Source organism: Desmodus rotundus, chromosome 6, assembly GCF_022682495.2.
Source record: "Desmodus rotundus isolate HL8 chromosome 6, HLdesRot8A.1, whole genome shotgun sequence".
In the NCBI taxonomy this organism is placed as follows: domain Eukaryota; kingdom Metazoa; phylum Chordata; class Mammalia; order Chiroptera; family Phyllostomidae; genus Desmodus; species Desmodus rotundus.
The window spans coordinates 141,306,522-141,378,610 of record NC_071392.1 but is presented as its reverse complement, the minus strand read 5'-3'; the positions used below and the strand labels follow the sequence as shown (position 1 = coordinate 141,378,610).

The following is a 72,089-nucleotide window of genomic DNA, read 5'->3' as shown; positions in this document are numbered from 1 at the left end:
TGAAGACAAGGACAAAATCTCGTCTTGACATTTTCCTAGTAATTGGCTCATAAGAGGTTTTCAATATATTTTAGTTGAAATCATTCTAATTGACTGGAAAAATTATTCTATTATCCATAAGCACATTTCTTTCTTCGTCATTTCCCATAATTAATAGGTATGGAATTAAAAAAATCTTTCATACCATAGGAAAGAAACGATGCATAAATTTACACAGAAGTTTCCAAATCCAATATAGTAATCAATCACCCTAATTCCTGGTCTGTAGCTATAAATGCCTCTACAATTTCTGTAACATTCAGTTTTTCTCAAAACCAGAACAGGGAAGGCTGCCAGCAAAGCCTCTAATTGCAGGATGAGGCAGAAGAGGTGGACTGTGACCGCTTGCATTTGACAAAAACCTTATTAGGATGCTGGGTACCAGCAAAGCGACTGACCGAATGAGCTGCACTTCCCGGGAGGACCAGGAACCTGGCCCACGCAAAGAGAAGAGATCCTCAGAAGAATGGGAATGGAGTTAGCAGCCGTATCTGGTTTCTCCAGTTTCCCCGACATCCGCACCCTTCCCTGATGGGAAATACTGGCAGTCAGCATTCAATTAGATGCCACTGGTACGCTCACCCTTTATAAAGCCAGCTGACTGTGAATGTTAATCACATCTACAAGCTGCTCTCGCAGTTACAGCTAGTGTTTGAACTGCTGGGCACCACAGGCTAACCAAGGTGACACATACAATGACCATCACAGTTACCTACATGCCTACCATTCTTATTGTTCCACTTGGCAATACAGACTGGAAATGACTCCGTATTTGTGTCATCTGTGTCATAGTTACCTTCCTGCAATTTTTTGTGGAAGTATAATACTCCATTGTATAGATAGATCATTTATTCAACAAGATGGTTCTATTCTTTTGTTTAATAATTATGGTACCAAAAAACCCTTGTACATGTGTTGTTTCATTTGTTCCAGCATACTTTAGAAATAGATTCCTAGGATTGGAAATATTGGTGTTATCAAATTTCTCACCATAGAGGCTGGCCCTTTAAGCACTCGGCCCAGCAATGTAAAAAAGGGCCTGTTCTAGCATAATATCACACACACACACACACACACACAATATACACACAAAACACAACTATAATATCAAACATGTGCTTTTTCCCACTGGAATCTAGGGGGATCAGAAAAGGCTATCAGCTTCCGGATAAGGGTGGGAAACCTTCACCCCCAGTCCCAGGCCAAAGCCATTTTCCACTAAGGGAGGGCCAGGAAACTTGCTCTCAAACAAGACTCTCTGATACAGAGCAGAGTCTGCCAGCCCCGCAGAGAAGAACAGGAGCAGTGAAAAAGCCCCATCCCTGAGGTTCAGGTACACAGGGCCCGCCCAAGACAGAGAGTGGAGGAGGAGAACACCTCCTGCCCATCACAAGGCTTGCGCTGAGTAACAGGTGACATTGGTGCACCCCACTCAGCAGGTGGGGCTTTTCAGGGGACTGGGTCAGGTTCCCTGGAACAACACGGACCTCCAAGTTGCAATCAGGAGCTGATGGCAATGGTGTGGCTGTTTACTAGGGGTCAATCACCAATGTCCAATGTAGGCCGAGTTTTTAAGTGAGCTTCTTCCTAAGGAAGAAGGAAACGGGCTTGGCATTTCCTTTGAAGGGATACAATTTTGTATGTGGAGAGTCCTACATCTACGCAGTGATTTACATGGTCTGATATGACAAGTCTTTCACTAGATGCCCAGTAAAGGGAAGGATGAAGCAGGGAGGGGAATACATGGAGGTGGCCAGGTCCTAACCTGCCAGGTAAGGCCCATCCTGTTGATTTGAGGGGCTGAGAGTTTTGAAAAAGTAGCACTCTCTGACTACCTTCTCACAATCTTGCTCTTAGAGTTCTTTGGCTGTGTGCTAACATTTGATTGTCATTGCATGCTCAAGTTATATGCCAACAGTTACGAGTCTCAAAAATTATGTAGGTGACACTAGGTGGGCTTGAGGGAAGAGTCTGCCCCTTTGCTACCGTTGCAGTGGCTCTTTCCCGTCATTGTTCAGGAGCGGTCATGAATACTCAGCACTGTGTGTGGAGAGACGAAGGGAAGAGTCACCCTTCCTCAAATGGGCCACTGGGTTTGGACAGTGAACTCGTTAAGTGATCAGGGTAAATGTCATGTAAACCCTTTAGCCATGCCTCAGAGACAGACAGGATACCCTGATTCTTGAGTAAAGGTAGGGAGGGAGAAGATGCCCAAAACCTCAGCAGCTGAAATGTGGAGTCTCAGAGTCTAATTCAATGTGATACTGAGAAGGAAATCAATCGGTATTTCGCACTGAGAAATGCAGAACAAAATTCATTCTCATTACACACGAGTTTCAACTACACGTTAGGGAATAATTCATCTAATAACAAAACTATAACTTCCCAACTTTCTCCAAACTTTCTCTTTCAAAGAGTTTTATTTGAACAAGTAAATGCATATTTGATTTCAACAGAAAGATTTTAAGCAGAAATGAGGACAATTTGTCTCGCATGTCATGAAAATTACATTTCTGACCTGGCCAAGCAATCATTTCACTTAGATACCTGGAGGGACTAACTGGTCTTTAAAAGGTCCTTGGGACACAAATACTGACACCTTTACAGATGTATTTCAGTGCTGCTGAACAGGACCAGGCATTCATACCGAATGCTGAGGGTAGATTTTGAATTGATACAATCTTTTTGTAGACATTATTCTACCATTGCTATTTAAAAGGCCCACTGGAGACTGTGATAGTTATACTAGTTTAAAGTGGGCTGCAAGAGAGCAAAATCCAATAACATGACTGCCATGAGAAATTAATCTAAATGTTAATACTTCCACAACCCAGACTCCTCTGGGTCTGGGTTTGAAAGCTGGACTGTTGTCAGGGGAACTGCTAGACTGACAGCACCTGGAGAAACATGGTGAGATCACCTTCATGCCAACGTGGAATCCAGTTAAAACCTGGCCACACAAGTTAATGCCTTTGCAATAAGTCAGATCGTGACCTTTCCCAATGCCTGTCCCCAGACTCCAACAGAAGGTGAGGAGGGGCTTGGGGTTCCTCAGCTGTCTAGTAATGAATGAGTCTGTCCATACACAGGCATCTATCAGGAACCAACGCCTACCTACCCCTGCGACAGTCTGTAAGAGGTTTTCATAATCAACCACACATGGGATTTTTAGGACACTGTACCATCCACAAATCAGTTTCTCTCTCCTCTCCTCTCTCTCTTCACAAAATACATTATGTTTCTGCACTTTAATAAATTTATAGTGTAGATTGTGGATGAAAGAGGACAGATGATGAATTTTCCTAAAACAATTAAGTGAAAATATACAACTCTCTATCCAACAGCCTTGTGACAGTTACCCTACTGGTCTGCAAAAATTCACCAGCTGTGTGTGGACGTAGCAAGCATACCACATCCGGGTGGGTTTTCAGGCAGAGGGCATGTGAACCGCTTTCCTCCACAGCTGTGGAATAACCTCAGGCTGCCAATGGTAGGTTCTGGTAGACTCATTCACCCCAATGCAAAGCCTCATTTCCCATAAACTTACTTTCTTTCCCTCTTTTCGACTTTGTGGGCAGCATCAAGTTCTGACTCTGTGTCAGATTTTGTCCATTGTGGGCACTGTGGTTGACTCCTGGGCACATTCTCCCTTCTCATGCACCCCTTCCTTCGAGGCATCCCAGCCTCTCCCCTGCAATCTGGGAGCCCTAGAAGAAGTGCTCCTCACAGGGTAGCATGCCTGGCTCTGGCATTAGCTAACCAGCCTGTCCTCATTCCTGACCCGCCAAAAAAATCAGACCAGTAAGAGGGTAGGCATGGTTTGCTGAAACTTTGAGGAAAGAAGCTTGCTTGTTCTCCTAGAGAAATCTTCTTAAAAAGACCCTTTCTCACTGGTCCAGGTGAGGAGGACTGCTGTCCCAGGAATCGTTCCCAGCCCTGGGGTTGGTTGGTTGGTTTGCTTTATTTATTTTCTATTTTTATTGAATTTGTTGGGGTGATGTTGGTTAATAAAATTATGTAGGTTTCAGATGTTCAATTCTATAATACATCAGCTGCATGTACACTGTGATTTGACCTCAGAAAAAGGTAGGGCACAGGGCAAGGGGAAATGGGAAGTGATACAGACAGGTCCTTGACCACACCATTGAAACGCAGATGCAAACTAGCCCTGAAACTCACTTCATCTCCAGATTTGCCAGTTATTTAAGCCGATACATCTTCTCTATTGTTTAAGTCAATTTGAACCAAGCTTTTTCTTATTTGGAGCCCTAATGCATCCTAAATGATATTGGTCATTCCATTAAGCAAGACAATTTGGCAACATTCAAAAGCTTCGAAAATGTCCAGACCCTCTGAGCCAGCATTGCGTCTTCTAGGAATCTATCCTAAGGAAATAGTTGAACAGCTATGAGGAATCTATAGGCACAAGCCTCTTTGCATTACTGTTTAGCATGGCGTTATACGTAAAATGACTTAAATGTCTAATGTGCAGCTAATAAGTAAATATACCACCGAGTTCCATGCAGCCATGAGAAATGATACGGTGGCTACATACATTTGTCAGTAAAAGCTGTACTTCGTATAGTAGGTAAAAAAATATGCAGGTGACAGACAGCCTGTTTTATCAATCCGTTTTATTAAAAAGCACAGTACAGTAATGATGCTAATGTTCTTTCTGGGTTTTAAGTGCCAGGAGCGTTGCCTTCATTGTCGCAGAGCGTCTCAGTCCTGGCTGCGCCACAATCACCCAGAGACACTTTTAGAGACGAGCAAACCAACCAAGCCAGGGCGGCCCAATTAAGTTAGGCTCTCTGGGGAAGGGGAGGTGGCACGGGGCACATACACCAGAAGTTTTCAAAGATCTTGGGTAACTAATGAGCGATGGAAAATTTAAATCATAGTATTATCCCTGTTATTCTCGAGACAACACCGCAAGCAGTATTTGTATCGCCTTCCTCACGTAGCTGAGGAAGTCTTAGAAAGGTTAAGTCACTTGGCCCCCATGACGCAGACGAGTGCAGCCTCTTCTACCCAGTGCTGTCTAACTTTAAACACCATGGTCTTGACAATGATAATGAAGTCATCCTTTTTGTGAGTGAGGGTGAATAGCTGAGGAATTTGGGTGCAAAGGAAAAAGACCAGGAGACTCACAGAAGCAGTGTTGTGTGTCTGGGTGGTGAGATTACAAATAATTTAGATGTTCTGTTTTACAAATGTGTTACTTTTAGTAACCAGTATGCTTTTGTATTACAAGTCTATGCACAAGTGTGTGGGTGCATGTTTGTATATACATGTATGTGTGTGTATATACCCCATACATGTCATAGCATGATTGCCACTCTGTCACCATCATTTCAGTGCGGTTCAAACCCCCGCTCCAGTTGTGACCAAACATCCACAGGACATCGCCCCACCTCCTCTGGGGAGAATCGTATTGCTCCTACCCCTTTTTATCTCAAAATTCCAGCTCAGTTGAAAGGTAACATTTCCATATGTACTAGAAATAACCCTCAAAAATGAAAGCAGCGCAAAAATGGGGAGGTCTACCAAAGAACTAAGGCTGCGAACAGAAAAACAAGCCGCTCGTCCATCGGGTTAGCTCCTAACTTCACCACATGCCCATTTGAACAGTTAACGACATGGTCAAATAAATTATTTTGGCATCATCTACAACAACTGAATGTTGTTCCCCTGAACTCTTCCAAACTTGATGCAGCAAAATTATGTTTTATGCTAATACAGTTTCAGAAAAGCTTTCCTTCCCCACTCTGATTTCACCCTGCTTTGCTGAAGAATACAGACTGTGCTTTCTCAGGAAGATGAGCACCCACTCAAAACTGGGCCCACCAGTTTCAGTTGCCTGACAATATAACGTCAGGATGCTTGCCCTGTCAACACTACCAGATACATCTTCCTTAAAAATGTTCCCAAGCATATTGTTCAAGAACCCATTGCCCAGAGACCCAGCTCTGTGGCTTTCTAAGACCCAGTGCCTTCCCTCAGCAGGCAGCCCATGTGGCTCCCGGCCCATCAGACTCCATACGTCCTCCCTGCTTTGGAGCAGCTTCGTCTCCTGTGGACGTTTCTTCTGAAGAAAACTTATGTGGACAAATATGTTTGGAAACCACTCAACCTAACTGACTGCTTCGTTTACCAGATGAGGAGACAGTAGCTCACAGAGGCCTCAGGTCCCTGGGCCCTCAGTCCAGGGCAATGGGTGGACTCAGTGCCTATCACTACAACAAATTAGCATGGACATATGGTGCAGAGAAATATTGCAAGTTTATTATCCTGCAGTTCTGAGGGTCAGAAGCTGATATGTGTCTCACAAGGTCATCCCTTCCAGAAGGCTGCAGGGCAGAATATTTTCTTGCCTTTCCCAGTTTCCAGGGTGTGCCCACACTCCTTGGCTTGTGGCCTCTTTTCTCAGTGACATTGGGCTGGGTACTTGTCACGCTGCCTTCTCTCCAGTTCTCTCTTCCACAGTCTTATCTCCCCCTGACCCCAGCCAGGAAAGCTTTTCCACTTTTAAGGACTCAGACGAGTAGATTGGGTTCACCCAGATAAGCCAGAATCATCATCCCATCTCAAGGTCTTTAACTGAATCACATCCGCAGGTCCATTGTGCCACATAAGGCAACATTCGAAGGTTCTAGAAATTAGGATATGGATATCTTTGGGGAGCCATTATTCAACCTACCAAAGCATCGGTGCTTTTTTTTGTCCCAGCAGAGCTGCGAGACAAAACTACAAGTAATAACACCAACTTGGCAAGGCCATGATTCCCAAGCATAGACACGTACAACCCTAAGTAAGTTCATAGGATGGGGATAGAGATGAGATACGGCAGCCATTTTTCAAAGGGTTTCAAACATCACAGATGCCTCTATTTCAGTGACATTTCTATTTTGCATACTCTCATAATAGTTTATAAATTATATGCAAATGACACATTTACTCGTACGGGATGTATAACTAAAGCAAGAAGGAGAGGTTAGGAATACCTATTTCTCCAGGAAAAAAATACAGATTTTGATGTAAGGGACCAGCAAATTGGAATTTTCAGGTTGCACGCTCTCACATGTAATTTATTTCAGATCAATCTTGCACAAAATATGGACTCTATTGCCCAGAAAATACACGTCCTTCAATGGCTCAGTAACATGACAACTGTTTTGAAAAACAATCTGGCAGCTCCAGTTCCCCAGGGCAAAGACGTCAAGTGTCCGAGTCAGAAGGCCCTTTTCCATTAGCAGGCTGCTCCAGGCGCTGCCGCGGCCCTAAACCAGGAGACTGGGTTTCCCGAAAAGAGATTAAAACCCTCCTCGGAGCACCGCCTCTGTCCACCAGGCGGAGGCCCCTGGCTGCACTGATCGCTGGCAGAGGTGACATTCCCCTCAAAACCGCCCTCCCGTTGCTTTCCTTCAAATATCCCGTTCTTCACTCTCTCTCCTCTCCCCCCTCAAAGCTTATAGAGTTGCCTTAAATCACAGAAAGTTACCTCATGCCTCCCTCCAGTTAAGTTAAACACAGGGAGGTTTAGCGAATGGGGGGTTATCCTTCAAACTATAACACTGTACACTATTGACATTTCTGGAAAACTGCCCGGGGCTTTCAATTAGCAAACATTTACTGACAACCAGAATGTATCTAATTTCTAAAGGCAGTAGGTCTTATTCTGGGCTACACCTTGGAATCACCTGGGAATTTTTTCAAAATATTGATGCCCGTTGTTCTAACTCTTAAGACTCTGATACAATTGTCTGAGATTGATCCTAGGTGGTTCCTTAAAAACGCAGATCACATGGTCTTTCTTTCCTCAAAAAATTTTGTTTTCTGGAGGAGAGGGGTGGGAATAAGTACTTGAAATAAGTGTATTAATGAACACCTCAGGTAGGTCAGTGGTCACGGTTCTCAGAACATGCCATGAATAGCAGAGGGATGGGTGACAAAGAATTCCAGGGCCACAGAGGAGGGACGAGGGAGAACGTATGCTCGTATGAGATGCAGAGATTTTTGCGTAACTATTTCATGGAAAACAAAGGCATGAGCATAAAGCCTAGGACTTACAGAATTAACTAAAAGGGGACTGTTTTTTCCATGGACAACAGAAGTAAAAGGCAAACCTGAAATTCAGACCCAGAAATTCTGACTTCTATGCTGATTCTCCCTACACTATGCCCGCATTTTCTTCACTTAGAAATGTCACGTTTAGAATGAATACATTTCACTAAACAAAAAGCAGCCTTAAACACTGACTTCAAATCTTATACCCTGCTCAGAAGACAGTGATTCCATGAGGAGGTCAATAACTTCTCTCTTTGCCTTCACTTAGTAAAAATCACCTTATAAGCCATACCCCTGCCAGGCTGGTTTGTCACCCACCCCCCCAATCCAGCAGCTACAATATGTTGGAGCTCTTACGCGGGATGAAGAGCAAAATAGTTAAAATGGTCCCTTAACCCATAATAGAAAAGTCACCTTTCTAATGCTAAAAATCACCCTATTACTCTCTAATGTAATCGATTAATTCTGACTGACTGAATATGATTATTTTCCACACGCAAACTGTTTCTTTTAAAGGCATAACTATTCACAGCCATTTACAAAGGGTTTTCACCCTAAGAAACATAAATGAAACCATACAAATTGGAAACAGGCCAGACCTCTGGCTAAAACACAAACAATGGAAAATCCCAGACACATAAGTCACCTTGCAACTCACCACGACACAGACTGAAATGCAGACCCTGGACCAAACCAGCCCATTCCCAGCATGGCACCTTAGGAAATGCTGTAAATGCCTAATTTGCTCTAGTTCCTCTTAATATTACTTTTTAATTTAGTTTTCTAAGTTTATTTGATTCTCCCCCCTCCAATAAAATAAAATGTGGGAGAACTTTCATTAGAAGTCAATGAATATGCAACCTCTGCATGCTATACCTGTTCCTGTATAGATACAGGAAAGATAGCTGAAAACTTACCTACTTGGGGATTTCTATAAGAGTTTTGACTTAGAAGTGTGTGTTACTTTGCTAATCAAATTCCCATGTGCACCTTGTAAGCATGACAGAAATTGCTACTTGAAGCAAACGTTAAAAAACAAAAAAGTCCAAGAAAAGGTGACATTAGTCTTTTGACTTCATTCAATCCCTCCTTTAACCCTTTAATGTATTCCCCAGGCTGGACAGAACCTCCCTAATTTTCACTCCGGAGTCTGAAGTCTCTAACACAGTGCACTCTCTCTAGCTGTAGTTTTATTCCTGGGCACAGTTTCTGAGAGGCAGACTGCTTGCTTGTTTCTGGGAAAATGTAGGACAGAAAAGATATGGCCTTTGCTGGCACCTTCACCTGGGAAGCATTAAGGTAAGTGTTGATTAGTTCTATCCAGCACACTTGTAGAGGGAGTTTAGCTGCAAATGAAAACTTCTCTTCTTTTGCATCTTGATCTTTGTATTAAATGACCTTTCACAGCCTTATTATGCTATTTTCTCTTTTCCTAAAAGAAGAAAACAAAGAAAGCCAGTTGACTAAGCGGTGATCTGCCCAACCATTTAATGTTTCCGGGCTTCACTTAGTAGTTATTAACGTAGAGTAGCTCTTCACATCTCTTGGACTTGGTCACTTCATGAGAATTCATTCAGTTAAAATAAATCTTTCCGGGGCTCAGGGTGCAAGATGTGTCCACCGTTGTCTTTCCCCAAACCTGCATCTAGGTTCTGGGGGTGCTTTATCTTTCTTGCTCTTATTAGCAGAGCGCGCCCACAAAACTAGTATTTTTATCTAAGGATACAGGTGCATAGCCTAAAAGCCAAACAGAACAATGAGCAAGTACCAGAGAAACGTAGCCACCCTCTGCTTGATTCTGCCACACTATGGATTTCTACTCTCCAGACACTGTGATTGCCTCGGTGAAAAAATTTCCCAAGCAAAGCCACCCTTGCCCACTCATCACAAATTAGAGAGAAAAGATATTTTCGATTGCTCCATCAGGCTCTGGGAAAGTTCCCATGAAGAGGCATTATTTGCTAATAAGAACATAATTCCCACAGCGGGGAGGTGGGCACCTTTTTGGAAACATAGACTGGACAACAAGCCCTTAGACGTCCACCTCCAGGGATAGGCAGCACCATTGAGACACAAAGTTACGCCTTTGGATCATCCAAGCTTGCCTCTCTCTCCACAACCTCCTCAAAATGACACCAATTGCCCCTAATGCGTCACGACTTTGCCCCTGTGCCGGCACCAGAGAACAATTCCAGCTCCCCCACGGCTCCTGACTGTTCCAACAGGAATGGGAGACTCAGAGACCCTGTTGAGGCCCCAGAATACCAGAAACCAGTAGAAATAGGCCCAAAGTAATGCTATGGTCCCAATACCTGCTCCCTGGAGTCCCGGTTCACCGGCGCTGCCCAGGCCCCTAGAACGAGGTTGACCTCAGCTCAGAAAAGTCAGACCCAGACGTATCCCCGAGTACCTCTCTCTCTCAGTGAGGTCCCAGGCAAGCCACTGGCTGCAGTCCGCTCTGTCCCCATTGGTAACACTTGACCTTGCACTCTAGCTCTGTAGCTCCATAACACACAGACATAAATGCTTCAGAAATTCTGCTCAGTAACAAGGCTCCTCACTGTGGGTTCAGTCTGCTCCCAGAGACCTTGATATTTCTTTCACCTGGCTGCCCAAAGCTATGCCTGGGTGTCAAATTCACCTTCATCGGGGGCCACATCAGCCTCGAGGTTGCCTTCAAAGGGCCAAATGTAATTTTAGGGCTGTATAAATGTAACTACTCCTTAACAGTTAAGCGAGAGCTTGGTACCGCCGCCGCACAGAAACAAGGTTCCAGGCCGGATAAAACAAGGTGGAGGGCCAGATTGGGCCCGAGAGCCTTGTGTTTGCCACCTGTGGTCTAGGGGGAGGCTATCTTCGCAAACCTAGAGAGCCCAGAACAGGACGGGCCATTACTTACCCCCAGATGAGAAGAGCAAACCCCGACAGCCGGCTCTGAAGCCCATGGTTGGGATCTCCCAACTGCCCCATCCTGACTATAAAAGCCGCGGGTCCTGGGTGTTTCCGGGAAACTCACAGCAGCTGTGAGGCAGACTTGGACTGCATCAGAGTAACACCGGCAACCACAGGGGAGCAGAAGATAGTGGGGCTTGTTTGCAAAGCTCTACTGTGTGTAAGAATCACCTGGGAAGAGTCAGAACGTGTATTTCTCCGCTTGAGTCGTGAAGATTCCACTCACTGATAAACACCTGAGGTACGCCTAGGGCGCCTGCACTGCCCAGACCAAAGCAGCAGGTCTAGAACTAATACAGCCCCAGAGGGCAGGCCTGGCTACGCGATGGGAGGGTTCTGTGCCCAGCGACAGAGTAGCTTTGGCTCCTGGCTGAGTTGGTGATAATAACAATAATAAAGTTAACTTTTACAGGGTGCTTGCTCTCTGCCAGGTACTGTGTGGAGTGCTCAGTAGGCATTATTTAATTAGTCTTCACCAATGCAGGCTAATACCATCCTTATTTTAAAAAAAACTCGAGATTGGCCTGTGCCTGAGGTCACACAGCTGTTAAGTAATCAAAACTCAGATGGACTCCTATTGGCCCGACCCGAAGTTCCCGATCTCCGTTAACAGTCCCATATCCTAGCAATATCCCATCGTGTCACGGAGAATGCTGAAATGTCATGACCACCCCATTGCCGGCAGCCACTTCCTCAAAACTGTGTCCATCTGTGGTCTTAGGTCCAGACTCCTCTGTGTGGCTGCTTGGGGGCACAGCCCCCTGGGACTCACCCAGCCCTCACTCCTTGTTGGGGGGACGCTAAGAACTCTCTCTGAGTTAACTCATTTCCTCTTCACTACAGCCCTATTATTATTATCACTGTGTAGATTAGGAAACACTAAAGTCCAGAGAAGTTTAGAAAGACTGAGTACACAAATAAACAATGGCAGAGCCTACATAAAACAGAGCTCTGACCCACCACCTGTAGCCATCTTCCCGGGAAACCAGTCCCCTTCTCCAGAATAAACAACCCAGGAAGCCAGCCTTCGATGAGTCACACTGGTTAAGAAGCCTGATTACTATATTTAGTAACAGTTCAGGAAGCAAAACAATAACTTCTGTAACTATCAGCCCCACATGGCCAGGACTTGACTAATACATGACAACTTCTCTGCATTTTGTCCCTGCTTCCAACTTAGGCTCGCACTTGCCCCCCTCACCAATCACGTAGTTACCCAGCGCTCAGTGAGCCGGCAGCCTCCGGTTCAGGAGCACCTGAAGCCTTCCCTCCTTCCCACTCCTCTGTCTGACTTCAGTTCTCTCTGAAAACGCAAGTCATGGTGGTGGACTCTCTTGCTATAGCAAGTTCAGAAAATGGTGTGTGTTTGCTTGTTCTCACTTGCTTGCTCTTTATTTATTTCCATAGTAGCTTAAGATTATACAGCACCCCAGTAACAGAGCTGGCTTCCAAACCCAAGCATTGGGACCCCAGAGCCCCACCCCTCACCCCTCAACTCCAGTTTGAGAATGTAGAGTCTGCTCAAAGCCTTCAGATTCACTCCCAAACTAGTAACTGTTTCTTTTACACCTTTAAAGATGCTTGGCTTCCCAGACTAGTCTACCATCTTCATTATAGTCATCAGGCCCAGGGTCTCTCAACCATGGTGCTGTTGACATTTTGGGTCTGACAGTCTGTCCTTGGTTGTGGGGGCAGTCCTGTCCATGTGTAGCAGCATCGCTGGCCTCTCTACCTATTTATGTGCCAGTAGCCAGTAGCTTCTTCCCAGTTACGAGAACCAAAAATATCTCCAGATATTGCCCTGAGTTGGGTGTGGGAGGGGCAAAAATCTCCCCCAGTTGGAGACCACTGATCTAAAACAGTGATTCTAAAACTTTTGTTGTGTCACAAATCACCTGGGGGGCTTGTTAAAAAATTCAGATTGATTCAGGAGGTCTGGGGTGGAGCCTGAGATTCTGCATTTTTAACAGCTTCCAGGTAATATCTGTGTTGCTGGTCTAAGAATTATACTTTAGAAATAAAAAATCTAGATCGGAGTACTTTCTTTAAATATAGATTCCAGCCCTGCCTGGTGTGGCTCATTATATTGAGCACCAGCCTGCAAACCAAAGGGTCGTGGGTTTGATTCCCAATCAGGGCACATGCCTGGGTTGTGGGCCAGGTCCCCGGTAGGGGGGCGCTCGAGAGGCAATCAAACATTGATATTTCTCTCCCTCTCTTTCTCCCACCCTTCTCCTCTCTCTAAAAATAGATTTTAATAAATAAATAAATAAATATTTCTTAAACCTAACCCAGGAGATGCTGATTCAGAATACCTGGGCCAGAGCTCAGGCACCTGTATGTTAACAAGCTTCTGAGGTATTTCTTGTCCACAATAAAATGGGGTATAACCTTGGTCTTGATGTAGTAACTTCAGGTCCAGGACTCAGGATCTCAGTTCTGAGATAAGCTTGGAATCCCCTGGAAATACTGTCCTAAACTGGGTCCACAGCTGTGACCAAAGACACTGCCCCAGCAGTGAGGAGGGCTTGGCTGTCTGCCCCAAGGGAAGGCTCCTTATCTTGAGATGACTGGAGAGAAAGCCCAAGGGAGGTGGACACTGCAGGGTTCCATGAGTGAAGACCTGAGAAAATGACTGGCTACCTGAAGCAGATAGGGACTGTGCTCAGGGGAAAGGGGGTCTTTGTAGAGGCTGCTCAGGAAAGAGATGAAAAGACAGCTCCAGGAGATCCAGGTAGCATACAAAGGTCAATGTTGGAAGAGCCTTCTAGAATGACTAAACTCCCAGTATTTCTTCTCTCCTTAGGTCATTTGGCTTAAGACTCAAACAGGGAGAGAAGTGAAGAGAGAGAGAAGGACAAAGGAACAACACAGACACACACAGAGAAAATGATTTTCCTAGTTAGGCATTGGTTATAACTTATTCGGAATCCTTCATTCTATGGGTATGGAGATTCCCTATCGGAAGGATTAATAAAACTTTTTATTGCATTAAGATCCTTGAGTTAAAGTTGTGTTTACTTACACGCAATGCAATAATGTAATAGAGCTGAGGGCAAACAGACAAGACAAATCACAGAGACAGAAAACCTAACTTTCTCTACAGTTAACTTGGATCTCCAACAGGAACGCACCTTAAATCCTTGCTGCACGCAGGGGCAGTCAGGAGGAAGTTACCATTTATAAGCTAAGCCTTGTGTTAGATTCTTTATTTACATTATCTAATTTGACCTCAACACAACCCTATGAAGTAGGTGTTATTGCCCTCATTTTTCAGAGCAGAGTCCAAAGAGTTGAAGTAATCCTTCTATGTCACATGGCTAACAAGGCTGAAATCGGAGAGTCCTTGTTGTCCCACTCTACTTCACCTACCACATTCATTAAATTAGCAGTCCCCCATTTTATCCCTGGTTACGGCTCAAATGACCATGAATGGTGCCACAGTCCAAGTCACTGTCACGTTTCATGTTTCACCTGGGTTGCACTATGAGCCTCCTAACTTGTCTTCAGGCTTCCAGTTTTGTGCTCACGAACCACTCTTCATGTAGATACTGGAGTGTATTTTGAAAGTGCAAATATGATCAGGCTACTCAACTCCCACTCTCCCTCCTCCCCTAACCCACTCCCTGCTTAAAACACTTCAACAACCTCCCTTTGCCCTGATATAAACACTTGCTCGTAGCAATATTTTATTGGATATACCTCCCCAGGCAAGGGAAGCAAAAGGAAAAATTAACAAATGGGACTACATCAAAATGAAAAGCTTTTGCACAGCAAAGGGAAACATCAACAAAATAAAAAGACAACCCACAGAATGGGAGAACATGTTCACTGATACATCTGATAAGGGGTTCATATCCAAAATTTATAAAGAACTCACAAAACTATACACAACCCCCCCCAAAAAAAACCAATTAAGAAATGGGCAAAGGACCTGAATAGACATTTCTCCAAACAAGACCTACAGATGGCCAATAGACATATGGAAAGATGCTCAACAGCACTAACTATCGGAGAAATGCAAATGAAAACCACAGTGAGATATCATCTCACACCTGTCAGAATGACTATCATCAATAAATCAACAAACAGGTGCTGCTGAGATATGGAGAAAGGGGAACCCTTGTGCACTGCTGGTGGGAATGCAGACTGGTGCAGCCAGTGTGGAAAGCAGTATGGAGATACCTCAAAAAATTAAAAATGGAACTACCTTATGACCCAGTGATCTCACTTCTGGGAATATGTCCAAAGGAACCCAAAACACTGATTTGAAAGAATATAAGCACCCCTATGTTCATTGCAGTGTTATTTGCAATCGCCAGATATGGAAGCACCCCAAGGGTCCATCAGTAGATAAGTGGATAAAACAACCATGAGACATTTACACAATGGAATACTACTCGGCTATAAAAAAGAAAATTTTACCCTCTACAACAGTATGGCTAGAACTGGAGGACATTATGCTAAGTGAAAGAAGCCAGCAGAGAAAGGCAAACACCATATGATTTCACTCATATGTGGAATCTAATGAACAAACTGAACTAACAAGAAAAATGGGGACAGACTCATAGAGAGAGAACAGGCTGACAGCTATGGGGGGGGAGGTTAGTGGGTAGAGGGATCAAGCAAAAAAGGAAAAGGACTCATGGCCATGGACAACAGCATGGTGTTTGTAGGGGGCAGGGGGCACTAAATGGTGATGGAAACAAATACAATAAAAATTTTTTTTTGTAAAGAACTGAATTACAAATGACAAAATAAAGGGAACAATTCTCAAAAAATAAAAAATAAACTACTATTAATACCACCCCCCAAAAAACTTAAATTGTTTATAAACCTTACAGCGTGAAGAGTTGACCCCTGGCTACCTTTCCAGCTTCACTTGCCCCAGCTCCTCCTCCTTTCTCACCTCCATTGCCCTTGTACCGTGTGTAAGTCAGAGTGAATTCCTTTCATTTCCTTCAGCAATTCCTCTCTCTGTCATACACACACAGAGACACCCCTCTCATGCTTAGTCTGCTATAGCTGGAGGATCATAATAAAAGAGTGTTTCAATACACTGATTTGACATTCTTTTTTTAACCAATTACACTATTTCACACATCACTACATATTTGTGTGTCTCAATCCCATGCTGTGATGTCCCTGAAGTTTAGAATTTTTCTCATTTTTCCTCACGAACCCAGAACCTAGTGCAGTGCCTGACACTTCATTGAGTCACTAGTAAACACTGGTCAAATGTATAAATGTGACCTTAATAGGCCCAAGACCTCAGTCTCTCCAATTTGGTTTTATCAGCAGAACCACATCTTAGCAACACTCGGCAAATTCTGAGGCTCACAGATCAGATGCCACTGAACCAGATGCCAGATGAGTTTCTGCAGGGAACAGGGTACCAAGGTGCTGGGGGCCCTCTTCGGTCTTCCTGACCGGCACTGCCCTCGTCATGCCAATGATGCTGACGAGATCAGGACCTGGAGGCAAACGTCCTCTCGGTGTAGATGGCCGACACCCTCATGCCCAGCGCTGCACTGTGCCCAGCCCCGTGCAAACATTCTTCCCCAAAGACATTTACTGGTTGTGTGAGGTTCCTTCCACTAACTCATGCCGAGAGTCCTCTCTGGAACCTCACAGAGCCAACTCAGAGCTGCCTGCAGGACGTTATCCTCATCGGATAAAAACAATCAGTGCTGTGACTGAGGTTTTTCCTTAGGATGGGGGTGGAGTATGGGCAAAAAAATTTGCTGGAGCCCACTAATCTTCCTGCAGCCAGCAGCTAAGAGTTTCAAATTGAACACCGAGTTCAATGTAATTTAGTATATTTGCTCAGTGTGCCATTTTACCCCTGGGTTAACATGGGAAAATGAAGAAAGAGCTAATTGCACTATTATCCCTTCAACATAGCGGGCCAGTGCCCCTGAGCAGCTGCTGTTCTTATTAGACTGTGTCACCAGGGGGAAATACTAGTTCTTCTTTCCTTAGATTCCACGTCTTTTGTTCAGTAACTGTGTTTACAGGTTTGCCAGTCTATCTGGTGGCTTGGCTTGCCTTCTTCCAAACCCTCAATACCAAGCTTGTATCTCTACAATGACTATGCTACTTTGGAAGGTAACATATCTTTGGATGTTATTAGTAAGTAGGGAACACAGACATCCTCAAAAGTCCTGAGCCCCATCCCTCCCTCTTACTAACTGCAGAGTCCCGGGCGAGTTACGGAACTTTCCCTGAAAGTTCTGAGAAGTTCCTCCTCTGTAAGATGGGAATAATAGAAGCTACCTCTGAGGGCTGTGAAAAACCAATGAAACAAATGAATGGCTTAGCCAGGGTCTGGTATATAATGAACACTCGCTCCATTGCTACATGCTATCATGGTTATTCATTTTAAACATATTTTACACATCATCCAAGAAAGTTAAAAGCAATGGCAAAGGGTAATAAAAGGTAATTACAAAACACAGAGCCTTAGCAGCATTCTCTAAGTAAAGCAGTCAAGTAAGAGGCAGCCAGGAAAAGGAGTGACCCTTTAATTTCCCTTCTCATTTATTTTACGGCAGATTGCATTGTCTTTGTCTGTGTGTATGTGGGGTGGGGGGCGGGGAGTGTAGTGACAAAGATAATCAAGAAAAGCAAGCAGCTCTGAGTTAATAAAATCATTACCATTTGATAGGTATATCAGACTTGTCTATTTTTTTTTCAAATATTTACTGAGAGCTGGGGAAGGCATGAATTCTGAGTAAACTGAGGAACACAAGCTTTGGGGTTAGAAGCCTCCACTCTGCCCTTTACCAATTGTGCAACCCGAGGCAAGAACCTCACAGGTATGATATTACTTCACAGTAAGAAATAATGTTGATTTATGTAGCCTGAAGTTGTGGCATTTTATGTCTGTGATCTTCCTCCAAAAGATCCATAACTAACAACAGTCTAATCATGAGAAGAGCTACGGACACATTCCCATAGAGGAGCATCCTGTCACGTGTCTAACCAGTACTCCTCAGAGCTCTCACGGTTACTCAAAAGCCACAGGAAGCCTGAGAAGTGTTCACAGCCAAGAGGAGCCCATGACAACTAAACATAATGTGACATCCTGGATGAAACCATGGAGCAGAAAAAGGACATTAGGTAAAACCGAACAAGATATGAATAAAATGTGAACTTCGATTAATAGTAATTTGATCATATTAATTCATTAATTGTAATATATTTACCATACTCATATAAGATGTTAAAAATAGGGGAAGCTATGTGCCGAAGTATATGGAAATCCTCTGTATTATCTGCTCAGTTTTTCTGTAAGTCCAAAATTGTGCTAAAGAATTAAGTCTATTTAAAAACAAAATAAAACAGAAAAGAAGTAGAATGTCTTACTGCTTCCTGTGCCCTTACAACCACCCCAGAGGCGGCAGGCATCGGTCCTGTCCCTGTTTAACGAAGGAGAACCTTAGAATTACAGTCAGGAATCTGCCCGAGGCACCGCAGCTTCAAGTTACGTGTGGATCCAGACCTCAAGCCCAGCATTCTGGTCCCTCCCTAATCCCGCACTTTCCCTTCTACCAAAAACTAAGGTTCACAAGCAGGAACTTTGTATGTACAGGTCACCACTGTATCCCCAACACCTAGGTCAGAGGTTGGCCCATGATAGCTACTAAATAAATCATTCATCCTCGACTGAGTGATCACTTCCCTAAAATACAAGACAAGAGCTCCGTTAGGGCTGACTCTGCAGCCATGCTCCCCAGGCCGTACTGCTGGAGGTCCTGCTGTGTGTCTGCCATTAGTGTAATTACAAGAGTCTGCACATGTAAGTGTGTCCCAAAGGGGGGAGGAGGGACAGGACACTGTCAACCCAGCATTAAGTGACAGGTGTTTAACTTCACCTGTTAAACATCATGACGAATTCTTATACACATAGAAGAATGTCTCACATCAAGAACAGATCTAGACAAGCCAGCGTCCTGTGCTAGGCAAATGCAGTGAGGATCAGAAAGTACTGTGTACAGACGGCGTCGGTAAGAGAAGAATAGAAGTACCACGCCAGGAGAGTGTGAAGAGAGAGGGGGCATTGTTGAATAAAACCTCAAATCCAACAGGAAATTATAAAGATTGGACTAAAGGTGTTCTAACAGTAGACAGACAGACCAATCTGACAATGTTCCCCCAAGTCTGATCTTAAACACAGAAAAGGCAAAAATATAAAGACTGTGGGTAAGCTCATAGCGGTAGGTTTTTCTCAGCTCCCCCAGTGATCAGGGTCAAAACTTTCCTTCTTCTCTTGCCTTACTGGACGGAGGAAGATGGAAGAAGAAGAGGAGGCATGGTGGCTAAGGCACGGGGAGATGTAGGTCTGCCTGAGGAAACCGCAGTGCAGACTCCCACAGTTACCTAAGTCCAAAGGACTCGTACATGTTCGCAGAAAGTGGCTTCACTCTCAAGCCATCTTACCTGCTTGCTTAAAATGCTCCAGAGGCTTCCTATCATACTTAACATGAATCCCAAGTTTGTCAGCGTGACCCATAAGATACAACATGATTGGGTCCCTGCTTCCGTCTCTCAACTTCCCTCCCAACACTCCTTTCCTTGCTAACCACATTCCAGCTCAGAGTCCTTCTCCCTGCTTCTTGAACAAGCCAAGCCTATTCCTACCTTGTGGCCTTTACACTTTGGAAGTCTTCTGTCCTCCTGAAATGCTCTTCCTCCAGATCTCAGCTCAACTACCTCCTCCTCCAACAGGCCTTGTCTGACAAACTGAAATTACCAACCCATTCCTCCCCTGAGTTCACTGGAGTCCACCAGGAAGCACACACCAAGAGATGATAGACGTGCAAGAGATGTCTTGGGGGGGCATGCCTGGAAAGGGCAGGGGGAACCATCACACTGTGTAATGTAAGTCTGACCCCTAAAAAGAGAGAGGAAGGGAAGGAGGGTTGAGTAGGATGCACCTTAGACTGTGCTGCAGTTCTGACAAAGTTTTGGCAAGACGGATGCCGCATCCTCAAGCCACCGTCAGCACTGGAGGAGTCCCACATCCCACAGCACTGGGCCGGCCTGGCCTTAGTCTCCCCACCACGCTGAGTCACTGCTGGGGGAAGCCCTTGGAGGAGTATCTCAGCGTGAATGTGGCAGTGGATCCCGGGTGCAGCAGCTGAGCCCATCAGTCAGTGACGTTGCCCACAGTAGGAGATTTTCATAACCAGCACACTCCCTACTGCATCCATGCTCCATCCCAGCCCTGTGTCTGTTTCTTCATGGCGCTTACCAATATTTGAAAGCATCTTATTAACTACCGTGCTGATTGTCTCCTCCTCCCTTCCTCATCATCCTTTCTGACAAGAGCACAGAAGTCTTAGCTCTCTTGTTCACCAATGTATCCTAGTACCTCAAACACTTCCTGGCATGTGGTAGGCACTCAAACTTACGGTTAAAGAAACCTCTAGCTCTCTGGCAAGGGAAAAAGGAAATGAGGGCTATTCCAGACTTTTTCTCTGTACTGCTATATTCTAATAGATGAGACTCTGCCATAAAAACCAATCAACTTCACATAGATTTTTCTGTTTCCTAATTCACACCTAACTAGGTTATCCATCTTAACCATACTTTTCCCTGACCTTGTCTATATTTTCTGAGAAGGTATTTAATCTACACTCAGATGAGAAATGTGATAATATGACATCGTTGTACCATATTTTATATTCCTTATTTATGAAGCATGTGCACATACAAATCTCATTGAATTCTCACAACAAACCTACATGGTGTTTGTTATCACGCTCATATGGTAGAGGATGAAATTGAACACAAACACAAAGAAAGCCAGAAAGAAGTGGACGGATCAGGAAGCCCACACTAATGCGCTCAAGCGCTCAATAGGATGGAGAGAGAACACCTTGGACCCACGTGGAAATATTTCATTATTTCTCCAGAGGTCTGGCCTGCGTCAATGCAGCAATTCTTTGTTTCAAAACTCAGAAAGTGAGTTTTAAAACAAAACTGTTTCCTGATCCATTTCTATTTGAAATATTTTTGCTTCTCTGACTCCAGTTTTGTTTTGTTTTTTTTTTTGTTTTTTTTTAAACACAAAACTGATTATACAATTGTAATATCCTGGGCAACCACACTTTCATGCTGAGAGCTTCCTGCCCTGAGCTTTAAAGGTTGGCCAACTAGCAAACTCTCGACACCAGTGTTTCCTGGTGAGTCTCAGGAAGGTCCTCGTTCATCTCTCCTTGTGGAGCTGTTGTTTCTTTTGGTTTTTTTTTTCCCAAACGATGGACTTTTTTAGTATTCAGGAAAAATAAAGGCATTTGGACAGCAATGGGGTCCTTCTGCTTGCTCACTTTTCCCTAAATTTTCTTTAAGAATACATTCAACTACAAATAAAATTAATATTAACCATCTATTGTGACTGCTTACGTTAACTTATAACATATTTATATGTTTCATATAATATGTTATTATTTCCTATGCTATAGTTTGTGATTCCTCTATTGGTTGACCCAGCTACTGTTTATTGATGACTTGCTGTGTGCCTGTGCCTGTGCAAGGCACCGTGGGGCGTCTTACCTGCCATGGGAAAGGTAAGCTATGAGCTCCTCTAAGAGCTTCATGCAAGGACTAGAACATGAACTGGACCATGAAAAAGACAGATCAGGAAAAGGATTTCAAACATAAGAACTTCCAGGATAAAAAAAGGAAGAACATTCAAACCACACATAATCCTATCATGGTCTACAAGTTTCTCACTGATACCAGTTTTGATTGGGTTCATGTTTTTTTATGGTTTTGGCCTGAAGACCTTCTAAGCACTCCAAAGATACAAATAACAGACAGAACATCACAGCCTCTGGCTCCAGCTCCATCTGTGTGTGTGGATCCTCTCAAAAGGGTGGGTGCGGCAGGTTCAAGTCAGCCTACACGTGGGGCACATGGGGCTGCTCCCCACTCCCAGCTGCCTGCCAGACATGGCCAGCAGATCCCAGATCTTACCATTAGCCCTCTTCACATTCAACAGCCACTACAACCAACTGAACTGGCCCTGCAGGTGAAACAACCTGCCACTCCATCCATGACTGTGCTCTGGACAAGAAGACAGTTACATCAACCCTGTCACTCTTCTCTTTCCACACAGATGCAAACTCAACTTAGCATTCTGATAGTATTTTATCTGAAACAAGTTAAAGTTACTTAGAAGCTCCATGTATTTGCTGTCTGCTTGTGAATGGTTATCAAAATCATGCGACTAAGACAGCTTAGATACGTGCAAACTTCATTTGACTTTCAGGAGAGTTGTAGGATATTGAGGGAGTAGATGACAGACAAGAAAACTGAGACAGGAAGTGAGTGCAAATGGCACATGCAAGGTTACACAGTGATTCTCTGCAAACCCAGGTCTCTGCATTCTTACTTAGTCCTTTGATACCGACCCAATAACAAGCCTTTGTTGTTTTGGGATTTTTTCCTAATCCTCCCCTGAGGATATGCTTATTGATTTTAGAGAGAGAGGAAGGGTGAGAGAGAAAAACACTGATCAGTTGCCTCCCATAGGCACCCAGACTAGGGGTAGAACCCATAACCTTGGTGTGTGCCCTGACCGGAAGTCAAACCCACAACCTTTTTGGCATACAGGACAATGCTCCAACCAACTGAGCCACCCGGCCAGGGCAACAAGCCTTTAAATACACACGTCCCATTATTTGGGATATTACAGTTTTCTTTCTAAATATTGAACCCTGAAATCAGGTTAGGGGATACACAACACATTAAAAATATATAAATTGTTGATTCAGGCATGCAATTTATTTCAGATATTTTAGTTCTGTTCTAGAAAACACAGGTTCAGAAACACTGATATAATTCAACCTCCTCCCACTATATTGAGGAGAAAGTTGAGGACCAAAAGGCTATGATTTCATTATGATGAAATATACAGAAACACAGAATCAGAACTAAAATTTGGGTCTCCTCCTAACTACTCCTTTCTGCATACTGCATCTTTGGGCCTCCTGAGAGTGTCTTAAAAAGCAGCACCAAGGCCTGTTAAGACACTGATGTGGGGCCCACTGAACAAAGAGTTAATAATAGAGCCCTTGGGTAAAGTGACTAGAAAACTGGAGTCTCGATCCAAGTGAGGCTTTATGACGAGCAGTTCTGAGTTTGTTTATAAGCAGGGTGCAGTCTGGGTTTCCAGAGTCTTCGTCAGAAACTGCAGTGTCATTCTGCATCCTATTTTTACAGGTACTCTGTCTAAATTGAAAATAAATTTCAAAGAAGCTCTAGGGGGAAGACTGCAGTAATTTCAGCCTAGATGAGTTGGAAAAAAATCACCCCTGAGCTAGACCATAAATCCCAGCTATTTCATAGCTTTCCCTGCTCCACTGTGCTCATTCAAAAAAAAAAAATCTAATTTCTTTAGTGAAAATATTTTTTAAAAGTACAAAATGCAAGAAGTAGATCTTCAAGTCAAAGCTTCTACCAGGACAACTCTGTCCATGGGCTATGATATCTCTTGAGACTTCAGACAGTCAGCCTGGGAGTTCCCCAGGTTTCATGCAGCACAAACGCCGGGCGAATCTTGAGGTCAGCACTTCCCTAAAGAGAGTGGTACTGGACCAGAGGATGGTGGCCTCAGCCCGGGGACTTTGCTCACTGCCGTCCCGTGATGCATATCCCACATCAGCCAAGCCAACAGCCTCTTGCTGGGGTCAAGGAAATGACTTAGCCTAGGTTCTCCTCCCTGACATTGAGATACAAAGAGATCCGAGAGAGGCCGTCCAACCGGACAGTAATTGAAGGATAACAGAAATCTAGACAGGAGATGATGAAAGTATAGACTTAATACTCACTTTCTCTGAGAGAGCAAACTAGATGTTTTGAGCACAGGTCTTGCATTTAGATACAGCCCTGGGCTCAATTTCATTGTGCTATTTTTCAGCGGCAGAGATGTTTCCTTTGTTCAACAGCGTGTCTCAGTCTTCTTGCCTGAATCCCCATCTGGTTATTACCCACACTCAACAACATTACAAAATTTTCTTAAAACGCCGGTGAGTCAAGCCTAGAGCAGACTGCAGAATTTCCTGTCAGGTGGCTCTTTGCTTTCATTCATGTGAAGCTGCCAAGGACCCCTTCCAGGGTGGTTTTCTAAAGAGATTTTTGAGCAAAGAATAATTTTCTTAACATTGCACTTATATATCGCCTTACAATGTAAAAAGCACTTTTCCAAGTTATTTAGTGGTTCTTAAACCTGAATGCACATCAGAATCACTTGGAAACCACCAACTCTAAGTTGCCAGAGATTCTAAATCAAAAGGTCTAGAGCAGGGCCCAGGAATCTGCATTTCTATCAGACACCTGCAGGAGGGTCTGACACAGGTTTACAGACCTGGTGTAGAAAAGCTCTGCCTGACATCAGCCTGATGATAGCTGTGTCAGCTCGTTACCAATTTTTAGATGATTTTAGAGATAAATGAATTCTCAGAGATTGAGCTATTTCCTCAAGATCTTATGTGGAACAGGAGAGCTAGGTCACGAAAGCAAATGTTTGATCCCCAATCCAAACACATGCACGTGACAAAGGCTGAGTTCATTGTGCATGAATCAAAACATGGGCATGAAAGAAAATACTGCTGTGTGAGAGGGAAGAGCTGTGTTCATGGGTGAGCCTGAAAGGAGATAAAGGACAAAAAATGTAAGAGATAAGGACTAAAGGAGGTCTTTCTCTGTCACCAAGATGCTCGATGGTCCCTCCCCAGACTTTCCCCCAGGGCATCACAGTCTGTCCCTGACCCCCTGGCTCTGACCTGACCAGTCGAGAACTACTGGATCTCCTGACTGCTGAGAATAGAAACTGACCTTGTATGAGGAGCAGATAAGGATATTTATTTCATTGTTAAGTCTATCCCTTCTCTTCCTATTGTTTTCGTCCCAAACCCTGGCTCTTCTCCTATTTCATGATAGGATTCCAACTGTAAAAAGGGGTAAAGATATCTGTATTCAGTAATTCCTTGGACCACTCATCAACCGGGGCTGGAATTAGAATGCTGACGTTAAATCTAATCTCTAGCATGCATTTAATGCAGGCTCTTGTGCAAATTTTAACCTGCCTGAGCTTTGTAAGGTCAAGTGATCAGACTAGACTTCCTCCGGGGGCCCTCTCAACTCTGCAATGCTGAGATTTGGACTCTTTGTAGTGAGCACGGAACATGTGCGAGGCTCTACACTGGTCAGGAAGGACAGTGGTCGGATGTGGACCTCAGCAAGGAGCTAAGGATGGGATTTGATGGGTTACAGGAAGAAACTTTCAAATGACAGAGGATTCATGAGAGAAAAAGGATGAAGCTGGGGGTCTGGGTATTTCTATCATCTCCTGCCTGTTATTTTAATATCACCTGCTCTTGTCCCTTCCAATCCATCTGCATATTGCAGCCTGAGTGATCGTCTCACAATGCAAATTGGATCACAATCTTTACATAAAACTCTTTAAAATCTTTCCCTGGAACCTACAATCAAAATTCACTACCATAACCTAAGAGGCAGGGCCCATGCTTGTTTGTCTTCTCCTGTGTTTACCCCCAGTGCCCAACCCAGGGTAGGGAAATATTTGTTGAGTGAGTGAGTGAAGATGTGACTTGGCAACTGGGGTGGCCCTTCAGGGAAAGTAAAGCCCTCAGGGGAAAGAACAAGGACTGGACAGGGAGAGGGGCAAGTCACAGGGATGGCATGGGGAAGCAGGGAAGGGAGCGGTCCCCTGTGCAAAACAAAAAACCAGCAAGCCGAGTTCGAAAGCACAGAAAATGCTCCTTGTACTCTGAAGAAACACCTGAGATCTGGAGTGAGAACCAGTGAACATAAAGCAGGTCTGCTCTCTTTCAAGAGAGCTCCAACTCCCAGAGCTCCTGGTGTGACTGGCACCAAGAGGGCACTGACAAGCTTAGTCACTGACACCGATGGACAATTCTGCTGCTTTCAGAGCTAAGGGACTCGTGTGGAAGACGCAGGAACTGACTCTATTAGCTTGCAGACAGTTTTTACATCAGAAACTCATTTCCCCTCGTTGGACTCCATGCCTTCCTTTTTCCTTTACCTGTTTATTCCCTTCATTTTGTCAGTCTGACCACTTATGGCTCCTATAAGCCTGGGCTTAGGGCTCATTGGAGCAAGAGAATGGATAAGCAACGCTGCATGTTCGCAATGCTTCTCTCATCTGATGGGATCTCGTGGGAAAAGCGGGCAACCCAATTCAGAGTTGTCACAAAGCTGTATTAGCCAGGCTGAGACACCTTGCACTGGGCAGTGCGCTGAGGGCCCTGTATGCATTATCCAGAGGCAGTCACGGGCAAGCCGGTGAGAGCGTGGGCTGCAGAGCCAGACACCAGGGTTCCTCTCTTGGGCCTGCTCTCACCAGCAGGGTGACATTGGGCATGTTCATTAACCTCCATGTGCCTCTGCCTCGTTTGTAAGATAGGGATAATACCAGCATCCTCCTCATCAGTCGGATTAAATCAGTTAATGTATGTAAAGTCCTTCAAATAGTTCTGGCTCATAATAAGTGTCACATAATTGTTACACATTAACGCTACTACTTCTCATTTAATCCCCCTTAAAAAAAAAAACTATGAAGCAGGAATTAATATTTCTCAGAAAACTGAGAATTACAGAGTTTAACTGACTAACCAAGGTCACACAGCTAGTAAGTGGCAGGTGCTATAGAAGCCAAGTCACTCTGACCCCAAGCCCACGCCTACACCATGGCTGATGTGGCCATTATCCCACATGCTGAGATAAGTGGAACCTGAACTTCACAGGGAATCGGGTGCTGAGAAAACAAAGGAATGAATGATGCCATTGATGTCATTCAACTGTGCAAGTGTCGCTTGACTACTTGGCCCCAGTTTTTTAAATCCGCAAAATGAGGACAAGTGCAGTTTATAAACTAAGTCAAGGTAGCGAGAACACCTCTGAACTACCACTCTGCACCAGCTTATACTTAGAAAAATATTGTACAGAGGGATCACAGAGCAAAATGACTTTATTGTCAATTGCTATGAGATAATAATTGAGGGGAAAAAAGGATGAACACTCAACTAGACTCCAAATGCCAAACAGTGAGGAACTGAATCTCTCTTGTTTACAAGTACTGTTATTGATACCCAGAATTATTCACAAAAGTTTGGAGTGGAATGAATAAGCACCGTGCCTGGGATACAGATTGAAAAGAGACCGACAAATCCTTGCCCAAAAGCTTTATCATCTTCTGGGAAATGAGAACATTCAACATATTATATAACTGCTGGCATACAATGCAATGCGAAAGAGAATTCGGGGTGATCTGGATGCAAAAAACAGGGGACCTGATATTGTTTCAGGCATAAGAGAAGGTCTCTTCAGAAGAGTAATGTGCGACCTAAAACCTAAAGAATGAGTAGCTGTAACCAGGTTAATGGATGGTAGCAAGACTGGAAAGTAAAATATGTGATTTATAATTGTTGCTTCCAAAAAGATACACACACGTTCACAGTATGGAAAAACAAGTGCATTGGTTCTTTGCTGATAAACAGAAAGGAACAAAAGTAGGATGAGTCGAGCTTGAGCCAAGGAGTTTGGAAGGCAGAGCTGACCTGGAAGATGGATATAGTGACTTCCTGTTCAAGGAGGCATTACAGCAGAAGCAGAGGGTTACAAAACAACAGCACATGTTGTTACAGAGAGGGTGCCTTCATCAGACAAGGGGTGACTGGCTGCCCTCTCCAATTCTTTCCATCCTTGAGCCTCTGTAATTCTAATTGGAACAAGGGCTGCCTTGTCTCTCAGCGGCAGGCCCAGCATGCTGCAAACCAAGCAAGGAAAAGCAAATTAATCTCCGTAACTGGCCCCGCACAGCCCGGGGAAGTTGGTTTTCACAGATTTTCTCACACCTCCTGCACCACGACTGGCTGTGCTTTTCGGACTGTCCTGGCTCTTCCTCTTGTAGGGAAATGGTAGGAGAAGCAAATGACTCCACATTTATGTAACAATGACTCTAATTCTTGGTGACTGAAGAGCAGAATGGTTAAGGGCATAATTCTAGAATCAGAGATCTGGATGGAATCACAACCCCACCAGTTATACAGCTCTGGTCCTCAGAGCTATGAAGACCTTATAGACCATCTCTAGTCCTTAGGTTTTTATTTTAATGAGATAAAGCTACAGGACCAAGAGGTAAAGAGGCTTGCTCAAAGTCATCTGGATCATTCAAGTGTGCTGTTCTAACTTCCTTGTGGCAGGAAATTGGGTCCTGCTCATTTTGTAGCCCCTCGGGTGCCTAGTGTTCTCTCGGTACAGGCGAGGGAATGGTAGAAAGGATGAATATAGGAAGCAAAGGAGGGAGAACCAAAGGCAGGAAGAAAGGCTACCCCTACCCCAGAGGATCCCACGGCCTGTTTTGAGCAACGCCATCCCTCCATTTGTGTTGAACTTCCGTATCCGGTTCCAACCACAGCGTTAATGACTCCCTCCGACAGCACTCTCCTGCAGGTCGCAGCCAGTTGCTTTCCCACTCTCACCTGTTTCCTGCTGCTGCCCGACCTCCAGCAGAAGCTTGGAGACAGGCAGATTCTACCACAGGGGCACTAGCTGGGATCTAGCAAACAATGAGTCTATAACTGCAGTCAAACCTGCTACATAAAACACTCCACCTCCTGCACTTCATTGTTCCTGTTCCCCCTTGAACACTGAAAGGGCTCGGCCCACAGACACCCGATGTGCCATTAGGCACGCAGGGAGAATACTGCCAACCAGTCCACATGCCGAGAAGATAATTAGCATAATGACAGAGGGTCTGTTTTGGCTCTGTGCTCATTAAGACGAATGGCAGTTTTCCATTTTTCTTAAATTTCTTAAGCATTGAATGTTTTATGTGATGGCGTTAAAAGCATCACCATTGCATCATGGGTAATGTCTCTGAGAATGAGTTCTAACCATATTTTATTTTTTTAAATGACCGACCAAGTTAATATGTTTCCAGATGATGAATAATGCCGTTTCAGTGACTTTTTTCTCTAACTGAGTTTCCATCAGACCCCAAGATGTAAGGTAAGAATGAGCTAATGATGAGAGACTAAAGAAGACCAATAAGCCAAGCTGTACTTTCTGTGAGTGTCCATCGGTCATCACAGCTCTCATGTCCCTCTCAGCCATGCCGACCACCTGTGTCTCACAGTGTGAGTTCACTTCTACCTCTGGAGAGCTGTACATGGTGGGGGCCAATGGGAATCTCAGAATTAAATCATCATTTTAGCACTTAGATTGGTGTTGCCTGTGGTCCAGCTTTCTTCCCTACATAACTATGACCCAATGGTTAATTGTCCCGAAAAGGAATCTCCCCTTCAGCTTGCTTTACCTACCTGTGCACTCGTTGAGTTTTGACCACCTACATTGCTAACATGCCTCTTTTTCTGGGCCTTCACACTCTTGTGTATTTTTGTCTCTCACACACACACATAAAAATGTTTGGGCTTCTGTACTTCTGTCTTTTTTGATGTGATAATGTAATATTACTGTACAAAAACATTTTCTTTGGTGATGCAGTCACCCTCCAAGACTCTGGAGCACTATGTTTTCCAGTAAGCGTTAGTCGACCACATTTGGCTCGAGTGGGTTTTTATCTACGTATCAAGTCACCGTAGTAAGCGAGGAAGAGCTAACATTTATTGAGCACCTCTGTATGCCAAGCATCGTGCTGAGCATTTTACCTGGACTATCCCATGGAACCTTATAACAACCCAGTAGGTTAGGCACTATCATTAAGCCCAGGAAGCTAAAACTAAGAGACTGGGTAGACCAGCAAGTGATGGGGGTGGATGCTTACATCCTGAAGGTGGAGCTCTCATGAATGGGGTAAGTGCTCTTATTAGGGAGTCCCCACAGACCGCCCTAGCTCCTTCCACCATGTGAGGGCAGTGAGAGGCCAGCAGTCCGCATCTTGGAAAAGGGCCTTTGCTAGAACTCAGCCGTGTTGGCACCATGACTTTGGACCTCCAGCCTCCATAACTGTGAGGAATAAATTTCTGCTGTTTCCAAGACACCCAGTCTATGGTATTTTGTTGTAGCAGCCAGAACTGAGACAGTAGCTATCTGGAGAAAATATGAAGAGAAAGGATCTGAAAATGGTCAAGAACCAAAATATTCCCCATAGACATGGTCTCTTTAGGACAATGACACTGGCAAAGCCACCACTGGGCAGTTGCTTTGTGCCGCTAACTTCTGATTCTGCCACCACCCACACTGCGCTGTGCCTCTGCCTTCCTCTCTCAAAACTCCCAAGCAGTAGCCAGGAGCCTTTAATTGGCAGTCTTAAACCATGTGGCTGTATTCAGGGAGCAATCCTAACAGCCTTAGGAAAAAAAATGGGTACTGCTTCCCACCAACAACCCCCAATGAAAATTCTCCCATAACGAAGAAGGTGTTCAAAGGCTGAGCTGCCAAAACCAATAGATGTGTGTGTGCATGTGCGGCAATGGACGTGTCTGGGCCTGGAACCAACTGCGAGCCTCCTGAGAGCAGGAGCAGGACTGTCTAGGTCCCTGAAGGGTGCCTAACTCCTGGCCTGAGGCTGTGACATAACAGGTACCCAACAAGTATATGCTTATTGAACAAAATAAGATGTTTGGGTGGTTCCTAGAGAGGGGTATAGGTCGCAGGATGATAAAGGAGCGGGTCTTATACCTAGGGAGAACACCATGAACAGAGAGGTAGGAAGGCAGACACCATGTGACCTTAAAGGGGAGGTTTTTATAAAAAACAAAAAATGAAAACAGTCTCAGTGGCTCAGAAGGGTCAGTCATAGGGGAGGCCCATTGATAAGCTGGGGTGAAATTCTGGACAGCCTCCCAGTCTTAAAAGCATAGAGGAGGCAATGGGCATGGGAGCCACCATAAGTCATCTTTCTGAGAGCAGCATTTCTGTGGTGTGACTGACATACAATAAATTCCGCACATACAGTTTGGTAAGTTTGACGAATGTATACGTCTGTGAAGCCACAGGCAAGATAATGAGCATATCCATTCCCCTGAAAATTTCCTCATGGGCCTTTCTAGGTCTTCTTCCCTACCTTTCCATGCTCCCTTCCCAGGAAACCATTGATTTGCTTTCGTCCTTATAGTTTGCTATTTCCAGAATTGAATATAAATGGAATATATAGGAAGTGTTTTTGGAGGGGGGGTCTGGCTTCTCTCACGTGGCAAAATTATGTTGAGATGCATTGATACTGGTGAGTGCATCCGTGTTGGCCTCAAATAAGTGTTTGTGGTGGTTGTTCTTACTGTCACTACTGTGTAAAAACCTGGATGAAGAGCATGAATTGAGAATGTATAAAGAACTCTAAATTCAACAGGAAAAGCCAAACAATCAAATTAAAATGAGCCAAAGATTAGAACAGACGTTTCATGCGCATTGTCTCAATACAATTGTCCTGAGGCAGATTCTATGATAGTCCCAGTCCTACAGATAAGAAACCCAAGGCTCACAGAAATTAAGTAACTTGGCTGAGACCTGACTACTAATGAAGGTAAATCCAGAACTTAAACTCCAAAATCCATGCTCTTTATCTTATCTCCAGAGAAGTGTGGAGGTTAATCCTCACCAAAACAAGCCTCCCCCACCCCCAACACAAATTAATAGAAATATGTTTACGGGAACAGGCTGTATTTGTAAGACTATTTTTCCATATAGTAACCCACCTGAGACGCCTTTGCAGGAGTTTTAACCTGAGTCCCCAGAACACACTTTCAAACAGAATTTTGTCCCAGAACAAAACAAAAGAGTAAGGTTAATTGTAGCTTGGCCGTGCCTAGCAGGCTTCCCTTGGCTGGGTGTGCGCCCACGTGAATCAACCACCAGTCAACAGCAGTAGGCAAGGTGTAATCTGAAGAAGAAGATGAGAGAAGGATCTGTGGTGAGGTCGCTTTAAAGTTGGTTAAGGGAACAAGAACTGACACCTTAAAGCTTCCTGGTTAAAGTGACGTAATCATCCTTAGAAAGAACTCATTCCACAGACTTGAGAAATTACTTCCACTTTTCATTCCATGCGTCCTGGTGTCGATGTTCTACCCACCTTGTTAGGCCAACTCTGTAATCCAGTAAGTATTTCATGCCCACTTCCTGCTAGCACGGACTATAAAAAAGTGTGTAGAACAAATGATAACAACTATGAAACACAATATTCAGGGCTTGTATTAAAAATATTTAACTACTGTTATGGCTTGGGCACTGATTGATCAAACCAGGCACTTGCCAGGATGCCATGCTGGTATGTACCAGAGAAATACTTGCCCCAGAATAAGTGTCATCATATTATATCATTTTGTAGTTCATAGGAAATTTTTAGATCAAGTAACTTATTTGAATTTCATAAAAGACGCCTAGGCATGATTATCCCCACTGCACGTATAAAAATGATCAGAAAGGTAAATGATTTTTCCACTGCCTTTCATAGGTAGTTAATGGTAGAAATGGAAATTAAAGTTAGGTGTTACGACTCATGATCTGATACTATTTCACCATCCCCCACCGTGTCTGACTCCAAGGAGCAAATAATCCTGTTCGATAATGCACACACTTGTGAAACAAAGATAATACCCTCCATGGAGCAAATATACATTAAACATAGGGCCTTCAGATTCAGAGAAGGGAAGCGGAGGACTGAAGGTAGAAAAACTGATCTTCCAAAGATGGCGGCAACTATTAAATATTTCTGAAATGAAGGAAAGTGTACAGTTCCAAGTGTCCTTGATCAAATGGACCTTTGGTGTCCCCTGCCCAGGTCCCAGCTTTGACACTGCTCACACTGGCCCAAGCCTAGAGAGCCTTGCTCCTTAGCGTGCAGTCTCAAGCCAGCAGTATCATTGTGACCTTGGACCATGTTGGAAATAACAGAATCTCAGGCCCCTTCCCCCTCCTTCCCACAAGACCTATTCAATCTGAAATTTCACAAGATCCCAAGGAGATTTGTAGGTGCCTTAAAGTTTGAGGAGTTCTGCTCTAGATAAGCTCTGTGCATCCTTTATTAGGATTTCACAGACATTATTAACCACCCATCCCAGCTCTTCCACTGGGTCCTCTAGAACTTACGGTTCATACCAGAAAAATTCCCTGTATCTCAACTCTCCTTTCAGCTTCTCTATCACATAACGAGTTGTGTGCTCATTGTGAAACCTGGCTCCTTCCTGGGGAAACTGCATCCCTTGCAGGCCTCTCAAATGAAGGCTGTTTTTAGTTCCACATCCAACTTGCATGCAATCTGGAGGTGAGGAGTGCCCTCCATGCTCCTCACAACCATTTAGAGTCAACTTCCTCCTTCTTCCTTCAAAAATCCTGCCATTTGTGAAGCATATGCCACCAGGCTCTCCGCTTCATTATCCTGCTTTGTTGCAGTCACCTGTTCCTCTCATTAGCTTCCTTACTTCCTGAAGACTTAGTCTCAAATTCCGTCTTACTCTTCACCCCTTTGTGGAGAGCAGGACCGATAAAGTGACACTGGTCCAGTCAAGACAGCATAAAGTATATAAAATAAAATGGAATAACTCACACCAACCAGGATGGCTGTCAGTCAGCCATGACACTTCGGTTCAAGAAGGAAACTATCGAAGTCACACCAGACACACCTGGTAAGGAGACACACCTAAGATATCTGCACATGTGACCAGAATAGCTGTGTCTGTAGAGTGGGACCACCCACAGATAGGCTCCTAGGGAAATTCTCCACCTGCCAGCAGGGGCGCCAAGACACTTATTAAGAGGCCCAGAAAGGTGGAGTGCACCACTTTCAAGGGTGTAACTGAGGCAGGCTCCAGACCACTGCTGAGACAGCCAAGCTCCTCACTCCAGAGTGCTGCTCCACGCCACACTGATCTCCCATGACATCACTGCCGGAAGCTCTACCCTGCTGGACTGAGGACTTCGCCTGTCCCACTACCCACCGGGCTATGGAGATTCTTCCTTACGGAGGCTGACAGCTCCTTGCTCACGGTGCTGTCTCCCAGACCTGCAGACAGAGACTCTGGGACTCAGGTTTGTTATCCTCCAATTCTCTCATGTGATGTTATTACTGATTTGTTTCTCAGTGATTAGTATCGTTATTAGGTTACTATGGATTTGGATTAAATCTGCATTAATAAAAGCTGAGTGAACCCACATTAATAAAGTCCAAGTGAATAGCATAGTCCCCTGTGTTGGTTCCCTGCCATTTCTCAGTGCCAGTGTCACCTGGAGGACTGGCAGTCATATAGGTGGCTCAGCACTTTGGCTTCTTAAGGCCTGGGTCAGACAATCTGAGCAGGGACCAAAGGCTAACTTACAGGAAAGATTATATCTCAACATATGCTATCGACACCCTTCGACCCCACTGTCTCACCACCATACATCACTACTCTTCACCTCCTACTCTGCTACTATGTTAGCATTCTGGACCACTTACACACCAATGTCATGGCCGCCATCCAACCCCTGTTTGTCACCACCCTTGTCTACCTCTACTCCAGTTTTCTCCTTCATCCGCCCACTACCAGTTGACTGGACATATACTGGACCTTGTTGTTACTAATAACTGCATTGCTTGTAAAATAATTTTTAAACATCTGCTCTTAGGTTTTAAACTAATCTGATTTAATAATCTCTCTTAATCTCCTCTACAAATCCTTTGACCCCCAGCAGGATCTCCAGCCCACTGGCCCCACCACATTTTACTTCTCACTACCTGTCTTGTGTCCTCAGCTCCTTCCTTATCGTTTTCAGATTCAACAGCCACTCTCCATAGCAGCACCTTTTATATACCCCCATGTCCCTGGCCCCTTGCTCCTCCTATAGCCCCGCTTGGCAAAACCCCAACTTTAGTTTAACTCAGTCCTCCATCTATTCTGCAACTACACTCAAGTGGCTCAAGGGGGTTGGAGGAAAACTCCCTACAGGTCTAACTTGTCTCTCTTTAAATTTATGACCACCAAACTCACATGGGCCTTTAGCATGACTGAATGATTTCAGTGCATTCCCCTAACTCTCCCTGCCATTCTCTGAGATGGATGTTGTCATCTCTGAAATTTTCAACACTCGCTCCCTCTCAGCTCTTGACTTAGTTTTTATTTCATGCAGAAAAAATCAAAGCAACCAAAAGGGAATGATCATACCTTTCCACCACCAAATCTCTCAAGCTACCTGTTTCTCGACCCAGAAACTGTTTTTGCACCTGTATAAAACCAAGCCCTCTCTTTGTGCACTGAGTAACACTCCCCTCAGCAACCCAAGACTTTACTGTGATGACCAACCTTTCCTTCTCCTTGTCCTCAGTTTGCCCCTAAGTATTGGGTCATTCCCAGCAGCAAACAAACATGCTTTCATCTGTGTTCTTTAAAGAACGGGAGAGCATTATGCTAAGTGAAATAAACCAGGTGGTGAGGGACAAATACCACATGATCTCACCTTTAACTGGAACATAATCAACAAAAGAAAAAAGCAAACAAAATATAACCAGAGACATTGAAATTAAGAACAATAGCCAGAGGGGAGTGGGGAGGGGATAGTGGGGAGAGGGGTCTATAGGAGGTACTATAAAGGACACAAGGACAAAATCAAGGGGGAGGGTAGAGGTGGGGAAGGGAGGTGTGACTGGCTGGGGTGGGGTGGAGGGATGGGGAGAAAATGCAGACAATTGTAACTGGATTAAATAAATAAATAAATAAAATATATATTAAAAAAAGATTTCTCCTTTGGGCTTACGTCTCTCTCCAGCTATTTCATTTCTCTGCTCACCTAGAAAAATCCCATAAAACAATAGTATCCTTTTACTCCCTGGTAGCCTATTCTCTTTTTAACCCATTTTGGGCAGATTCTCCTCCCACACTGCACAGAAATCACTACTATCAGAGTCACCCACAAACCCCACCTAGCGAAATCCAGGGTGAGCTGTGCACTCCACTCTAGACTCTGGTCCCCACTTTGACCTCACTAACAACTGATTCTCACCTACCCTGAAGGGGTATTAATTGCTTCTAGTTTAGCATGATTTTTATCCTAGAGACATGCAAATTTAATAACAGGCTCTTATTAAAAACAAAAACAAACAGTCAAAAAAAATCAGCAAAACTCAAAAACCATATTATATAATGATATTTCAGGTATTACAGGAAGCTTTGTCATTTACTAGCTGTGGAGACATAAAGTAAGTCATGTGATCTCTCTGGGCCTGCATTTATTTATTAGGAAAACGAGAATGTCAGAGTTAGAAAAACTCTAACATGGTCGACTCAAGTGTGAGAGAGAAATTGTAAGCATCCCTGAGAATAAGATGTATTACTGGTCATACTCCCTCTGATTTGCCCCTGGATGCAGAGTGATGAACACAACAAACTGAACTGATGTCAAACGTTTCTGCTCTTTCCCAAACTGGTTCTAAATGAGGGCCTTCCTGCCAGGGCTGAGGTGTGTGTAATCTGGGACGAAATAGGAAATTTGGAGGAGTCATGCTGGGAAAATCCTGGCAGACCTACAGAACACAGCAGATGGAGAACAACATGGGGACATAACACTCTTCCCTCCAGCTTAGCCAGAGCTCTTGGCTCCCAGTGTACTCTAGAAAGTACCCAGCACACGCCAAGGGCTCAGAATATTTTGTTCATTGCATAGATGTTTGGAGGCTTGGGTTTTGCTCAGGGATCACAAGTTTTATAGCATGAATGTAAATTAATTAATAGGACTTCTATTTTTAACTCACATACCCAAACATGAATCTAGGTGGCCATGGTCATTTTAAAAAGTAGCTGCCTTGTGAGGCTGCCCATAGGGTTAACTGATAGAAGGATAACGAACAGTCTAAGCTAGACAATATTCCAGGCAGAAATGATCTCTTTGGCTCATCTGTTCCCAAAGACTCATTATAAACATAGCAGAAACTGAGGTCTCAAAGTAGGCATCTAGCTTGCCCAAGATCATATTGTGAGCAGAAGCACATCCAAGTCTAGAACTCAGATCTCCTGACTTCCAATCTAGTGTTCTCATCAGTGTAACATTTAGTTTAGCAAATTCTACCTGCTAAATTGAACACAGAGCTCAAGCAGTCAGATAAACAATATAAAAGAAAGAAAAACAAAGCAAAAGAAGCATGTCTGACAGAGACCAGGAAGTGTTAACCACAGAAGGGAAGAGTCGCATATCTCTCATATTTGTAGATTAGAGAATAAGTAGGCTAGGTACCGTTATAGTGCATTTATATCTCTGATGAACCTAAGACTCAGAGAGTGACATTATTCATTTCTTTGTTCACGTAGCAAATTGTACTGAGTGTTTGTCAGGTGCCAGTCATTGTTCTAGGTGCTGGAAACACCGCTGTAAATGAAATGTAGTTCCTACTTTCACAAAACTTACATCCCCAAAGAGCAGACAGTCAAAGGGACATAAATCAAATAAACACAATAGGAGAAAGTGATTATTACAAAAAAATATTACAGGCTGAGATTGCTGTGAAGGTAACAAACCAACGACTGTAACAGAAAATAATAGAGTGTACCTGCTATAGGTGGGGTGTTCAGGGCCAGTCCCTAAGCAAGTGACATTTAAGCTGAGAACTGAGATATGAGAAAGGGCAGTTTTGCAAAGGCCCCAGGGGAAAGAATATTATAGGCTGCAGTCGCTGCACATGCAAAGACCCTGAGGCAGGAAAAGAAGGTATTTTGGAGGAATTGAGTGAAGCCTTCTGTTCCTAAAATGCATTAGGTAGGAGCAAGAATGCAGAAAGATGAGATGGAAGTGAGGAGGGTCCAAATACTGTGGGACCTTGCAGGACACGTTGAAGGTGTTGAATTTCTTCTAACAGCAACTGGAAGCTAATTCAGGATTTCAAGTTGGGAAATCACCTGACTGTTTCTGCATTTTATGAAGGTCACTTCTTCAAGATCAGACAGGCTAAGACTAGTGTTAATCCCAGACAGGACTAAAACTCAGGAATCACAGCTTTGTGCACGGTGACCTGGAACAAGTCAGGTTTCTCTCCCATGTTCACCTCACATCACCAGTGGGAATGGCAAGTGAGTGGATGGATATAAAACCCTTTTGAAGAAGCAATCAGAGCCGAACTATCCCCAAGAGTAAGGAGCTACCTCCAATCTTTCCTGAGTGTCCCCAAAGAGACAGGGTGATCGGTAAAGGCTGGAGAATGTGACAGTCCTTTACCTGATCCTCTTGTACCTTCTCATCTCTTCCTCACAGCAGCCCCAACCGGAGATGTGGTTCCAAGTCTGATTTTCACATACTAGGAAACTGAGGCTGAGAGAGGTTAAAACGACTTCTCCGTCCACAAAGAGTCAGTGTTTGTTTCTAAAACTACTGATGTCTACCCCAATCTCAATTCATTATAATTCTTATTAAGTCTCTTCCCAAACAGGAAGCTGTTCAGATCTTCAGCCTTTGACAGTGGGTAAAAAAGCAGCACAAATTTCTGCCAAGATTCACCAGTGTCTCTCGGGAACCCACGTGGCTTAGGTTAAATTAAAACTAACTCAGTGTCACTGCTATCATCCTATAATGCAAAGTCAGCCAGATTCATGTAAATGGCACGTGAGGTCACGAAGGAACGGATGAAAATGTACCGACTGATGCCTCGTGTTAATGGATTTGGAAACTAAGAAAATTGAGTTGGAAGGGTAAGAGGCCCTGCGGTCAGCGGGATGGGACTTGGGCTAAGAAGCCAGCTCTGAACACTGATCTGTCCATTCCCTCGGGGCTTTATTAATAGTAACCCAAGGGTGAGCTGGGCTTTATTTGGAGGCTGAGGTCAGTCTCCAAATTTAGCCAATTTTAAATGGCTAAATCAAATTTAATGTTTGGAGGAAAACATTATTTACTTATTTTCTGGATTTATTTTCATCTCCATCAATTTCCTTCCCACCAAAGATAAAAAGGTTTGTGCTCTGAAAGCCTTTGATTAATAAGAAGCAGAATTTAGTGGACTAGCATATCAGATAAAGATACAGAAAGAAAACAAAGGCTCCTCATTCCAGCTCCCTGAACCTGCCCCTTGGTTACTTAGACCCTTAACAGGGCCCATCCCATCTCTAGGCCTTGCTCTCTCATCTATAAGTTAAAAAGTCACCTTAGATTATTTCTAAGCATTCTGCAGTACTAACAGTCCAGGATCTTGTATACAAACACCCAGATTAAGTCCTCTCCAGAGGTCAAGAGTCTGAGCTTCTTTAAAGGTAGCAAAGGGTTACAGGAAGCCACCCATGTTCTTCCCTGTCCCGTCTGTTACCAGTGCTGTGTATTTGTGGTACCTGAAGTACTAATGACTGTGCAGGAGAGAAGGACAATCAAGACTCAGTTCTTCAAGGAACTGGGCTATGTCTTTGCCAACCTGGGAGTCTTCAAGAATACTTTCATGAGAAACAGGCTAATTGCAATAAAATAAAGTAACTCTGTGAGGACCTGCATCCATCCAATCTGCTCCTCAGGGCTCATCTCCAATAGCCTTTCACTGAAGAAGCAAGTACACGGGAGAGAGGTTTATGACTCCTTACTGCTCCACTGCCTCTTACCTGGGACAAGTTCATGTTGGTCTGTGTTCAGGCCTATCTTCCAGTATCACCACGGCAACGTTTCCAATCAGTAAAAAATGAGATGGTAATGAAGACAGCTGCTGTATAATGAGCCGGGCATAAACAAGGACAGAGCCTATGAAGGGTAAAGGGGAAGGGAGTGCCTGTATCCGCAGCCTTATCAGGAGGGTTTCCTGGGGAGAGGAAACGGACTACATGCAGTTCTCTTGTCCATACTTGAATGTTACAGACATTTAAGTTGCTGGTGTGTGACCTTCTCATTAGGCTTGGCCCCTATGATCTACTATAAATTGCATCTTGATCATGCAAGTATGTGTTTCTCACCCATATTTTATATGTGCCATGCATGGGGACCCATTTGGTGGTACATGGACCTCTGACTGAGGAGCTTTATTTTGCTGCAGGGTCCAAGTCTGTCTTTTCTCCACTTGCAGCAAATAAGGAGTCAAACAGCTAAAACTCTTTTGGGGGTGGGGCGAGTATCCATTGGGGATGCCCACTGGTCTCATTCCGTCTTTCTATCCCCACCACTCAGCACAAGGTCTTGCACTTGGTAGGCACTGGTCAATCTTTATCAGATGCATGGATGGAAGCTTACATCACTCATCACCCCTGTTACTAGTAAGTAGGCTCCTCAAGAGGAGGAAGTTCCTTCTTACTCACCGCTGAATCCTGAGTGCCAGACAATGCCTGGCTCAACAAATGTGTGCTGACTGACTTATTGACTAGTTAAAGGTGTCAGCCAGCAATCTTACTACATTTTCTTTTTTTAAATGGATTTTATTTTATTTTATTAATGATTTTATTTACTTATTTTTAGAGGGGAAGGGAGGCAGGAAGAGAGGGAGAGAAACATCAATGTGTGGTTGCCTCTGGCAATCCCCCAAATGGGGACCTGGCCCACAACCCAGGCAGGTGCCCTGACTGGGAATTGAACCAGCAAACACTTGTTTTGCAGGCCGGCACTGAATCCACTGAGCCACACCAGCCAGAGACACTTTTTCTTACGAACTCAGTTTCCTACTTGCTGATAAGCCTAATTGAGTCATCTCCATTCTCAAATTTTCACCCAACCCCTGGTCTTTCCTCCATTCCAACTCCCTCTCCCTGTCACCCCTTGATGACATCCAGCAGAAACCACTGTGAGCACTTCACACACACACACACACACACACACACACACACACACGGCCCATCCCATCTCTAGGCCTTGCTCTCTCATCTATAAGTTAAAAAGTCACCTTAGATTATTTCTAAGCATTCTGCAGTACTAACAGTCCAGGATCTTGTATACAAACCCTAAAAACCCCTAAAAGCCACCAGACACAGGCCAAAGTCTCTCAACTTTCTGATGCAAAATATAAAAACCATCCCCTCTTCTGTCACAATGGACAAGCTGTATTTTCCTCTTATCCAAGGCCAGTTCCACTAGTTGTGATGAGTATGCTCTTTCCTGCCTTTTCAGGAATTTTACACACACAGTGTTCCCTCACTCTAAGTCCTCATTCATTTAGCCTCATTCATTCATATTCTGTCTCGTGCTCACTCTCTCTCTCCCTCCCCCCTCTCATTTTTCTTCCTCATTTCTTTCTTAAAGTGCATCCTTTCTGCTTTTAAATAAGTCTCTTCCATTATTTAATAATTTTTCCCTTAATTCAAAATCACCCTATAGTCACAATTTCATCTCTCTTCTTCCCCTTCACAGCAACACTTCTCAAAATAGTTTTTGTAACTGCCGCTCATTGATAAATCCTCCATTTCCTCTCCTCTCTGTCTTCATATCTGTGCAGTCCACACTCCCCATTGAAATTACATACCTCTCATAAAGGCATGACTGATTTTGTCTTTACTTCTTAGAGGATCTGACCTTCTTGACCCAGTCTTGGCTTTACTCCTCTTTTCTTTGGCTATTTAGGAGGTTTATCCTCTTTCTTGCTATTAAATATTGAAATTTCTTCAGGCTCAATCTACACCCCCTTCACAGCTATACTCTTTCCCTACTCAACCTCACCCATGCCAACAGTTTTCATTATCTTTTACAAGCAAACTGTCACACAGTTCTATTGCTAGTTGAGACCTTCCCTACAAGTTCTAGACACCTATGCCCAACGTTCCCTGGAATTTTACTCACAGCTGTCACAAAGGCAGATCAAAGCCAGCGTGTCCAAATTAATCTCATGATCTTTCCCCCTAAGCTCAGACCTACGCTGCTGTTCTTTATCAATGTGAACAGATCTAGACTTTGGCTAGCATGATTGAATGGATGATTATCTATTCCACGGATCATTCGATGGATGAGTATTCCATTTAATTGTACTAGCCAAAGCCTAGGAATTATGGTTGTCACATCCCCTCCTAGGCTCTATATATCCAACCCACGCCAAGTTGGTTTGCTTTACTTCCTTACATATCTACGAAATCTGTTGAATTATCTTCATCTCTACCCCACCACCCTTGTGTAAGCCCCCCTTTTGTCTCATAGACTCCCACAATTGTCTCCTGACACACCCTACGCATACTCCCATCCCCTCAAATCTGTTCATATAGCAGCTGGAGTATTGTTTCAAAATATAAAACTGGTAATATCACCTCTATGTTTATGATCCAATAGCTTCATATTACCCTTAGGCTTAACAGCAGAATACTTAAAATGACTCATAAGGTCCTGCACGGACCTCACCTAATTGCCATGCGCTTTCTTCACTCCAGTCACATGGCCCTTCATTTGTTTTCTCAAATAACTCATGCTTCTGCCAGGCATGGACCCTTTCATACCCCCCCTTGGCCTAAAATTTTATCCCTGATCTTCCTTCACCTAGCTGACTCCTACATATCCTCCAATATCACTACGAACTCGGAGAATTCTTTGCCCTGATAGACAACACCAAGTCTCCATATGACAGGTCCTCTAAGCCCAGTGGTTTCTCTTTTATCACAGTTCCTCTAATTGTACTATTGTAATCATGTGTCAACTTAGGTGTTTCTGTGATTAAATGACTGTCATTTCACTAGATCCCAAGCCCTACAGGGGCAGAACTCTACCCAGCACAGTGTCTAATAAATAGCTTAAAATGTTAATAAGTGAATAAAATGCTCATCAATTATGGTGATGGTGGTGGTGGTGGAAATGGTAATTTAGGAGCTGTGCCATACTCTCCTTCTCCGCAGATGAGCAAATCTACGGAAAGAGAGAACCCTGAATTCAGCCATGTTCTCATATATAGCAAACACTGTTTCCATTTTTGTGAGTCCTAAATATACCCACAGCTCAGTCTGGTAGATCAGAAACATAGCTAGATGAGGATATAAAGATGTGACTTCATGGGTTGGGCAGTGGACCTCTGTTGTTACTGCCTGTCTGGTTTGCTTCTCCTTTCCTCTAGTAGGAAACTTGACTTCCTCTGTAATTCACAGAATTAGGCAATAAATCTAAGCTAAGCCAATCTCATTCATTACATGGTGAATTTGACTCTTAGGCAGAGATCTGAAGGGAGAGAATATGGTAGAAAATTAAGCATCACAGAAGAAAGCATCCCAAAGATGCCATCCATGAGCGTGTGCTGCTTGGCTCCTCAGAGCTAACCTGGTTTCTTTCCTGCTTGGGGCTAGGCTATTTATCTCATCCTTCAATTCTGTGAATTATCCAGTATGCTACAGGTAAACAAGTTGTATTAGCTTGTTTATTTGTTTCTACAGCATTGTTAATGCTTTCCAACAAAGAAAATTAACTGATGCAGCCCATAAGATAAAATTAATAGATATATTCAATAGATCAGATTTTATCTCATATCAAAAATATATCTTCTTTTCAGGTTCTAATACATTTACAAAAATTAATCATAGATCAAAACAAAGAAAAATCTCAGTTTCAAAAGACAAAGATATACAATCAACATTTTAAAATAAATCATAAAAAACTAAAATTTAATCATATAAAAAGCACAGATTTATAAATCACCGTCAGCTAAAATGTGAGTGAAGACAAAATCAATGTTAGTTACAATTACGCATTCTCCTTCAAGCCATTTATCGAATACCTACAATGTACCAGTATACCAGCCATTGATCAAATCTTTGTATTAGTAGGTCAACTTCCTTAAACTGTTAGTGCAGGAAAATAGCATTTATTTAATGCTGCTATATGCCAAACAGCATGCTAGGCTATTTTGCCATTTGATCCTCACATAACAATCCTAAATCAGGAATTGCTGATCCTGTTTTACTGATGAGAAAGCTGATGCTTAGCTATGGTATGTAACTTGCCCAGGGTCAGATAGTTTCAAGCAGCAAAATTAAACCTGTATCCGCCCAACCACAGAGCCCAGTTCTTTTCTCTGCACTGGTAACCAGTTTAGTGTATTATATCGCAAAACCCAGGAAAGAAACTGAGATCAGAAGACCAGAAAGAGACCACAGGAAACCTGATTATCACAAGTAAGACTCCAATGTCATACAAGCAGCCAGCATGCTGTCCTTGCCTCTTTCTTCCGTCCTCCTGCTTTCCTTCATATATGTATCCACCCCTTTGAGCGAGCCTGCCTGAGTACTCTTTATGCTCTTTTAAAAAAAAAGAGCATAAAGATTTTATTTATTAAAAGATTTAAAAGATTTTATTTATTTCTTTTTAGAGAGGGGAAGGGAGGGAGAAAGAGGGAGAGAAACATCAATGTGTGGTTGCCTCTCACAGGCCCCCTGCTGGGGAACCTGGCCCATAACCCAGGCGTGTGCCCCAACTGGGAACTGAAGCAGTGACCCTTTGATTTGCAGGCTGGCACTCAACCACTGAGCCACACCAGCCAGGGCTCTTTATGCTCTTTATGTGGCAACACTATGCTAGCCATGGAAGTAGAACAGTGAATAAGACACCTCAACATCTTTAGTGGGAAGATGGACAATTTAAGCAAGAAACTGCAAAAATCTCTCAGAAGCTACCAAGTATTTTCCCAAAGTATTACTGGAACTCACAACAACCCATACTCTTATGCATGAGGGCACTGAACTACACATATAGAAAATTCTTTGCCCAAGGACACATTAGACCAAACACAGAGCCCTTGGTGGTAGACCTCGGATTTATGCACAGGTCTTCCACCTGCTGAGATTAGGACTTCCTTCCAATGCTGCCGACTAACTATACCCCATTTTCCTCACTGGCCTTGACTCTTTCTTGAAATAAGCAATGACGAACCGCAGCGGGCGAGTCTCGGGGAGAAGTAAGGAAGAGCACGCATCACACTGCAAAGTGTTGGCATTCTTGTGTTCCTTTCGACTGCAACTCGACTTGAAGGAGAGGAGGAGACCCGCGATGTGGGGATGGGTGTGCCCCCACTTTCCCAGCTGCTACTCCGACTTGCTGTCCTGCACTGACAGCCCACTAAAACTGAGAAGTCCTTTCCACACTCGCACTTCCAAGCACATCAGTATTCTGATCTTGCAATCAGTAGTCTTTTTGGCCTCAGTAAAAATAAGCATTTTCATTATAAAGTTATTATATATCTCATTATTAAATATCTATTTTAAATGCTGTATTTAAAATAATACACACTTATTGAACATTTCATCAGGAACTATTTCACTCTACTAAGAGCCCTGTAAGGCAGCACTGCTAGCTCACTAACTTTGGTAATGGGGTACTTCAGACTCATGGAAGTTAAAAAAGTTCCTTACGGCACACAGGAGGCATAACCGGGGTTTGAACCCCAAGCTTACCCTAGAGTCCATGCCTTTGTCACTCCTGTGCCATCTCTCTGCATGGAGCCTGCTCCTGCCTCCCTTGTTAGGCATTCTGCTTGATTAGACCTACCAGGCACAATGTGGAGATGCCTTTCAATCTTTCATCTGTTGTCCTGTGTATCGTGTATCTCCCCCAGCCTGCAGTTTATAATCTGCTACTGCCTACCATTATCACTTTAATGACCCTTACGTTTCAAAGAGATATCACACCCCAATATTTACACTTGTGTCCTACATCATCAAAAATATATATTCAAGTTTGTAGTGTTTCAACATCCAATTCTCGCTCTGCCATGACTTTTTGTTTGTCTGTGTCATTGTTACAGCTGTTCACCAAATTTTCCCGTGTACATGGTGAGACAGCACTTCCTATGCCTGTTTTGTCTTGAGTGGACAGACAATTAGCCCTGGCCAATGAGCTGTGAGCTATGAGCAAAGGTTGCATGTATTACTGACGTTTGGGCTAGAGCTTATAATTACCTACTTAAGACCCTCTAGAGCACCCTTTCTTTCTTCCACAATGGCCAGCAAAGTCCCAGAAATGACCATTCCATCAGCCGGGGCCCCAGAGTGAGTATACTGTGGGACGGAGCCTCCAGCTGACCAATGGTAACTGTGCAGTGTAAAGGAGAACTGCAATGCTACTGTTTTAAACCACTGAGATATGGGGGTCATTTGTTACAGCAGCATACATTGTCCTGTCTTGACTAACAGATCACTCTTTAAAATTTTTTTTTCAATTATATTTTACATTCAATATTATTTTGTATTAGTGTTAGGCGTACAGTATAGTGGTTAGACAATCATATACTTTACAAAGTGTTGCCCTTGATAGTTCCAGTACCCCACAGATTATTTTGAACAATTTACCTTTTCCATCTGCTTCATCATTCAATTAAACAAATAGAAGGTAAAAAATAATTGACACTTATTAAGCATCTCTTAAGTATAAGCTGTGTTGTGTCATCTCATTTAATCTTCTCAACCATGTTAGGTATCATCCTGTGCAAAAATATCCCCAAATTTAAAGGTAATTCTCAAATCTACTCCCTTAGTATTCCAAGTCACTAATACTTCTTACTTGAAAAACTGTACTGGCTTCCTCCCCCATCTCATTAAAACTTCACCCTTCTTAATTCTCCTGCTCAAGACCCTCTGAAGACTTCTCTCCGCATGTTGAATCAGATCCAAAGTCCCTGCTGTTTCAATGACAGCCATACTCTTTACAAAATCCTAGAAAAAGTTGTATGATCTGGTCCCTGCCAGTCACTTCACTCTGATCACTCATACTCTTCCAGTCCGCTCATTAAGTTTCAGCTCTACTGGTATCCCTGACATTTCTGAAACATATCAAGCTGTTATCGCCTCAGGACCTTTGCACTTGCTGTTACTTTTTCTGGGAATATACTTCCCTTAGCTTTTTTATGACTGACTTTTCATCATTCAGAACTCATCCCAAATGATATCTCCTGAAATGTCTTCTTTGAGCATCCTTCATAAAAGAATGCCTCCAGGCTTATTTTGTATGGCCCCTTATCTTCCTTTTTCTTTGCAACAGAAATTATTATCTAAAATTTTATTATTTTTACTTTGCTGATATCTTTTCAGAATTCCCCACCATAAGAAAAGCTCCATGCAGGTAGGGACTTTGTATTACTCGGTGACTGATATTTCTACAAAGCCCAGAACACTGCCCTATACGTGGTCAATCCTCAAGAAGCATTTGTTAAATAAAATAGCATGAGTAAACCTCCCATTTACAGATAAGGAAAAGAGGCCCCGAGAGTTTGAGTGGCTTCCCCCAGGTCTTGCAGAATGTCTGTGGGTGTACCTGACTCTAAACAGCACTGCCTTTTGTTACAGCGAGAGAGCAGGCAGGGCTGGACGACAGGCAAGTGCTCTTTCAGGCTTTCAATTCTATTGTGGATTCAATCAAAACCAAAAAGACACATTGATCATGCCTTCCCCAGGGAGCCCTAAATTTCCAAGGGAACAAGGTAACTTGAGAAATTTATTGATCGCCCATGTTTGTCATGCTGCACAGGTGACAGGGATCAATGGAGATTTGAACTCTTCCACCCGTGACCCTACAATTTTAATTTGTATTTCCACCCAGAGTCCCACAGCTTTGCAAAATACACTGCTCAGAGTGCCCGCACCTTAAGTTAGTGTCACCGTCTGTCAGCGCTGTTTGCCAGCTCCTTCCAATTCAGAGAAATGTCTCACCCCCCTCTCCTGCTCCCTGCACACAAAGCTGTCCTCTCATCTGTCTGACACACACTCATTGGCCCACAGCCTACAGAGGGGCGGGGCTTCTGTCTGGGGGCTCTTCAAAAGAGATCCCTGCAGAAGCACTCACCCTCTCCCGCCTCCTGCCCTGGGTCTGTGCTCTCCTGTCTGCTTTCTCTTTCCTTTCTGGCTTATCTTGGGCCATACCAGATAACAGAGGCTCATACCAGAGGAAACTCAGGTCTTGGATTTTAATGTCAGTGATGGAAAAATATGAGAATGTTTCCTGGATCCCCCAGCATGACCTGGAAGATCCGTTCGAGAAATACCTGAACAGCACCGAGGACTACCTGACCTTTCTCTGTGGGCCCCAGCGCAGCCACCTCTTCCTCCCAATAACGGTGGTGTACACGCTGATTTTTGTGGTTGGGGTCACTGGCAATCTCCTGGTGTGCCTGGTGATTCTCCGGCACCAGAGTATGAAGACACCCACCAACTACTACCTCTTCAGCTTGGCTGTCTCGGACCTCCTGGTCCTGCTGCTTGGGATGCCCCTGGAAGTCTATGAGATGTGGCGTAACTACCCCTTCCTCTTTGGGCCCGTGGGCTGCTACTTCAAGACGGCCCTCTTTGAGACTGTGTGCTTCTCCTCCATCCTCAGCGTCACCACGGTCAGCGTGGAGCGCTACGTGGCCGTCCGCCACCCTTTCCGCGCCAAGCTGGAGAGCACCAGGCGGAGGGCCCTCCGGGTCCTGGGCGTCGTCTGGGGCTTCTCTGTTCTCTTCTCTCTGCCCAACACCAGCATCCACGGCATCAAGTTCCACTACTTCCCCAATGGGTCCTTGGTCCCAGGCTCTGCCACCTGTACGGTAATCAAGCCCATGTGGATCTATAATCTCATCATCCAGATCACCTCCTTCCTCTTCTACATCCTCCCCATGACTGTCATCAGTGTCCTCTACTACCTCATGGGGCTCAGAGTGAGTATCCATGCTGGCTGGCTTAGGGCGGTATCCCTTCTTTTCTCCCTGACTCAAAGTTTTCTAAGTAAAACTTAGAATTGGAGAAAATTCAGAATTGGAAGGGAGCATAGAGAAAAACAGAATGAGCTCAGAGGGGGAATGCAGAAGTTACAGGACGTGCCTCAGTTGCACAAATAGGAACCACAAAGATACATTATTTCCTTTAACTCACCTTCGCTATTCTTCCCTCTGTATTTGTGGTTCTCAAATCTAGGTGTTCCAACAAATCACCTAGAAACCTTACTGTGGGTACCAATGCCCAGTCCCCTCGCCCAGGGAAATTCTGATTCAGTAGGTCTGAGATAGAGTCTCATTTTAAATAGCACAGGTGGTCACTCCTGGAGGGACTGTTTCACACCCTGATGACCTGCCTGCCTAGATCTACCACTGCATGGAAAGTTTCCTCTGCACGAACTTGGGCTGAGTATGACAGAAACTATCCCTGCCTATTTTACACTCCGAGACAAATGTGTATAGTTTTAAAGTCAGACCCTTTCCTCTGCTTGCTTTGACTCTGGTTGAAATGTCAGGTTAAAATGCAAAGACATAGCCTAAGTCAGATCAACTTGAACTTCTCTTGAGAAGGTAGAGATTTAAGAGTGGGGAGGTAAACAGAATATATAAGATAGAGTAGAAGACGGTGTGAATAAGAGACAGTAAGGGTTAATAGAAAATTATCACTGAGTTTCCAACATATCTTATAATTAGAGCTTCCTTTCCTGGGCTCATAATGGCAAATTGATTTCCTTCTTTTTTTTTCTGGATCTAAATTAGCTGTGAGAAACTGTTTTTGATGAGGGTAAGAGTGAGTCTACATAATTCCTCTCCTACTACACAATTCCTCTCCTGCTGCATCCGAATTCATGGAGATGAAGTCTGACTTTATACCCATTTAAGGAAGCAGCTTGGGGAGGAAACAGTCATGAGACCGTTTAGACTTTCAGGTCTGAAGCTCACATATACTATGCCTCTAGGCAATCCACATGATTCTCTTCTGGAATTAGTTTTCACATTTATAAAATGAAAAGGTCATACCAGATCATATTTAAGGCTCCTGATTGCTCTAACAGTCTGTGATTCCTTGAAAAAAAAAAAAAAAAAAAAACCAGGAAAAAATCTGTGAGCAGGAGCAATGTGAGTTATAAATGAATGAAAACCAAAGTAGACATCACATTTACATCGTATGTGTCCATATGGTTCTGACGCCACATGTGATGTGATCACTAATATACTCTCATATCATTGGTGAATACCCACTGGGCCTAAGGTGGACGGCAAGGTTTAGGTAGGAAAAACAAATTCTAAGTACACAGATGTCTGGCCACAGGAGAAAATCTAATCAGACAGAGAGTTGTGCCCATCTCCTCCTGGAGGGCAGGCTCCTATGTTCCCAGACACAAATGTCACCCCGGACTAGATCACAATCTTGTCTTTAGAATGCCCTGTGCATTTTACTTGGGGGAAAGGACTTCTGCATGATTCCAAATACCACGAATCCTATGAGAAATCTCCACCCCAATCTGAACAATACTATCTCATCCAACACCAAACATTCACCTATCTTGGGTCAGTTTGGAGGAAATGTTTACCTTTGAATAGGAAACACATACACCACCCCCCAACAACCAATTACTCTGAGTTTCATTCTATTTTGTTGTCATGAGGCTACAGCTACCTTGTATCAGGAGCTAAGTGGCAGCTCAAACAACAGCTTAGAAACCACCCGCGTTTGCTTTGTGAATGTAACGCAACTTCTAGCAGCTTGTTCTCAGAAGAATGAGGTGTTACCCAAGTGACACAAGGAAGAGACTCTCTGCTTAGAAAGTCACTCCTAGAAGAATGTAAAGGTCTCTAGACTGAAGTCAGGACATAGGTCCTCATCTGCATCCTTGGCCTCAATGAAGCCTTTGCACATGCTGTACCTTTTGCTGTATATCTTTGCCTGAAATGTTCCCACTGTCTACCACTAAGATCCCTTTCACCTTTCTAATTCTCACTTATTCTTTAAATCATACTTCACTGACATTCCCTCAGGGAAGCTCTCCCTGATTCCCTAGATACACCTGACCTTGTGTAGGTGTTCGTGGTTCATGGTGATTTCTCTTCCCCGGATGCATTCCAATTTAAAATTCTATACTTGGGGATGCCTTGATATCTTTCTCTCCATGAATGAATGAATCCAAATTATTCTCCTCACCCTGGCTGGTGTGTCTCAGTGGATTGAGCACCAGCCTGTGAACCAAAGGGTCATTGGTTTGATTCCCAGTCAGGGCACATGCCTGGGTAGCTGGCCAACTACACAGTGATGTTTCCCTCCCTCTCTTTCTTCCTCCCTTCCCGTCTGTCTAAAACTAAATAAAATAAATCTTTTAAAAATAAAACAATAAATTATTCCCTCATTGCTGGACTTAGCTTCTCTACCTTCAAAACAAGAGACTTGGAAACATTATTTCAAAGGGCCTTTTTGATCTAAGTGATTTTTAAAAGGCCTAAGCAACTCTGAGGATTATTAAGTTATTGATTCCCTTGGCAAATCTGAAGATATGATAGACTCTGGGACCCACTGCCTTCAGAAGGCAAAACGCCAAAGCCTGACGAAACCCCAGGACCAGGGAAGGAGGAGGAGAGCCCCAGGTGTGCTCAACGAGGACCATTTAGCGCCACTTCAATCCCGGACACAAGTCTCCGCTGAGCTGCTCTCCAAATTTCCAACGTAATGCAGACAGAAAATAGACAATCCCAGGGCACGTTCCTCCCAGCTGGGAGGAAGTTCCGCTGAAGCTCTTGCAAACGCCTCGTGTTGCCTGCATACAGCATTAGTGCTCGAGTCAAAGAGCAAGGCGTTGTAACCTGTCGCAGAATCCATCCATGCCAAACAGAGCTGGACTGCCTTTTTAAAATAAAAAATTTATTCAGATTGTAGAGATATTTACACAAGAGCTATGGTTATATCTTGATATTCTGAAGTTTAGTCTCCACAGACAATATACACGAACAGCTGGTGGAGTGATTGTAATCCCACAAACAACTGATCAGGATTGAGTATCAACCTGAATGATAATCATCCCCCCTGGACCTCCCCTTCACCTTTTGTCCTCCGTAGCTAAAGGGAGCGGGGTAGGAAGACTTCTAAACTCCTTGTATAGTAGCCACAATGTTTCACTCCTCTTTTTGTAACTTTACTTTTAAAATAAAAGGTTGGGGGGGGTGGGAATAACTAATGGTTGAATATCTCACTTTGCCAAACATCTGAAGGGAAATGAAATCATTCAAAAATAAAGCAGCAATTGCTATTGGCTAGACACATCGTTTGGACACTGTTCTGCTATGCCAACCCCCAGAACTCGGGACAACATGAAACCTGCACAGGTTCAGTCTTTCGCTCTTCCTCTCCCTGGCTAGTTGTCTCGCTCTACCCTGAGGGAGCGGAAAAGTAAGCAGTGATTAACACGCCATGATTTTCTTTTCAGGGCAAACTGCGTTGTATAGGAAGCCTCTTCATAACAGCACTGCATGAACTGTTTGCTTTATGTTTCAAGGAAATTGTTCCTCGAGGTAGAGAAATTCCCAGTGAGAACTGTTAAACCCAGCCAAAGATTGATGAATAGACCTCAATGTCCTTCCATTGTTCTGAATTGTGGACTGAAATTAAATAATGTAATAGCTATCTTGTAACAATGACACATTTTTTAAAAAAAGATGTGAACAAATTAAAAACTTCAGGAGATTTAACTAAAGAGGAATTATTAGTATGACTTGTAGTTTGAGGCATCTGCTCCTCCCTAACACAACGTTTTCCTTCCGAGGGCACCGGCTGCCTCTCTGTGTCAGCTCCAGCACTGTGTGTGGGCAGGTGGTCCCGAGAGGAAGAATTTCTGGAAAGGATTCAGAAACCTACGCGTGCAGGCCCACAGATAAAACAAACAAACACACACACACACACACACACACACACACACACACTCTCTGTTTCATCAAAGTTCAGTTTTTGTCTTTTGAGTAGACTCCGGACAATAACATGTAGCTTCTGGGGTGTCATGTGCCAGGAACGGACATAGGCCTCTACCTGCATTTTTGGTTTTACTACTATGTTAATAACACCTTGTCACCTTCAGCTTCCTCCCACTATTCCTAATAACTGCACTGTATTTCCCCCTATTTCTTTCCAAGATCTAGGTGACTCTGAAGGGTCACATCTCACAAGAACTTTTAATCCCTCATTTGTGAAGACACAGGCATACGTAGTCAATATAGTCACCAATATAGTCAAGAGAGAGAGGGCCAGGTGTGTTAATCACCTCCGTGGATACCTGAGGGTCGATGGGGTCCTGACAGCTACTTGACTTCTAGGCTTCCATGTTTGTTAGGGAGACGAGATAGCGATTTGTTGGACTTTGGAGGCAACATTGAATGACCTCTCTTCCACATTTTATTTAACTTCAAATACCTTTTCTGAAATATTCCAGAAATGCCATCCAGCCCAGGAAGTACACTGATTCACAGAGCAGTCTGTTCCATTGTTACATACAACCACACTAATTTCTTCTTTAGCGTGAATTGGAATATATCTACTTAAAACTCAGCAAATCGATCCTAATTTACCCTAAAACTATATAAATTAAGTTGGCCTCCATCTGTTCATCAGGACTTTCTACATTGCTAATGAGGGGACCCCAACTTAATCTGGCAAAATATGAAAGGGGAGTATAGCCCGGGAAAGTCCAGAGGTAGAGCTGACTCTTGGGGAAGATTATCCTAATAAAACCCACTGTCACCAGGACCGAGCTTTATTTCTGTTTCTTTGCTCTTCTTTCTGTGATGTTCGTTTCAACCTCAAGAGCTACACAGTGGCTCATTGGTGGCTCCAAGCACTTTCCTTCTGGTGGGAAAAAAATACAGCTGTTGTAATTCCAGACCCACTTGCAGAGAACAAGAAGGGCTCCCTCTAGCAGCCCCAATAAAAGAGAAATGAAACTTCCATTCGTAGAGGTATAAGCAAATATCTGAAATCTCACTGGCCCCAATTATCCAGTCACTGTGACTGAAGGATAGTTAGTAGCTAAATTATCTAGGGACTAAACTGAGAGCTGGAAAAGGGATCATGCCCATCCAAATTAATTGCTAAGAATGGAGAAGGGATACATTTTCTAAGGGAAAATTAGGGCACTATTGACAAGAAAAGAGGAGAATAAATCCCAGAGAACCAACTGGCAAAGATAAACTGTACTATTTTCTGAATATGTGATGGTAGTTTATTATGAGTCCTTAAAGCTTCCTTTATCTGGCTGACTATCCTCACAAATAAAAATATGTAAGGTAAAGAGAAGAAAATTCCACAACTAGATGAATGAGTTAGATCTTCAGTATGGGAGTTCAGAAGAAGGAGAGAACAGTGGGCTACGCTGGCCCCCAAAACCTTCCAGGAGTAGGTGGGACTCGAATCAAGCGTGAAAGGGTTGCATGTACAGGCAGTATTAATATTTGGAAATTTCAGACGCTACTTCAAGAATCACCATGTCTTCCAATGACAATGAGTATTTTTAACTTCTAAACTCATAACGTATATACTCTTACTAGTAGTATTAGTAAAGGAGAATCTCCCAAATTTGGCTTCTCAAGATGCTACCAGGTATTTTACAAGTTTGGGGAAGGTATTGTTTAGTCAGAGAAGCCCTATCCCCCTTAAGGCTGGGGTGAGAAATGTAGAGTGTGGAACGTGGGCGTGAGGGAAGGGTGATACACTATACCCTATGAAGAATCTTAACGTCCATTAGCATAGTAAAGGCTCTGAGCAGACACACAATGAAGACTATAGACCTCAAAAATAAAAATAATACCCGCTTTGGTTTTCTGCTGCCTACACACCATATAACAGAAGGATTACATTCTAATACATGTCTAATAATTATTGAATGAATGAATGAATGGAAAAGGCCTATCTAACATTTTTTCACTTCATACTTTCACCTTTTTTGTGGAATGCCTATGAACACCCTGGATACAACAGGGCTTTTACAGGTAGCAGGTGATAAATGGCCACACCGCACTTTGGCCACATCCATCCATCCAGTTGAGTTGCATGACCTGGATCCAATTCCACCTTTAACTTATTGTTAAGCATTGGCAATTCTTACGTTTATTTTATGTCTCAGGTTTTGGTCTGCAGAATGAGTGTCAGAGTTACATTTCTCTAGCACAGGAAAAAAGTCTTCTCTTTCACAGCATTTCTTTCCACTTCCCTTGCAGCTAACGAAAGACCAAACCCTGGAGGCAGAAGAAATAACTGCAAATATTCAGAGACCCTCCAGGAAATCAGTCACCAAAATGCTATGTGAGTCCTCCATTTTTATATTTGCGTTTATAAAGGCCAAAGAGTTACATTTGGTGCTGAGAAAGTGCTTCTGGGACCAGGACCAAAACTCTCCTGAAACGCACTATCTGGTTTTCCTAGACACTCAGGTTTCTAGGACCTGTTTCATTTCTATTGAATATTTACGTTTTTAAAACTCAATTGCATCCACTGTAACACCTCGCATGGGGCTTGGCAAAGCACATTTACTCCATGAGCTTTTGAGCATCTCTTTCCCCCTTTAAAATAAGCAGGTGCTTTTTAACCTATTTTGTTAAGGATTTCTTTAAAAAGTTAATGAAATCTGTGAATGTTGCACTCAGACAATGTACAAATGCACAAACAAAATGTTCTACAACTCATTTCAGGAGATCAGGGGACCCCTGACCCTCATTTTTGGACTCCATGAGATCTTTAACTCCAGATTATGGGCAGCTGTCCGGGAGCATCTCTACGCAGTCTTTCCATCAATGACACTGCATAATTTTATATGAAACAGCACAGCCTTTTGTACAGCTAAGATGTGTAAAAATTATATATCCATGCACTGATCCATGTTCTCTCAAAAGAATATTATAAAAATATTTGATCCAGCCCTACCCTAAAGGTGACAGTGATGGGGGGAAAAGATATTCATGATACACTTTCCAAGTCAAATCCTAAGATTTGGAAGGAACAAATCCTCCAGGTTTATATGTATATAAAGCATTCACCATAACTATATGGCATTTATGCACAAAGAAAAACTGTGCAAGTCACCGAAGTTTGTCATTTCAACTCTGACGGTCATCTCCCTGGAAATGTTTTAGACCCTGCTGGCACTTGCCTTTCCCTGTTAATAAATCTCGTGTCTTCATTACCTCTCCGCTTTCTCCTTGATCATAATCTACTCTCACAAAAAGACTTGAAGCACGTTCACATTAAAGTCACAATGATAAAATGTTCTGTAAAGTATTTGCCTTTGGTGGGGAGGGTTCAATTCTAAAAGCAATTAAACTTTTCATTCAAGGGAATTATGGGCAGTAATGGGCAGATTAGAGACTTTTTCTTGAAGGGGTAAACTCAGAAGGAACTTCCGGATGTTCCCGGAACCACACCACACAGACAAACAACGTACTCTGAACGTGTTTGATGGCGCAGGAAGTATCTGCAGTACTGACGATGGTACGTGGCGCTCAGGTGTGCTCCCAAGCACAGAGAACTGTGAAACAAACACTTGCACACCCATCAGCCAGTCTCGAACATTAGTAACTCACAGCTACTCGTGTTTCATCTATATCCCTGTCTCTCCCCTCATCCCTACAAGATTATTTTGAGGCAAATCTCAAGCATCACATTTTGGGGAAGGAAAGTATTTCATTAAGTTCAGAAGAGAAAAAAAAATATTTGTATTTGTGGAGATTAAATGCCCCAAAGAGTAACTGCAGTAGCACCAATTGCTGTCCTGGGAGCTAAAAATAAGAAACTGGAAGGTGCAACCTCCTGTAACTCTATAATTACTTTAAAATAAAAAGTAAAAACAAATAAAAAGAAACCGGAAGCAATGCTGTACCCTAGAAACACCGAATATAATAGACACATCCCCACCGCAATCAAAAGAGGCTTGTAAAACAACGTTATACTTACAGTTTTTCTCTTTCCCTCTCCCCCCTCACCCCTTACAGAATTTTAAATGACTAAATTCAGAAATGCTTTTAATTCTTTCTAGAGTAACGAGATAAATTCATACTATATTGATTAGTTTGTTACTAATCTATGACTGTAAGGGACACCAGTTGCTTGAAACCAACCATTTTATTTATATAACCAGTTTATGTGGTTCCGACAGTGTTCACGCAACACAATTCATTGTCCACAATAGAATGTGTTCAGAATACGTTCAACACTATTTTAAATGTTCTAAGGGAAATTTACATTATACAGGAAATCTTGTGAAATCATATGGAAAACTGATCCTACATAATTCATTCTTGTGTTTAAATATTTTATATAGAGGCGCCTCATGCTCTAGTTGATCTGTAATAATTATAACTTAATGGAGATAGAGGGGAAAATGCTAGAAGGAATGGATGGACTCATGGGCATTTGACACCTATCCTCATTTTGACTGCCTTTTGCTCTCCCATTTATCATTCTTTTTCAGTCGTGTTGGTCTTAGTGTTTGCTGTCTGTTGGACCCCATTCCACATTGATCGGCTCTTCTTCAGCTTTGTGGAGGAGTGGACCGAATCCCTGGCTGCTGTGTTCAACCTCATCCACGTGGTGTCAGGTAAAATCTTAGCTCCTTTGATTGCATCGCAAACATCCAGGTAACTGCAGGTTCTTCATCTTGCTTAAAGCAGTAGGTTCTGTCTGGATTTACCATGGGGACCTGCCATACTATGATTTTTATTTTACTTCAGTATCAATTAAGTATGTTAGTGGTCCAACATAAATACACTGGATCAGTACTTTAGATGCCACTATATGGAAGACCTCAACTCGAAGGGTGATGATTACAGCAGGAAAATGGTCTAAGGAGTGTTTCCTTTGGTTTTCTTCCCAGTGGACACATGACTGAATTGGTTCTTACTTACTAAACACCCATGGCCCTGAAATCTTGCATTGTCTCAGCAAGTGTTTGGTCCTTATGAAAGCCCGGTGGCGGGTACTACTCATGGTGAGTCAAGGTCTGCCTTCAGGCTGCTTTCCTGTGCTTGTTGAAGATACCGTAGAATATGGTACAGATAAGGCGGACAGGTCACTAAGTCAGAGAACCTGGATCTGCATCTCGCTTTCACCATTACTATTCTGAAGGACACGGCTTCCTTTATCCCCAAGTTTCCTCAACTATCAAACGGCAGTAATGCCTGCTGTATACAAACCATGGGCTGATGGTAAGAAGCAAATAAAATATTAGTTGATGAAAAGCTTTTAAGCTGCAAAATGCTATATTATCTTCCTATAATCATCACAATGAGGTTAAGTGCATATTATCATCACCATTTTACTGTTGAAGAGATAATTCCGTAAGAAAGAAATGGTTTGCCCAAAGGCATACTGCTGGCAAATAGTGAAAAGAGGGTTGGGGCCAAATCATCTAACTTCAGGTTCAGAGTTATTTCGGCTAAAATGGAGCAGATAATGGCCACGTCGGTCCCTCTTTCTCAGTCAGTGTGTCTGTCGGCCCTAGGTTCAGACCACTTCTGTCCCTGTGCCTGTGCTAGTCACCAGCTGGTTCAGAGGGGAAAGAGAAGGTCAGTTTGTGCAAGTTAAGCTCCAGCTGTGCACAGAGCAAAAACAAGAGCATTTGTATGTATATTGAATACCATGGATATTATTTATTTTCTATACCCTCTTTTCTCCTCAGCAGGCCTTGTGTTCAGCTTATACTTGGACATTAGAACTTTCTGCCATGTCAAACTATTTGTTATTGTAGGCAAAATCTCAAAAATATTTATAGCTCTTTAATCTGAGAAAAATGGGAGTATCTAAATAAATTGGAAAACATGATGAGATCTCATGAGACTTGACTAGTTGACTATACCTTTCCAAATATATCAAGACAACCATTTTAAGATGTCCAAATTATAACATGTATAACACATTCCTGTTAAGGTATCTTCTCTCCCTCCCCTATAAATGCCAACCAGATGAAAGCTTAAGTGCTACAGAAGTTACCCCACCCTGCCTTTTGATCCTCAGGTTACAGGACTCCCAGTCATTGACCACATGCCTGTCAAACTGGTTAATTAGAGAGCTCTGCCCATTCAGCGTTATCCCCGACTGCACACCCGTACATGCTATGCCTTCTACCTGCAGTCCTCTCTCCTCTCTCCCCCAACTGTCTCCTATCCATTTCAGGGTCTGGCTAGAGTCCAACCACCCCCATTAAGTCTTTCGTGACCGTCATACTCCTTGTATTCAGGCCATTATGTGACTTTCCAGAGCATGGCTGTTGGCATCACATATTTTGCTCTTCACAGATATTATTTGGTATTATCCTATTATTAATGATTTATGTTAGGCAGAGCTTGCCTCTGTAATGGTTGGAAAACAAAGTCTAAATACACTACATTCTAATGTATCTCAATGTTCCTGGCACATAATAAGAATTCAATCAATATTTATTGAATGAATTAACACACAGTCCATAGAAATGTTTTCCTTCTATATTTCTTTCTCCCCAAGACTGAGCACAGGGCATATGGCTCTCTCAGTGCCCCGGCCTGAATACATGAGGACAGTGATGAGCATGCTGATGACAGTACCCATCACTTGCTTTATATTCCCGGCCATTCCCAGCCCCTCTCTGGATAGCACCTCAATGTTACCCTCACAATAATCCAGGGAGGTGGGCTAGCTTGTATTATCATTCCCACTTTGCAGAGAAAGAATCAAAGGGCCAATTCTGTTTAAAGCCACAGAATAAACAAGGGCCAAGATCAGAAGCTCATTCCTCTGAATCTCAATCTTAGGCTCCTCTTGGGCTTTGGGGAAATAAAATCGGATGTGGTCATAAAAGATGAGCCTGTGCCAAACAAGGAAGTGGCACCGTGCAAGGCACTCGGTGGAGAAAGTAAATGGCAAAATGAAGTTATTCGATGAAGCTGGAAATTGGGTGGGAACGACCATTGAAGGGAAAAAGCTAAATAAGAAAGAAAGAGCTTTGGGAAGTATTTCTTTGAAGAGATATTAAGCACATGAGGAAACTCAGCAGGGACGATGCCTTGACTGATCTGCTATCCATCCATCACTTGCAAGTTTCAAAGTATAGATTTAAGCACAACTCCAATGGGACAAAAGCATCTCTCTTCCTCTGATAGTTACGCATCTCTCATTAATGCTGTGGGAACATGTTCTTTAATTAAACAAGTGGGGATTAAAGGATGTTGCGGAACATCTCAGCGAGATCCCTTGCCAGCCTAAATTCTGCCACGACGCTTTAATCTTTCTGCGTTTGATTCCTGTGTACACAGGTAGTAGAGTATTTTGTATCCTCAATTAGAGTCTTGTATGTATTATCACTTCCCAAAGAGGCAGTCCCGGGGATTCTAGGCCTTTGTTCAACAGTTATGCTTCTCTGTGTGTCTTTAATCCCCTGTGTTCCAGGTGTCTTCTTCTACCTGAGCTCAGCTGTCAACCCCATAATCTATAACTTACTCTCCCACCGCTTCCGAACCGCATTCTGGAATGTGATCTCTCCTTCCTGCGAGCAGTGGCACCCCCAGCATCATCCGCCAGGGCCACCTGCACAGCGGAACATCTTCCTGACAGAATGCCCCCTGGTGGAGCTCACTGAAGAGGTGGGTCCCCAGGTCCCCTGTCAGCTGCCCACCTGCAGCCCTCACCTCCCCTCAGCCCTCTGTATCTGACAGGCACCACGAAAGGAGCTCGCAAAGGCTTGACGTTCCTCTCTGCCTCCACGAGGGACAGCCCAAAATTATGCCTTCTCACAGAACATTCGGGAGGTGAAATGACTCTGAGAACTACATGTCCATTGCCAGGCGTTTCTAAAAAACGAATGTGAAAAGTGCTACTCAAATCTGGATCTGAAGCCCAGAACCTTCTGCTTTTAGTTTTTTTTCCTCTATCCTAGCAGCCTGAAGCCCCTTCACTACTTGATGAAGAGAACATGACAAGCTAAGCATGGCAGCCATTCTGTGAGTATTTTCCACTCTTAGGAATGGTTGGTCCTGAGTCACCCACATCTGAGTCAAGCTGTCACTCTAACAGCTAATGGTCCCTGTCAACCACAGAAGGGAGACACGTCGGTACGGTTTTCCTGTCTATGGGTTGCAGGGTCCGTGCCATTGTGGCTCCACAGCAAACTATTCTGCCTGCTGCCTCCTCTTCTGCCATTACATTGGGACTCCTTGGTGCCCCGAAGCCTTTTACTTTAAGAGCCCTCCTGCTAACATGGAAATGCTCCTGACAACTGTGGTGCCCACCGTCCCTACCCCCGAGGCGTTATCAGTCAGTGCTCACCAGGAATGAGGCTGGATACAAGTTCTACTTGGAGAAGAATGGGATGAGTGAGCAGGCAGCGGTAGAAGGTCATGAGAGACATAAACTCTACCAAATGCAAGCTCAACTGTTTTCCTAATTTGGTCTAGACTTGGATGTCTATATTCTAATTTCATAAGTAGACAGAAGTGTGGTCTACTGTTATCTTGATAAAAAGACACGTCAAATGGTAACTCGTCTCAAATCCCTGACTTTGTGCTGCTTGACCCCACACTACTTACATAACACTCTCCACATGTATAACACGGGAAAAATCTACTGTCCTGACATCTTCTGTTATGCCAGCTCGAGCAGTACATTCTGGAGAAACTGTGTTTTCATAAGGAGAAAATGTGTCCCGGTTTCCCCAGCTGCCCGTATTTGCTCACAGAATCCCCTCTTCACCTCCAGCCTCCATGTGTGGCTGCCCCACCCTCCTTCACTGCCCGTCTCAGCGCGGTGCCTCCTCCAGAAAACCTGGCTTCATGTACCACATTTTGCAGTGCGTAATGTGCACCCACGTTTTCAGCCCAAAGTTTCAGGGGAAAAAAATCTTTCATTTTAATTTTTTAATTCTATTTATTTATTTATTTGTTTGTTTATTTATTTATTTATATGTAGGTACCTGTTTTCATACTGTAAAGGAATTTTAGCATTTAGTTTTGAACATATGATGGTATGAGAAATGTTGTGTAACAAACAATTACAAAACACAAGAAAAGATACAAGGTATTCCAGGTACTACCCAAGTATAATGCTCATCCTTATTTTTCCCTCAAAAATTTGGGCAAAAAAAAGTGCCCATTATACATGGCAAAATATGGTATTTGAATAGATGTGGTATCTTAATTCTCTGCCTGTTTATGTCTCTTAAGCTTTTTCTTCACTCTGCTTTGTACCTCTGTGATTGTATCCCGGCTTTGCCAGAATGTGAACCCATCAAAGGTGTGCGGCGTGTCCTGCCCATTTCTGCCACTGGCCGGAACCCTGGCGGCGTGTCCGTCACAGTGGCAGCTGCTTGATAAGCACGTGGAAAGTGTTCACTGAGCCAACAACAGCTGCAAAGAGAACCATGGTGAGAACCGGGAGACTGTTTCTGACACGGATTCCTGACCTTCAGGGGGCCATGCACTCACCTGAGCTCACAACGGCATGCCCGCTGCACCTGCGCGAAGGCTCCTCCCAGCTCCAGGGCTTACCGATGCTGCGGCATGCAAGTTCCAGCTCTTGGTCCCTGGGTTTTCCCTAAACTGAATGACCAATCCTACTGAAAGGTGCTGGTCTCTGTCTCTGATGTCACCATTTCCTAACCGAACAGACATCTTCAAAGTGATTCAGTATTTTTTTTTAAACCTTTCTGCTAATTACAAGCCACCTTTAATGAATCAGAATTCTCCAGTGACGATTTATTTTGGTGAGCTGAATTCTCTCTTGTCATTTGAGGATTAAGTTGAAAACACTCGGCCAAACGAATGCTCAGAAATGGAGGAGAAAAAAAGTTTCCTTCCTGCCTTTGGGCCATTATCCTCAAAATCAACTCCCAGGGCCCAGGACTAAAAATGCTGCTGTTATAGTGGATGACAGGAAAAGAAACAACACTGAAATTGAAGTTAGTAATTTGGTCGCTTGATTAAAACTTTGGTCTTCCTCTTTTGTTTGCTTTCTCCTCATTTACCTTTGTCTCCTGAAAACGTATACCCCCAAATTACCAGGTGCTCACTAATTCTTTCATCCAGCAGATCTGCACTTAGTGCTCATCCGGTGTGTGCATTGTGGCAGGTTATGAGCTTCCCGACCTGAAACCCGGTAAAGGGGATTGTTTTTGAAAACCACTACAGAAACCACTGTTTGAATCTACTTGTGAAGTGTGCTACAAAACACACACACAAGTGCCGTGGAACTATATAAAAAGTCAGGGGCCAACAGGTTTAATTATGCCTGTGATTAAAAAGGGGGGGGAAAGTAAGTGTTAATTAAGGTTTTGTCTATACGCACATACACACACATGCATATATCCATAAAGAACATTCCATATGCAACAGTTCAATTTTCACTTCGGAGTGAAAATTGGAATGTTGCAAGTGCTGGAGTTAGTTTATGGAACTGTTCACACAAAATTAGTAGAACAAAGAAAGATATGAGAACTAAATCCTTCAGTGCTACTCAGGAGTTCACCTCTTCATCTCCTCCTGAATTCCTTGCAATCTCTGAGTTTTAGAATGACGATAAAAGAGCTCAGTCAGTTAGTAAATGTGATTCGTGAAATGCTGGTAAATTAACTCTTCCGCAAGCAGACGGTGGCTTTTGAGCTGTCTGGTAACTCATGTCTCGGCGCACTGCAGCTCTGACATTCAGGAAGCTGCTTGCCAAATTAGCTGGTCTGGCTCCAAGAGATAGCAGAGAGTCTTCATCTGAAACCTCTGAGCAAGTGTCAGGAGGTCAAGGATCCCCTGAAATTGTATTCATGATTCTTGGTGTGTACTTTTCTTCGTGGAGACAAGGTTAATAGCTTTGATTAGCCTCTCAAAGTAGCATAGGACTTAAATTATTACAATCACTATTGTAAAGTGCCCTTAACAGTCGTACATAAGGACATTCTCGTAATGGAAGAACTGCAGTTGAATGAAGGCACTGCAGGATAATTAAAAAGTATCATTACTCCAACATAAGAATCCAGTATGGATAAGTATCAAGCTGTTCGGTGATGCGCCGGTGCTGGCTAGGAACGGTTGGCAAATGTTTATTGTGACATACATAGGAATTTTGAGAGGCTGTTGTCAAATGATCGGTGGCTTAACATCAGCTACGGTGGGAACATTTACACCATAGAAACTGGCCGAAACCACATGTCAGCACACCACTAACTATAACATGCTAGCAACCTGTCGTCTTGCTGTAATACACGTAATTTGTTTGCAGAATAGACGGCCAGTAACAATTGTAATTACAGACCACTTAAAACTGTGGTTCAGTGGGCCAGGTTTTGACCCAGAGGTAAGAGATAAAATAATCTAAAATCAAACTCATTTTCACCAGGGGCCACATCAGCCTTGCGGTTGCCTTCAAAGGGCCAAATGTAATCTTAGGACTGTATAAATGTAACTGCTCCTTAACTAGGGGCAAGGAGCTCGGCACTGCCGCTGGGTAGAAACAAGGTGCCGGGCCAGATAAAACAAGGTGGAGGGTCGGATTCAGCCCACGGGCCTTGCGTTTGCCACCTGTGATCTGAAGTATGCTAATTATGACGTGAAAGCCTCATCTGGATTTTATAGTTAAGCTAGAGTAGAAGAATGATCTTTGGATGTTGTCCATTAATATTAGTGCAGAAAATAGCAACAGATCGACTTGTTATCTTCCCTATATGTCTGTTTTAAATATCTCAAGGATTCATTGTAAAAAAATGCAAAATTTCCACATTCTCTCTACTTGGTTAGAGACTTCATATTTTAAATGTGAAAATGCACTATATAAACATTATAAGGAAACTTGAGGTTATACTGGATTAGGTAAACCAAGGAGGGGTTCAGTCCATCCAAACAATCTATCCCCTTTCTTTTCCAATCCCCTTTAAATCATTTAATCACAGCTGAACTCTGCATTAGAGGTACATATGTTTTATACTTTGAAAACACTTTCTAGGAAATGTCAATGTTTGAAAGTTTTGACTAATCTACACATGGCGTAGAAATCACTGCACCTACCTAAATCATACCACTGCTGGTGAAATAGATACACTGTGGAAAATATACACCATGAATTTAGTGGGCTAGACTGCTCAGACTGAGCAGGTTTAAAAAAAAACTAAAAAGAAAAGCAATTCCTTACTTTCAAAGACACGAAATAACTTGTATGTTAAGAAGCCTACATTAATGCATAGATAAGAATGATTTGTGAGCACATAGAGAATCAGGCTTGGGTAAAGCTTGCTTATTTGAATATTATACCAACAGAGGAAATATCTTAACATAATTTCATGTTTCCCTTTGCAAATGTTGAAAGTTATTGTATACATCCTAACTTTGTTACCAAGACTTTAGTAATAGACACTGAAAAAAGTTTTACTTCATACAACCATTTGTATCGTACCTAAGTTCTCACAGCTTGACTGAGAGGGAGGTATCGTTCGTACCCCACTTTCCAGCCGACAAAGTGAGACTTACCCTCACTTCACACTTAGGAAGACGGACAAGCCAAAGCAACGTCTGAGTGAGACACACGGCAGTACTTACATCTCACTCCTGCATCTGCAGGTGAGCGGGGTGCCCCCCCCCCCCCGCCCTAGACTGGGGCACGGACAGGAGACACGTGGCCTCCTGGAGCATGTGCTTCTCCTGGTAAGCAAGTCACCTAGCAGTCCCGAAGTCAGTGGGCCCAGACTCCACTCACCGTGAGGCCCTGGCCCCACCGGGGGGATATGCGTGGTATCACCAGAAGGAGCAGCGTGTCAGGACCAGGGACACCCATCCAGTCAGCGGTACGGTGAGTTTGAGCCAGAACTAAATGAACTCCAGCGACTCTAGTTCATTGACATCTCTGGAAAGCCTCTCTTGAATGTTACCCCCACACACTGCCTCTTCACTTACTTCCCACTACATCATTACTACAGATCAGAGAGCAAACAGTGGCAGTCAAGAGCATGAACACCAGAGCCAGATGCCTGGGTTCAAATCCCGCCTATAAATAACACAGCTAGCTGTGGGGCCTGGGGCAGGTCATGTAACGTCTTGGTGCCTGTTTCCCCATCTATAAAATAGACATAACCAATGTCTCTATATCATGGTGGTTACACAACACAAGGGTGAAATAAATTAGTATACTATGTGTAAAGCTCTTAGGTCATGCCTGATGCCTAGGAAGTGCTATAATAAGTGTTTGTAGGAGAATGATAAATAGGAATAAGGGTGGTTTTTGCTTTATGAAAATATTTTTTAATACCATTTCACTTTAATATTTTAGAGAATGTTACTCCCTTTGGCAGCATCCAAATGTAAGATGGTTTAAGTGAGCTCTGCACCAGGAAATGGGTCCGGCGTACTTTGTAATCTTTTCTACCAGATGAACAAGCCGCCCAGGACTCCATCACTGACTGCTAGGATTTCGTTTGTAATGGAGGCATGAAGACGTATTAAAGATTGTTGCTCTGTTGCATGAAACGCTAATCAATATTACGACGGGGCAGTCAGCAAACCCACAGACACTCAGGCTGCCAAGGACGGCCGAGCACTTTACCTGCTTGTGAAGGCCGTTGGCCTGTCTTCATCTGGGGAAGGAAATGTCTGAGTCGGGGCTCTCACAGCTAGAAGACTGAGGGCTAAGGATCCAACTGCTGTGATCCTTCGAGCCTAGACACCCGCTCGGAGATGAAGGACAAGGAGACCAGCCTCAGGGGCACTGATGGCTGTGCTGTGCTCGACACGTGCAGAAATGAAAGTTTACCTGCACCGACATCCGGAAACGCTCTCGCTGACCCACCCAGACTAACGTTAGACCAAACATTGGACACCTGTGGTCAAGTTAATACGTAAAATTAACCATCATGGGACTCGTGCGTACTTCCGCACAATCTCTACTGTAGCTCCTGGCAATCGCTCCCTGGTGATTTTATTTATTCATGTATTTATTTTTTGGAAGAAGTGTGATTTATGCCTAGTATGAATAGTGTCCTATCCCCACCCCCACCCGTCCCCCAACACAGTCACAAGAAACACCTTCTCATGTCTAGGCCTTGAATTCCTACCGCAAAAGATCACTTTTCTTTTAAATTGTGAATATGTGTAAGTTAGTAACACGTGTAATAATTAATTTAGTCTTTTATTCTCATAGAAAAAAACAAGGTATTCTAGAAAAGGAAATCACTTTTGTACGTCAGATTAAGTATGTCTCTGACCACATTTGGGGTCCTCAACGTCTGGGGACATTTTTAATTCTTAAAAAGGGGGTGCTGCTCCTGACTCTTGTAAGTAGAGGCTAGGGATGCATTTCAACATCCTACAATGACCAGGACAACACCCCACACACACACCGTCACCAAAAAACAACAACTCAGAATTATCAGACCCAAAATGTCAACAGTGCTGAGGTTGAGAAACTGTTGCCAAAAGGGAAGAGAGTAGGATCCCCTCAGATAGAATTTGATTGTTGGAAAGGAAGGTCCAAACTAGAAGGGGTCTTGCAGAGTGTAATCAGACGAGAGCAGGCATGTTCAGGGTGGTGTGGCCGTAGACTACAGAGTACAACCAAACAGCCTCTCTGTTGACAAGGATGCCACCGTTCGGGGCTGTCATGGCTGAGTGTCAGCCGCTGGTCAGCACAGAGGGAGGACTAGAACCCGTGTCTCCTGACCCCAGTGCAAGATGGGTTCTGGTTACTCCACCCACAAAGCAGAAATCTGATTAACTACTGAACATTGTTTTAGCAATTTTCAAAAGAGAAATCATTTAAAATCACTTATTTGTCTAACCTGTACCTGTATGGTGGGGTCTATACAATGTACCCCTAGAAGGATCCCCTTCTCTTGGTACTCATGTCCTGTGTAACCCCCCGCCCTGAGTGTGGGGTAAAATTTACTGACCTTCTAATAACTAGACTATGACAGAAATGCCGGGATGCCACTCTCGAGATTAGAGTACAGCAAGACCCTGGCCTCTGGGCGTGGTCCCCTCTCCCTCTCTCTTCGTTTTCTCTGCGAAGCCAGCTGCCAGTGAGCGTGGAAGTGGATCCTGTCCTAGGCGTGCCCGAAGTGACTGCAGCCTCCTGAGAGACCCCGAGTCCAGGTTCCCAGCTGAGCCACACCCGGGTTCTTCGCCCACAGAAACTGTGAGATAATAAAGATGCGTTATTTTATAAGTTTTGCTATGGCTTATTATGTTACTGTTATGACAGTAAAAATGTAATAATCTTGAAATTGTTTAAGAGGAGGAGAATTATTCAAGTGTTAGCAAATCTTTACAACCCAGGAAATTTCACACAAGTTTAGGACTATCTTAGTGAATTGAATGGAATTGAATTGAATTGAATTGAATTGAACTGAATTGAACTGAATATAATGTGACCACTATTATAGAATTAACCCAAATGTCATTCAGCCTCTGTGTATATTTGCCAATAACACAACTTTTACTTGTATGTTGTTAACTCTTTGGACATTTCAAGAAATAAATTTTTCAAAAAGGAAGTGAAACCTGTGCTTGCCTGTAATTCCTATTGTGTTTATTTATTCACTAGAACCAACTGTCACCTGCAAAATAAAAGAAACAGCACGACATCGAGCTGGTACTGTTTTCACTCACATCCAATGCATTCGCAGAGGAAATACCGAAGACTCCCTAGAGATACTGAAAAAATACTTTACTACCCCCCAGTGGACATATAAGTCATTTTTACAGAAATAAAATGTAAAACTGTCACTGTCTTCCAACAACAACAAAATGGCATGTGATGATTATTCATGAGACTCAGCACCTTAGAGCTGGTGAGGACTTTAAAATTTAGAACCCTAGAACTAATGAGACATCTCAGGGTCCTCCGCAATCTATCTTAGGCTTGCGCATTTCTAGCTTGCTACCTACCCAGTCATTTCCTTTGCAGACAGCTCCATTTCAGTGGTGCCAGGAAGTCTCCATTCTCTTGTGAGCTGTCTGTAAACCATGCAAGATCTCTCCCGTCATCCATACCTTTCTTAATGTTCTTAGTGATTTACAGAAAAGAAGACGTTTTAACTCTCCAGAAGGTATGTTCCAACAACCCAGAGAACTGGATCTTAACTTTTCTAAGGTCTTATACCATAGGAACTCCTCTAAATACAGCTTCCTTGGTGAAAATGATTCAACTCTTTCTGAAATACAAAGAACTCCTTGGTCCTGAAGACCCTTACATTTCCCTAGGTCCAATTTGTTAATCATGCCTCAGTTTGGTTTGCCAAAATTTCAGACTAAAAGTCTAGACCAACTGCCTCTCTGTGTTAGAGGTTTCCCCAAAAGATAAGTGATTTTGGAGTAAAACTCAAGCTGAGTTACCAGCTTGGAGTTTTATTCCAGCATTTTCTGCAAAGTAGGGCAGGACTAGAGCTTAAGGACTCCTTTGCAATCATTAAAAAACAGTTACCAAGAAGTATAGCTAATATGCTAAGAAAGGAGAGAAAAGTTGGACCATATGAAATGCTCAATTAAAACCACAAAAGGCAAAATAAGAATGAAAAACAGAACTAGGAACAAAGAACAAGGACAACAAATAGAAAACATTAAGGAATACGGTATATATTAACCCACCAACATCAATAACCACATTAAATGTCAAGGGTCTAAATATACCAATGAAAAGACAAAGATTGTCAGAGTGCGTCAAAAAGGGTAAAAATGGACTTGGATTCAGTTTAAATGTATATAGCTAGCTGTAGTGCAAACACTAAAACAAAAAAAGTTTAATAAAAAAGATTTCTTTTGTTTCTCCAGCTAATGTTGAGACCATTGTTCCTCAAAATGCAACCAGAGCACTACCTGATTTGGAACCCCTGGGGAGCTCGTTGAGACTATAAACAGCTTCCTGCATCGGCTGAAATGGAACCTCTGAGTTGGAATACAGGAACATAAATTATTACAAGAATTCCAAAAATTCTTACGCCCGCTAAAGTTTTAGGACTGCTGGTTCAGGCCAACGTTCTCTAACTGTGTATCCTAGAAGATTGGTCTCACTATGAATTGTATGAAATAGAAAAAATATTAAACTCAGACAAATTAGGAAAAGTCAGCAAATGATCGAGGAAGGATATCCTACAGCATCCTCTCCCATGCCAGGGCTCTCTTAATGGTCCCCAATTGCCCATCCCTTTTCATTGTCCTCACCACCTGCAAAGGAGCAGGACTTGCATATAGGAAGGAGCTGTTTATCACTCTGTTCAGAGTTCTAGAATATTGACCAGACCATTATTATGATCAGATACAACCACTGTGCCTTAAAAGCATCAACAAGGCTCTACTACCTCTCCCACACTTCCACTTAGAAACCGTTGCTTCCATGCAGATGTGTCTGGGATTGTTCCCTCTTCTTTCCACCTCCTCCAAGCACATAGGTTAGGCTAGGGCCTGCTCCACCAACCTGCCATATTGCTCCCCATCCATCTCCTTCAACTTCCTTTAACCAAGAGCCTAGCGTGAGATAAAATTCCAAGATGTAAAGCAGGGGGAGGACAGGAAGCCCTTTGTCTGACTTAAGTTACAAATGATGTGCTTCTACGGCCATTTACAGAAAAGCCCTGCATTGGGTACTGGAAACTGGAGAGCTCTAAATAAAGTGGCATTCTACTGTTCTCACTCCATATTCCTTAGGATATTACTTTTCCAGGGACTCTGTGAAGAGAACAGGTGTCTTTTGGGCCAGATTTGGGCATTTTTAGGCATCAGAACCATAATACCATCATAATTTCCCTAAGATTTCATCCTTAAACCTGCAAAGCACATTTTATCCCCCTTTTAGAGACTCACATTATGGTGGCATATTAAAGGCTCTGTAATGTCCTGTGGTAAATGAATTTGCTTCATTAACTGTGTTTAACTTGGAGTTTCCATGCCTGTGAGTTGAGTGTATCTCAATGAGACAATCTCACTGAGGGTATATTTTGGGAAATGTTAGTATAGACTTGGGGGATCAGCAAGCTTTCTCTGTAAAGGGCGAGATACTAAGTATTTTAGGCTTTTACAGACATATACTCTCTTTCACAACTATTTAATATTGTCATTGTAGCAGAAAGCAGCCACTGACAATATGTAAATGAATTTGCATGGCTGTGGTCCAAGAAAACTTTACTTACAAAAACAGGTAGTAAGCCAGCTTTGTCCCATGAGTGGTTACCGTCTGCTAATCCCTGGTAAAGACTAAAAAAGTCAAGTGACTTTTTTTTTTTTGCATTTTTCCCCTAGGTCTACAACCTAATCCTTTATTTTAAGGTCTTCTTTCTTTGATGAGAAAAAAGCATGGAAGGTAAAAAATGGAAAGAATTAATTCATTCTAAACCAGTTAAAGTTAGTTTTTGTTTTGCTTTGCTTTTTATTGTTTTGATCTCTTTCTCTTTCTCTGTCCTCCCAATTAAGCATTATAGCCAGGATAATGGCTTTCTGGAAAGTGAAATTCAAAAGCTCTGGGCAGAAACCCAAAATGGGAGAAAAAAGTATCATGGTCAAGAAAGGATGGGAATAAGACAGACCAAACCTAAAAGTGACAAAAGCCTTTGCCCAGTGTGAATCCACATGTTTTTCTCTTATTGTTGCTTCTAGAACCTTCATCATTAGCAAGGTAGCCTTGCTGGTCTTTGAAGTCTATTTCACCCCTGATCTGTGTAGGGCGGGGGGGATGGGGACGCAGATTGGTAAAGGAGTAGAGAGAGAGGAGCCAGCCTCAAGCTTCCATTTCAGATTAGAGTGACCGATAATTACAAATAAGTCCATTTTCTTCTACCTTTCCATCTGAGTGTTGCTTTTCAAATTTTTTGATCCATTAAATAATAATTTTTATGTACACTATACACTTCTTCTCCATTTATCTGCTTATCTTTTATAGTGAAATTCCATAAGAGTCTATATTAGCTGCTTCTACTTCCTTATCTTCCACTATGACTTGGAATCACTCTAGTGACGCTTTCTTCTCCACTGCTCCAGGAAAACCATACGTCCTAAGCTCACCAATGACTCCTGGTGTCAAGTACTAGGCCTCTTTTTGCTAAACCTCCCCACAGCCTTGACTTATTCCATCCTCCCCCCTTATTGAGACACCCTTTTCACATGGCTCCCTGGATACCACACTCACTTTCCTGCCACCTAGAAGCATTTCTTCTCTACCACTCTAATCTAAACCCTCCTTCCTTACCTGATCTATCAAATAGCTTTGTAATTAGTTTTCTTGATTCTACTTTTGTCCCCACAGACTATTCTCTACACAGGAAATGGAGTGAGAGTTGATCTGATGCTTTAAAAAATCTTGATCTGTTCAAACTCTACTGATGACATGCCAACACACTCAGAACAAAACCCAAAACCACTTAACAGCTTACAGAGGCCCTGGATAAAATGTGGCTCCGCCCTGAGCAGTGTGGCTTAGTTGCTTGGATGTTGTCCTGCAAACAAAAAGGTCACGGGTTCAATTCCCATTCAGGGC

General features: G+C 43.3%; 1 protein-coding gene across 1 annotated transcript; it reads left to right on the top strand.

Annotated features, from left to right (window-relative positions):
* The first annotated feature begins 47,822 nt into the window (after positions 1–47,822).
* NMUR2 (neuromedin U receptor 2) lies at positions 47,823–60,313 on the top strand. The gene is made up of 4 exons (XM_024577110.2): positions 47,823–48,568; positions 54,857–54,941; positions 57,103–57,228; positions 60,051–60,313. Exons 1-4 carry the CDS (start codon positions 47,843–47,845, stop codon positions 60,311–60,313), a joined length of 1,200 nt encoding a protein of 399 aa, XP_024432878.2. The 5' UTR covers positions 47,823–47,842.
* The last annotated feature ends 11,776 nt before the right edge of the window (positions 60,314–72,089 follow it).

Coding starts and splice junctions, on each gene's coding strand:
- NMUR2 (XM_024577110.2), top strand. CDS start 47,843: ATGTCAGTGATGGAAAAATATGAGAATGTTTCCTGGATCCCCCAGCAT. Junction 48,569..54,856: donor ACTACCTCATGGGGCTCAGA/GTGAGTATCCAT, acceptor CTTCCCTTGCAG/CTAACGAAAGACCAAACCCT. Junction 54,942..57,102: donor ATCAGTCACCAAAATGCTAT/GTGAGTCCTCCA, acceptor ATTCTTTTTCAG/TCGTGTTGGTCTTAGTGTTT.